This window comes from Lactuca serriola, chromosome 2, assembly GCF_051521515.1.
Source record: "Lactuca serriola cultivar US96UC23 chromosome 2, Lser_US96UC23_V15, whole genome shotgun sequence".
Lineage (NCBI taxonomy): Eukaryota > Viridiplantae > Streptophyta > Magnoliopsida > Asterales > Asteraceae > Lactuca > Lactuca serriola.
Genome location: NC_136409.1, coordinates 73,630,495 through 73,702,583, shown reverse-complemented (window position 1 = coordinate 73,702,583; position 72,089 = coordinate 73,630,495). Strand labels below are relative to the sequence as shown.

Genomic DNA, 72,089 nt, shown 5'->3' with positions numbered 1-72,089 from the left:
TAGAATCTCCATGTTTCCCTTCCACAATATATGTGACATGAAATACATAGCGTGCACCATCCATTTTGACCAATGAAGAATTTCAAAACAACATACCTCGTAACTTATCTTGAAACAACTTAAATATTGCATTTGTGTATGCTTCCTGAAACTGTCTCTAAAAATAAAACACAGTTACTAATTTATATGAACAATTGAGAGACTCAAAATCAGCCTTATTTTCTTTTTCAATCTTGCTTTTCAGTGCATTGTCATATTTCTCAACAAATTGTCGTAATGAGGTTTTAGAATTAACATACGCATCAAAAAAAGCATTCATGCTTTCACTTCTTTGCGTAGTAGACATCCCTGCCCAAAAGTTTTCTTTTACATATATCGGCACCCAACGCATTCGATTGTTAAATAAAGAACTTAACCACTCATTTTTTTTTTCAAGTGCGTACTTTTCAACCAGCTTGCACAACCCATCTTCAAACTCTTGAGTGTCCGTAGACTCATATACAAGGGTTTTTAGAGTCTTCTTTATTACTTTATATTGAGGCAACCTACTTAACTCTTCAGGAATCTTTTCCATAATATGCCAAAGACAAAGACGATGATGAGATTCAGGGAATACCTGTGCCATAGCTCCTTGCGCCATAGCTCCTTGCATTGATCGACATTGATCTGTTATTATTGCTTTTGGTGCCCATCCATGCATGCATTCTAACCATGACTTGAATAACCATACATATGTTTTTGTGTCCTCTCGTGAAAGCAAACCACATCCAAATAAGATAGATTGCCCATGGTGATTTACTCCAACAAAAGGCACAAACGACATATTATATTTGTTAGTCAAATATGTGCTATCAAATGAAATAACATCCCCGAATGACTTGTAAGCTGCCCTTGACCTTGCGTCTGCCCAAAATACACTTCGCATACGACCTTCATCATCCATATCAATCACGTAGAAAAAATTTGAACTCCTTTTTTGCATACAGACAAAATAATTACGAAGTGCCTCGGCATCCCCAAGCCCAAGTCTTAGTTGTCTTACTTTTGTGATGTAAGATCTACAATATGTCTCGCCAAAAGGCAAATTATCATACCCTTTGGCTTCAACATCTAACAAGTGAAAACTTTCCAGCATAATCATTCAATTCAAGTATTCTCTTAGCATATGAATCCATTTTCTTATGTGATTGTTAGAAACGAGATTTTTTTGGTACTTAAAGCATGACTATGTTCAAGAAAAACACTAGAGATAACACATCTTCCATCACCATATGCAATTACGCTAATTTTTGCTTTATAGTTTGTTTTCGTGGTCTTTTTATATGGTCTTCTTGTTTTAGGAACATATACCCCTTCTCTAGCACATTCAAGTGAATAGTATGTTTTAGCACAATAATCTTTTGTTCATGTACTATATAGATTTCCGTATACCAAATCCATTCTGGAATGCATATGCTTTAAAGTAATTGTAAAGGTCTTCTTCTAAATAAAACTTCATTCCATGTTTAGGAATTTTTTGATCTTGAGGATTAAGAATTGTATGCCCTTCAACTGAATTTGACAGCCTCTTCAACTGAAATTGCAACATTTTTCTATTGAATTTGCAGCCTCTTCAACTGAATTTGAAGCCTCCATACTGATCAAATATCAAATATTTTATTAACAATAAACCAAAGATTTTATCAATAATAAAGCAGCATAACCTACTATAAATTGTAATATTAATCAACAAATAAGGTATTTTATTAGAAATATAACTATACAGCTATATTATAAACCCAAATATGACAGCCAAATGACATCCAAAAAACAAATGATTCTCATTTTTTGTATGTTAATTACACACCAGGCATAAAGAAGAATTGATATCCAAACCTTTATAATGTAAATTGATTCTCAAGGGAAGACGATTCAAATGTCGACACCATAACATTAACTTTAATGGGAAGCAGAGACAAAGGCAAAGTAAGATAATCAAGATAATCGCAATTGCATTTTACAATGATTATATAACACTTGAATAACTAAATATATTTTTATATATTACTTGTTTTCTCATATGCATATGTACAAAAACACCGTTACTGTGTAGTGCCTTCAAATAATTAAAAGAAAAACTATTTGATTGTTGTTGATGGTTTGCCGTTTTGATTGTTATTGCTTTGATTGTTGATGCTGGCGCTGGCTTTGCAATTGTCGTGGGCAAGAGAGTAGACGAGAATAAGGGTTTGGGAAGGAATCGGTACCTGCGCACGTTCATGTGATAATCTTACGTGATTTTTTTTCTTTTTTCTCAATTACCTCGTTAATGGCACTATAGAAATATCAAATTAAATTAGATGAAATGGAATATTGATGACAAATGGTATAATTAATTTTAATGGATAGGTATATTAGTAGGAAGAAATGATAGGAGTAAATTTAATTTCTCCAAACAATCTGATCTATTAACGAAATAAAATTTAAATGTTGGGAAAATTCATATTGTTATTTTGTACATGTGGCACGTCATATGAATTCTACGGAAACAACAAAAACTGTCTTTTTCATCTAATCTAGAATTCGTGAAAAGCTGGATGAACCAAGTTTCATACCCCATAAAATCGTTCAATATAATGACTTTCGTACAATTATTAATGCATATATACGTAATAAAAAAGACTTATTAACAATGGGTTTACTTTGTTACAAAGTGGCAACATCACTCGATATCTTATGAATAAAGTCTTTCACTTTGTCAATAAGTTGGCCAGATTCAGGCAATTCCGGAAAGATATAGAAAGCATGGCACATGTTTGGGTACTCAAAAATGCAAACTTCTTTCCCTGACTTTTTCAGCCACTCATAGTACCTAATTTGCCAGTCACGTAAGACGTCGAATCCCGCCACCACCACCATGACTGGCGGCAGTTTTATTTCCGATAAGTCCACCGCCTTTGGGCCGCTAACGTTGACGATTGGATGGTCCCGATTGAATCCTTCCCCTTCTGGCAAAAATGCCTTCCACATCCAATCTGTTCGTTTTAAAGAAACTAATGGTGTTCCGGCCAGGCGGGTCTCAGAATCAGTCCGCTCCTCGCCGCCAAAGAATGGTTGAATTGCCACAACTCCGGTGACCTGCAAACATGACAACAGCCTTATAACAACATTTACCAATAATAATGATTGCAGAAGAACTGAAGAAATGCAGAAATTAACCTGTAACTGGGGTGATCAAAACACATGAGTGGGAAAAACAACGATCAAAAATCGTTTATGAGATTGATTTATTCAAATAACTGCTCACAAGATTAAAAACAGGTGTCTATATGAACTTGTTTATCGATCAGTTAATATACCTTGAGTCGTTGGAATTTGAAATCACAGGCTCGTTGAGCAACATGATGAGCTAGGTTTGCACCGGCGCTATCTCCAGCAAGAAAGCAACGCAACAGATTTGCATTTTCCGGCAACGATTTAGACCGATTCTCTTCATCATCAAGGAACTTGAGCACATCGAAGCAATCATCATGTTGCGCCGGATACCGATGCTCAGGGGCAAGCCGATAGTTCACAGAAACAACGACGCATGGCACTTTTCTTGCAAAGCGGCGGCAGACGGCATCATAAGGAGGATCATCGGGGGAGAGTAAGACAAATCCTCCTCCATGAAAGAACATCACCACCGGGAGATTTTTACCGGCGTGTTGTGTAGGTACGAAGACTCGGAACCAGAGATTACGAGCCTCATCTACAACCACGTCGTGTGTCGCTACGCCGTTGACTGATTTTGATGTCGGCGGGCAACGGAAGTCGACTAAAGTGAGAATACGACGGTTGACTGTGCCGTTTTTCCGGCAAGAAGCGTCGGTGATAGCGGCGAGAGCGGAAAGAATAATGCGGGTTTTCCATGGTAAGGAGAGTGACGGCTGTTGAGGTTTAGCGGTGGCCTCCATTGACATGAAATCAAAACGAATTGGAGTGTATGCGACTATCTTTGATCAAATATGTAATTTATAAGAATTAAAATTATATTCAAAATTCGTGGCGTTATTTTTGGCGATCAACGATTTGACATGGTCGTTGGAATTTTATATTTTCTTCTTTTTATATATTTAAAATAGTTATTAAATTCGCAGTCATAGAGATTATAAACCGTCAAACAGCTTTTATATATAAAATTTTCAGGAACGATAGTATAATTTACTATTTTTTTTTAGGGATATTGACTTGTAGTATAATTATTGTTTGCAGCGGGTTTGATGCAAATTGAATATATATTTTGGTATATACAAGCTTATCTTTCATCGATTCTTCAAACACACCATGTTTGAATATATTTTCACTCTAGGATTTTTTTTAAATTACTAAACCATAAAAAATAACAAACTATTAGTTCTAGATCTAACATTTTAAATTTGACATCTATGTATTCAAATTTTGTGAAAGCATTCAATTACATTTTAGATCTTTACTTTGTTAAAGGATTCTTTTTTAACATAACAACTCATGGCATCGTTCAAAAAATAATCAGCGGTTTTGTAACGGAAGTCCGTCTTCAAAAGCTTAATCGTGGAAAAAAAAAATTTTCAACTATTACCGTCACAATGGGCAAAACCAAAAGCAACTTTAACAACTTATAAGCAATAGGATAAGAACTATGTTTCTCCTTTTCCATCATTAAACGAGAAATAACAGAAATTCCTTTCAAACTAGTGAACCAATGTTTCTTATGCATAGAATGATAATATATCTTTAGTGCATCGTCAAGTTGCATCCACTGCGAATCAACTAACCTTTTTTTTTGTACAGCTCACTTTGTTTTGTCAAATTTAGCAGATCAATCACAAATACTCAAAGGCCCCATGTATTCTAGTAATTTGGTGTGAAGTTCACTAAATCATTCCTCAAATTCTATAATTTGCATATCAACAACATTGTTGAAAATTTCAACTTCAAAATGATATTGATTAGTAACTGTGGTCATACGGGCTCTAGGAGTGGCATAGTATCTGTTGGAATAAGGTTTCTAAACTAATAACAAAATTAGTATATTCGTAAATTAAAAGCAAAATCCTTTTGATTTGCCCTCATAACTAGAAATAGCTAGAAATAATATTAGGGGGGAGAGAGAGAGAGAGAATGTTTTGTTAATATATATTCTGTGATTAATATATTAATTGGGAATAGATAATTGATATACTAATTTGCTATATGATTAAAAAATTAACACGACATCAATAGTTAAACAATTGATTTGTTAATTTATATGGCTAATAAATTAATAAGAAATCAATTAGAATTAATTAATTATCATTACAACAAAATGAAGCTAATACAACCCCTCCATAAAGTTGCATTAGGCCCTAAAAAAGTTGCATAATACCTAAGCAACCTTTTACCAAAGGTTGCATTAGGTAAAGTTGCATTAGACCTAACACAATTTTTTCTTGGAAAATGCAACGTTTTATGTGATGGTGGAAATATTTTTTAGATGCAACTTTTTTTAATGCAACCCTTATTATGTAAAAGCAATTTTTTTATATTCATATGCAACTTTTTTTACACTTAGATGCAACTTTTTAACTCTTTTAGTTATGAAAATGCACCTTTTTTATAATCAATTGCAACTTTCAATATGTTTATGTTAAAGACTTGAAACCTTTCTCTATGGTATATGCAATCTTTGTTACGTCCTTAATTGCAAAAAAATCAACCTTGTTTATAGTCAAATGCAACTTTATTTTTGTGATTTTTCTAACGCTAATGTGACATCTTTTTTTCTAGTCATGCAGGTGCTACATACGTTTTACTTTATTGCTACAAATATTTATGACTACTAAAATTACACGATAACAATAATAACATAAATATAATATATAATTTTATGGTCTTTATTGTAATGTCTAAATTCAAAATAACAACCATAAATCAAATTGAACACAGAAGTTGTCAACTATAATCACCAAAAAAAGTATTAAAACATCCTAAATGTCTACAAAACATAAATGATGAATCATATTAGTAACTATCGACCTTCTGGAGGTTATTGTTCCAAAAGCATCTGCATCATGGCTTCATGTTTTCTCGTTGGTTAGCAATATCTATTTGCATAACTTCTAGTTTGACTTATTTTTTCCATGGTCCTCTTAAATTTCTTTTAGCATGGCCCTTGCAAGACAAATTATTTTCTCAAATTCGGACCGGAATAGCCTCCATGGCCCTTGTAAGACAGATCAACAATTATATCAAGATTTCTAATATTGACAAACATCACCATAAGCTTTAAGATTAAAGACAAGGACTTAAGATCATTCCATTGTGTACACAATAGTGTTGGATAGAGGTATTAAGATATAATTCGAGTATTTTATAGAAAGAACAAAGATATGATCTAGACGTGGTTGTAAATACGATGCTCTTAATCACACATCAATCCAACACTCATATGTTCTTCTACCATTTAAGGATTCAATAAGCTTCACATCAAGACATATAAATGACTTTTAACCATAAAAAAGTGTCTTAATGGGGTTGGTTAACTATAAATTAAGTGATTCAGTAAGCGGTTCAGGAATGGCTTAATCTAGTTTATAAAATTAAAAAACAAAAAAAAACTAAATGTATCAAGGTTACATGAATTTGTAATATATGTATAGACTTGCATTTGATACCCATTAAGCCATTAGACAAAACACACATGGTGTTGGAATAGGGACAACCACAACCACCAAACAAGGTTGTGGTGTTGTGGCAGAATCCAACAGCCATGGCTGCCGATGGTGGTGGTGGGTAATTCAAAGCAACAAAAAATAACATAAAGGCTAAGAGACTTACCACCAAAAGGCAAATAGCTGGAAAACACTCTAAACACATCTTATCTTCTTCCTAGGGACACCACTGATGAAACCCTATCCTCTTTAGAGCTTCGTCGGAGCCTTGCCGAACAATCTCTATAGCCTCCTTCCTCTCCTGTTAGACTCACAACCCAAGGAACCTACTGACACCCTGAACGACCATCGAGGGCTAGAAAACACGGGATGAATGACTAAGAGGAAATGATAAAATGGATGAAGGAGAAGGAACGGGCTTCAGCAACAGGAAACAATGAATAGAAGGTTACGACTACATAGGGTTATCTTTTCCAAAGCTTCCGTTTCAGCCCCCCAACTTTTCCATAATATTCCATTTAATCCCCATACTCTATAACTCTTCATTTCTAGTATTTCAAGAATGATAATGTAATCGCTAGACTTTCATTATACACTTAATAAGTTAAATTTACCCCAAATATTCACATATACCCTTAATAAATTAAATTTACTCCAAATATTCACACAAATTAATTAATTAAGCTAAATATACCTTTTAATTATTAACCAATTATTTTTAAATAATAATTAACATCATTTTTATTTAATTTATTTACTTTCACAATTTAGAATCAAATAACTTTACAACAATTAATATTCGTATAATGGAAAATTAACAATGTTAATAGTAGGATTTATGGGTCGTAATATAATTAAATTATTTAATTCAAAGGAAAATAAGTTTTTCTAATTTATTTGGAGGGAAATTAAAAAAATAGTTAGAGGGAATTAAAATTAACAATGTAACTTTTGTAATAAAAGTTGCAATTATTAATAAGATTTGCAACTTTTTAAAAAAAAAAGTTACAATTTTCAATAAAGTTTGTAACATTTTTTTTTATAAAAAGTTCCAATTTTCAATAAAAGTTGCAACCTTTTTAAAAATAAAGTTGCAACTTTTAATAAAATTGTCAACTTTTTTTAAAATAGTTGCATTAAAGCTTCTAGTGCAACTTTTTTGTTCAGCAAGACCTTTTCTATAATCGAATGCAACTATTATGAAAGGTTGCATATAAAAGGTCGCATTAGACTCATTTTGTATTAATGTTTTAATTAGAATTAATCTGGAATTAATTTGGGATTAAGTGGAATTAACTAAATGTGCAAGGGGTGAATTGTAATTGTTCAAATTTGAACAAAATAAGCATTTCTAGAATCATCCAATGGGTGAGCGAAATTAGGAGTCTTTCTAGGGTTTCTAGAAGCCTCTTGGTTGCATAAAATAAATGGATTTAAATTAGGATTAAATCTGTTACTTAATCAATACAGAGTCTGATATGCTTTCAAGTTACCTAAACTATAAATATGACCCCAAGTCCATTAATTTTAGTTCATGGCATTCCTAAGAGTATTGTGAACGAAATTTTCTTCTCTTCCCTCTCTCACCTCTTCATTCTAAGGCTTCTAGGGTTTTGGGTGTGAGCCATCAGAGGCACAAGATTTTTGGTGCTTGCTTTCTAAAGCTTGTTCAACAAGGAATTGTTTGATTATTTACTACATTAATCAAAAGGTATGTAAACCCTAAAACCCTTTATGAATATCAATAATAATAGGGTATTCCTAGGGTTCTTGATGTTCAATTGTTTGTTGCAATCAATACCAAAAACTTATAGGTTGCATGTGAACTTATGGTAAAGTTTTTCAGCTGCATATTTTTTTGTAACCTACAACACCTATCAATATCCGCAATATTAATATTATGTTTTTGACAAAAAAAAAACACCTTCAATAAAATTTTATCAAGCCCTATGTTTCTTAAAGACATCAATAAATCTGTGTCCCTCTAATGAAAGAAGACACTTCTAAAATGTCTTGATCCTTTTTTAAAAGAGAGCTCTCCTGATTTAACCATCTTCTAGTTTCAAGTTCACCATTTTAAATTGTCTTTCGCATTCTTTTTATTTAACTCTCCCATGGTATGTCTTGTCTCTTACATGAACTACCTACCACATAAGTGTTGAGGGTTAATATCGTCAAGTACACAACTCATAAGTAGCAGAAAATCAAAACTTGATATACCTAAGTTCATATGCAACCTAGAATCTATATTTACTGTTATAGCAACGTACTTTGAAAAAAAAAATACAAAAGTAAATACTACTAACCTTAGTTTCACTTGCTTGTGATCTTGTGTGTGTCAGTATGTTGCAAGGTTGAAGGATCCAAAGGAGAATCCCTCTAATGAAAATAGACCCACAACACCAAAAAGAAAAACGAATCAAACCAAGCTAGGTACAAACCCTAAGAGAGAGAGAGAGAGGGTGTGATTTTCGTCCATGTAGAGAGGGAGAGAGAGAGAGAGAGAGAGAGAGAGAGAGTATGGAAAAATTTTAGCGAGGGAATAACTTGCTCTATGGTTTACCCAAGAAGTCTATTCATAGGTAAGCAAGGAGTGTTCTAGAAGTATACAAACTCTAGGGGTTTTCCTTATCTTAATCAAACATGTTATATCCCTATCGAAGGGAAACCAAAACCCTCCACCTGTGTGCACGCAGGAGGTTCTGGAATATTCCAATTAACTTATCAGGTTAATTAATATCTAGCCTCCTTAATTAATTAAATCCTTTTAATTAATTTATAAGAATAATTTATAATTAATTTATTAATTCCTTAATTAATTAAGACATTATTAATCTCTTTTTCCTTATGATATTTGGGTCATGGTGCTAACCTAAAACGAATTTACAACTATTAGAAATAGTATCAAAACAATTAATGACATTGGACACCATTTCCAACCTTCTCCCACTTGTACAGGTTGTCAACTTTTTTCGGTCAAAATGTTATGTTAATAATCAACATAGATTGGTGATATATGCAACTGCCAAACTCTTTTTAGAACTCAATCCTTAGACAAGTGATCAATTTATTCCTTTTTTCAAGATATCTCTATGACACATGAGTCATAGATATGAGTCAATCTCAATGTCATGTGTCGCGATTAACTATTTCTGACATTGCATCTGACAACTAAATCAAACACATCAATTTAGTCAGGGGTCGACCAAGTACTTCATATTTCATCACAAAATCATCGAGAGGCCCATAGATATCGCTTCCTAGTTGAAAGACAGAACAGATAAATTTTGACTACATAATTTTATCCTACTTGTCTAATCATACATGGAAATTCCATTTATGACTACCAATCACAGATAACGTTGTAGCACACCAATGCAGAACAGATTTTGCAAACAAACCCTATATGTATTTTGGTTTAAAGAATAAAATATATTGCCGCTTACAATTACTTGTGAATATATCCATCAAATCTCTAACTGGGGTTGTTCCAATACCTAAAATCTCTATTTTCAAGAACTCATGTAGTACTGGTGCGATCTCTATTGTAATGCCCAAAAAAAGAACTTTGTTCAATCAACCTACAGGACAATCTTTAATACCAACATTCACTCCTGAGAATGCGACCGACTGTGGAGTTTTGTATATAATTAAATATTTTGGAATTTGCTTCAAAACATGAAAATGTGAAACACAATATTTGAATTAACAAGCCTTTGATAGAAAACTATAACTATTTATTAAGTCTCTTCAAAATAAACATCAAAACTATTAGAATTCATATTGTAAAACGTTTCATAATAATTCAAACTAACAAATAAACCACTACATCAAATTACTATCTAGTCTCGTGCCAATGGTCCTAGCATGACCATCATGTTTCCTTCTTGATGGTGGCTTTGTGTCCTAAAGGGAAAAATAGACCAAATAATCTCCATGTTGTCTTCATGCTCCCACTTGCTTCAACAATATTCTTTGTAGAAATTTTATGACATTTTTATAAAAGTTATAATCTTTTATAAAAGGCTTATAAAACCATAGGGTCTTTTGGGTTGATCCAAAATGGACATCATCTTTATCTTGTTACATTTTATGAAGAAAAAAAACTAGTCTAAACTAACCTATAACATACAAAATAACAAAGATGAAAAACTAGTTATTAATTATAACATATCATATGCATAAAGGAATGTTACAAAACATTTTTAAGGTCGACACAAAACAACAACACAACTGGTCCATGGCTTGTTTATGCACTCTAAAATACATATACCATACAAAACAACCTTTGTTTTTCTAAGGCCACTTTAATAAAAAAAAAATAACCATGAAAACGTTTGTCACATAAATTAATAATTATAAAGTTGTCATAAACAATATGTATGAACTTGTTTTTAACTAAACCAAGTTATCCATATTTTTTTAAAAACCAAGATGTCACACCCCAGCCGGCGGTGGAAACGCCGAGGTTGCGACGTCGAAAATTTGATCACAGTTAACAAACATACATTGAATAGTACAAAACTTAAATAACATTACATGACTTCATAGATTTGACTACAAGGATTTCGTTAATTTAAACTTCAAAAATACAAGTTTACAAAACAAGTTCTGCGAAGCCTAATTTAAGAAAATCAAAAGGCCTAAGATGGTTGACCAACAAAAAAAGAGAAAGAAAGATAGGTTATTCAATAACTCACAAGGCTTGAAATCCAACTTCTAATTTCCTATGAATACACATGTTTGAAAATACATCAACAAAAATTGTTGGTGAATTCTACAAGTTTTGCCTCTATTTGTCTTGTTAAAAGAGGATTTTTATATAAAAGTGAACAATTATTAGATTATATAAAAACGTTACTTTTATAATTAAGATTGGTAAAATAACAATGAGAAGTGTCATCCTGGCCTCATAATCATCCAAAGAATGGCCTTGTAGTTTTCCAAGTCACCATACAAGAATTTCACGTAGTCAGTTAAAACATCGGATAACATAAATAAGGATTATATTATTTCTTAAAACGATTATATATATATATATATATATATATATATATATATATATATATATATATTCAAGTTCACCCTACACTATGCCTCTTATATTAGGCTATACCACATGATACTATCTATTTGGCTACTTTACATCTCGATCTTCAGATATATAGATCCTTACTCCTAATCCCTTGCATCGTTGCCTGCTTCATCAAGGATCATCTCAAATGCTCTTGCCTTTGGTTTCGATGGAACATTAGGATTTGCAGCCTCCTTTTTCTTTAGGAAGTCCCTAGCAATATGCCCTTCTTGTTTGATGTGCACTCATTGGTGTAATCACCAGTTCTCCCACGCTTGAAACATGTCAACTCATCGTCACATTTCCCTGAGTGTTTCTCTCTACACTTCTCGCACCACTTTGCCTTGATTATATCCCCAGACCTTTTGTTTCCAGGACCAAACTTTGAAAAATATGTTCTTTTTATCGGACCTTGAAGATCCTTCAAACGTCATTTTCTCTCTTACCTCCACTCTCTCCAAACCCTTTTCACTTAATTGGGTTTCCACGTTCTTGGCTGCCCAGATGGTGGCCTTTAAAGTGGTTGCTTGTTTGACCAATGGACCAAAGTCCGCTGGCAATCCATTAGCAAACTTGTTTCCCTTGGAGAGTTTAGTTGGAACCAAGTAAGGAACAAGCTTCATTTTCTCCATAAAACTTGCAGCGTATTCGTTGAAGCTCATCCTTGCCCTCTTCGGATTTTGGAACTCGTTGTAGATCTCCAGAAGATTCTTCTCAGAGCAGTACTGCATTTTCAGTTGAACCAAAAAGTTTTCCCAATAAATCTTACTAGCGTCTCCTTTACCCATGGTATTAGCCAGTAACTTCCGCTAGGTTAATACCCCGGTCTTCAATTGTCTAACCGTGAGAATGGTCTTCTCCTTATTGTTGCAGTCGCAACTTTTAAACATCATCTCCATCTCGGAGATCCAATCCATGACTTCCACCGGTGTTGGGCTTCCCGAAAGACTTAGTGGATTGGATGTCATTAAATCTTTGTACTTGCATCCACATCCATCATCTCCTTCATTTGGTTTGTTCCTTCTAACCACTCGTGACTCAGCTTGACTGACAGTTCGACTATAGTTTCCTTCTTCTAATTGTTCTATGTCCAGATCAAGTTGTACAACAGGTACAATAGGTTCATCCTTATTATTATTACGCAACATTCGTCTTATCTCCTCACTTTGTTTAGCCATCATAGTCAATGAGAGATCAGTGGATCATGTGTAAAATGCACATGTGGTTGTGGGGCAAGTGAAATAGGACCTTATCTAATATTACATAGTATATTGTTCTTTGATTAGAGGGTTGGATAAACAAAGATTTTTTGTTTTTTGCAAGATTTCTACAAAGGGCATTCAAGTTGGGTTTTCTATATATCATAGATCACATTATGGTTCTCAAGTGAAGTTATTACCTATAATAACAATTTACTTTATTTTTATGAGATATAGTAATGTACCTACATATATTGGAGCCGACTTAAAATTTGGAATGGACTTAGAGTTTGGAACGCTAAGATGGGATTGGGAATCGAACTATACATGTGACATATACAAAGGTTAAAATATTGAAAGATAAGAAGCATTACAGTCTAAAAATTTAACTGATGCACTGTTTTATAATTTTTATCCAAACTAACAATGTACTTTCAATTTTTACCAAAGTACAACAACTTACTTAAACTTTTTAACAAAAATAAAAACTTACTTCTATTGTTAAACATAAAAACCACATTTTTTTCATTATTATCTAAAATAACAATGTACTTTCATTATTTACCATAAACAGCAACATACCAATAACATTTACCATAAATAACAATCTACTTATACTTTTTCAGGATCTAACAACTTAAATTTTTAGCAACAATATGTACAGACTTCTTGATTATTCTGAAATATCAATGTACTTTCAACAAACTTTTAGCCTTTTAGTGTTGTTACATACCTCTTTCTAATTAAAACATGACTACATTCACGAGCTATAATAAGCAAATAAATAAAAATACATTGTCATCTCTGACATTGTAATCCTAATTTGTATACATATTATGTTAGTAATCATTGTTTATGCATATTCTTTCTTCAACAATCTAATTGATATGAATATGTATTTTAGTAAAGAAATTTAAAACTATGATCATTAGCCAAAATACTTTTTGCAAATACTATATTGCAGTAAAAAAAACTCTATAAAACAGCAATGTACTTGGAACTACGATGCTATGATAAACAAATCAATGAATGTATATTGCTCCTAGGTGAAAGTATGATATATATATATATATATATATATATATATATATATATATAATATATATAAGAAAGTAAAATTGATTCATTATTTTTAAATAAACAAAAGTACATTGCTTTTCTTGCATTTTAATCTTATTTTTTATACATATTATGTTAGTAGTTATTAGTTATATCTATTCTTTCATAAATCTAATAGATATGAATATATCTTTTGTGATAGGTTTCTAAGTAGTCATACCCCTACCACAAATAAGTTCCTTTAGAATACGAGAATTTTATTCGGGATGGTGAAAACTATGAAAATTTGAGCATGTTAGTAAAAGAAACATCATCAAGTTCAAATGCTGATAAGATTGTAATTTTGACACCATGAAGGACATTTGTTGACAGGGGATCGATATTGTGCTTCAATCATCAAAAGAGACAAAGCTAATTGTTGATAAATTTTTGTAACCTGAATACCCAAAAACGAAATTGTTTTTTGCAATGTACTTTCATTTGATTATTTAAAATAGCAATGTACGGTCATTTGAAATAACAACTTAATATGAATAATATAACTATGATTGGGTAGATTTAGCATTGAACAATTCCATAGTGAAACAAATGAATGCATAATGTTATACAAGAAAGTACAATCGATTTATTGTTTCTACGCCAATATACTCAACCAACGGACGGGTATAACATTGTTGAGTTTCTATTCATTTTTTTTCAAAAACTTAAACAAAGCAACGGAAGACTTACGGTTTGAACAAAATAAAACTAGTTTTATTCCCACCAAAATATCATTTTGCAAGACTTAGAAAGATTAAAACAACCAAAGAAGGAAATTGTTACAACCTTTGAAGACTTTGGCTCCTTTTGGAAATTAGGAAGTTGATGAAGATGGTTTTAAGCTCCAAAGAAGAAGCTCTCTAGAAGAATCCACCAACCAAGAATAGATCCATCAAAATATGATAATATACACTTGTAAAATTTTGATCTTAAGATATAAGACATATTTCAAAAAAAATTTAAGAGAAGCAACATTTAACTCCCAATAATGTGCACCAAAATTGTGAAAACATGGAGAGGGAAGAATAGCTTGTAGCTCTCGGATTTTGCAAGAGAAAAGGGGGAGAAGATTGCAAGAAAAACTAGCCTCAAAAGTTTTCCAAGTCCTTCCTTTTATCTTTCATCCAATGTAGACAAAAGATGTAGACATAAAGTAAAAGCATGGGAAATGTTTCTTACAAGCATGGTAGAATGGATTAAACAATTCAAAAGTGAATCATGCTTTGTCCCCTCATCATTTTCAAAAATGGAATACTAAAAATAAGACAAGAAATGCCCCATACCCTAACTCATGACTAGATATTATATATATATATATATATATATATATATATATGTATGTGTGTGTGTATGTGTATTATAAAACTACCTTTTGTATTAATAAACTTTAACTAGTTTATTAAGATATAAATATAACTTATAAATAATCATACTTTATGATATATTTCATAAGCTTTTATTTCTCCAATAAATACTATTTCCATAAATAATAAAATCCCAATTAGTACAATATTATCTCCAAAAAATAATAATTTTTCAATTAAATACGAGTGTTGAATTTTACAAAAAGTAAAAAGATGGAAAATATCATTTTACAAAATAGAAAGGTTGCAAATAACAGATTACACAAAGGTAAAAGATTAAACTTGAACTTCTCGCATTAACATACTTGTACATTATGCATAAGAATATACACTTTTAGCTACAATGTTTTACACTCACAAATAAGAATTTTAATTTTAGAGCATGTAACGTTATTGGTGTTTACTTAACCTATTTTTTTTTTAACTAGGGTGATATTTGGTTAGAGCATGTAATATCTAAAACAAAGTATTTCATGAATTTAGATCTTTGTGTCTACAATTATTATTTTTGCAAGTTAAAAATTATTAGAAATGGTATATACACTTGAATCATAAACGATGCAATACTTGTGGATATTTATATTTTTTTCTATCATCAATTCATTTGAACAGTGAGTTACAAGATAACAAAGGGATTCAAATTTGTATCAAATGACAACAAGCTATATGAGATTTTCCCTATGTTTTAGATAATAGAAATGATTACATATTTACATTCATGAACCTTCCCTTTTTCTACACCTCGTGTATCTATATCCATCTCATCTCCACCATACACCAACAATCCCATCCAAATGGCATCCATAACAATGTCAACCGCATTCCTTGGTGACTTTGTCGCCGTGACACCCTCTATCGCCACCACCAACCGTTGTGGGTTGGTTGTGAAGGTCGGTGCATCAAATGTTAAGAAGAAAGAAGACAAAGAGTCGGTGGAGAGAGATGATGTTTGCTGTAGTTGCTGTTGCAGCTTGTTTTGTTGCCAAAGTTGCCATGGCACTATATCAGGATGAAGCGCCTAAGTGTGGGACTGTAGTTGCCAAAAAGAAGTATGGGCTTGTATGTGTTACTATGCCAACTGCCCGTATACGTCGTAACTAATTTAATTGCATCATTGTAAATGTTATGTTTTGTCTCTCTATGTCAAATTCCATCAGGTAAAGAAGCATTTTATCTTCTTTTTTGTAACAATTGTATTAGACTTTCTGTATAAAAATAACCACCATAGTAATTTGAATATGACAACTAAAATAGTAATCTTATTTTATTTAGATGACTTAAATTCATCATGCTTAGCGAATAGTCTGTTGGAAATTCGTGTATCGGATATAGGGAAAAACTAAATTGATGCATAAATGAAAATGTCTCAAAGAATGAATTTTTGATTTAGTAAAGAATGAATTTTCGATTTAGTATATCATACAGTCTATGGATTCAACCCTTGGAGGATTACAAGTTGTTTCTCACTATCCATTCATGAGTGTATAGGTAGTTCTTAAACATGTGTTTGCATTTTTTTCAAAAGAACTATAAGAAGGTAAAATATTCATCTTTACAATCACTTCCATGTATGAAGACATACCTAATTAGGATGATGTGTCACACGTGCTCCAATCTATAGTTGCAAATGTTTTTCATTGAATTCAACTTCTAACACTATACTAGAATGATATTTGAAATATCACCATTAGAGATGTATTTAAGTGGACCTTATTCTCATCCCTACCATAAACATGTACACCAAGTCTCAAGGTAAACCGTTTATCAAGTGGTTTGCTAAATTTTGTTGAGGCTAAATAAACTTTGCGGATATCACTCTATTCATGATCTACTCACAAATGGGTGAAAATGTATAGGTAGTGTGATTTTGTTGTCATGGATGTGGACCAATGTGACAACCCCATATTTTTCCAAAAGCATTGTAACGCTCGGAAGCTAAGTACAACGAAATTAACCTCGAAAATAAAGTGTTCAAGTATCTAAGTTGGGATGCATCGAATATTAGATATCATGCCAAGGTTTCCAAAAACATAAAGAACGCTCAAAATCGGGTTATATTGAAGAAATTATAACCACTCGTATATTTACGACACGACGTTAAAACATTATTTGACGTAAAAAGTAGAATCTCAATAAAATGCATTTTAAGCCTTAAGTATCTAAACAAAAATCGTAGATCTCGTTGAAAGGTGAACGTGCATAAAAAGATCGCCCAATTTGGACCTCATATGAAGAAGTTACGAATTTTCAAAGTTTCGTAACGGTAGTAGAGGGCTAAAAACTCAGATTGAAGATCGAGTGTTATTTAGCTAACGCAACCTAAACAAAAGTTGAAGATCTCCTCAGTAGTAATAAAACAATAAAAAGACAAACAAAAACCGACACCGAATAAAGAACCTATGAATTTTTAACGAACTTTAGGAGGCCCGGCCTATTAAAAATATATCATTAAAAAAATAAAGTCAAAACTAGCCGACGAAGTCTAAATGAAAGTTGTAGAGCATAATCTCACCTACGCGTGGATATAAAGAACGCGAAAAACGGAGCTCGTACGCGAAAGTTACGGAATTTAGAAGTCGGAAGCAGGGATTACGCCCCGCGTACTCTGGGAGTACGCCCCGTGTACTAGACCCAGAGTCGAGTCCCATCGGCCCGCCCAAGCTACGTTTAGCTAGACCCGAGTCGTAAGCCATGACGCCATTCTACGCCCCGCGTAACCAAGAACGCCCCGCGTACCAAGTACGCCCAGCGTACTCCGGAAGTACGCGCCGCGTACGAGGGTTTCCAGCCCTATAAATAGAAGGCATGAGCTCGAGTCTTTGCACACCTTTCTCAATTCTTCAGTCACTCTCACACCCTTCCAAGCATCAGAGACCATTCCCTCACCTCGGTTTCCGTACTCGAGCCCCGACGAAAGATTTACGCTGCAGAGATCCCCGAAGAGCCCGACGACGCAACCATCCGCGGACGAAGTTCTGCTCAACCCTAGCCTCTCTCTTCGAAACGGGTGAGTTCATACCCCTACTTTTCAATTCTTTTCACGTTTTAGGGGGGGAAATACAAGTACATTACAAATCAAAGTATTATTTTTATAATATCGTTCTTATAGAGTGTTGATACAGAAATAACTTTATGTTTTAAAAGGGATATTATATCACCAAGTTGTTATTACCAAATGGGAACATACTTTTGACAAACTATAATGAGCATAGTATTCAAGTGATTCATACATATTACATATACATCTCGACAAATGAAATGCTTTCAAAAGAAGTACAGTCTTTTATCATCGTAAATCTGTTTATACCTAGTAATGTGAGACAGCTTCACGTACGTTCGAGTATGCATTATTAAGTCCTGTATTATATACCATAATCCCTTGTAGGGGGAGCGTGATACTTGTGTATAGATCTATACGGGATTGACAATCCCACACCTAAGCTGTTAGCTACAGCTAGGCCGGCAGGCCTGGGGTGACAAATGTCATAACAGTTCCAACGCCTGAAGAACATTGTTACAGGCCATCAGTGTCAATAGCATGGTTATAAAACTCACATAAAAGTATAAAAACAAGTTAGATTTACGAGATTCATACATGCATTTCAGTTTTCCATTTTATTGTTAATACAAATTTTATCACTATTATTCAAGCATGGAAAACACTAATGCACTCCAACACGGGAAACTTTTCAAATCATTTATAGAAAATATTGGATTTTCTGAAAACCTCGTTCATCGATTTACTATCAAAAAGGACATACTTTTTAACGCAAAACACTTATGAACTCACCAACTTAATTGTTGACACTTTTTCGAAACCACTTGTATTTCTCAGGGAATCAGTAAACAGGTAACCACCAGCTTTTGGAGAAAGGAACACTAAGGATGTTTTATTATGGAACATTTATCATCTCATTGTAATATTCTTTTGCTAATATGTATAACGCAACAACATACGTTTTCATTATATATGTGATGGTTGTGTTACTTTCTTTACAATATTCAATGGTTGTGATACTACGTGAAGTCATCCACCCCCGAATGTTTCCGCCATTCTGGTTTGGGGGTGTGACAACCAATGAAAAGAATTGAATCAGCAAAGAGACAAAAGATCTCTTAGAATGGAAGATCAAGTTGTGTTACGATAAAATTGAATTGCTTTTAGTGAAATGGTAGCATATGTTAGGTCATATCTGAATGACATACTCAGATTTCATCAAATTGAGTCGACTAGGTAAGTCAATTGAAACCCTTGTAGCTTTAGGTTTATGATGCATTTATGGTCATAATGTCATTCTCAACCTCGTCGTCAACCTTGGGATCACTTGTTGATATAGTGTGACATTTGTAAGTTTGGAATAATCGGGTTGGTCAAAATATTGATAGAATGCTATATTTTGAATTTTAAGTTCTTGAAACCATTTTAAAAAGGTGTAAGAATCAGATGAGCAATATGTGAGTTTGTAATGTGCACCAATAATCCATAATTCATAATAACTGAAAAATTATTGATATAAAACATCAGGAGATGACAATATCAAACCACTCAAAACTACATCAAAATTCAAAACTGAAACACATATATAAACAAAAGCAATCAAAGATCAAACACTACTCTCAATAAACAAAAAAATTAAGTCTCGAAACAAAGCTTGATTTAGAAATGGAATCAACGCCTAAATTGAAACACATTAGAGCATCATATATAATATAAAGTTGCAAAATATACTCTTATTCCTTCCTACCATTTCAGTAGGTGATGGTGAGATGTTACTTACTGGATTTTGCCATTTTGCTGTGAAGCAGCAAACTTATGGATGACTTCCATTGCCAATTGATGAGCACTCTTGTTCGCAACCCTTGCAAGTGCATCCACATCTTCAAATGTTTCTTTATCGGTGAAAAACTTTAAGTAGTATCGTGATGATGATTTTGGTACACCTTCCCATTTGTCCACTATTTCTTGAAGTTTCTCAAATCCTAAATTGTTATTCAATAATAAAAAGCTTAATTATGTTTTAATTTTAGTTTAATTCAAATATTATAAATTTATTCATCATAAATACATATAACTGAACTTATTGTTTTTACTTATTTTAACATTTAACAAGGGCATTTTGGCCGTTTAATAAGAAAATAGATATGAATCTTACGGCGCGATTTGTGAAGTCGCCAAATGATTCTTTAGATTTCCTCTTGGATTTCCAGCTGTGGAACAAGGGTTCACACACTTTCTCAATGTCCTGGATCTTAACAATATTTAGGGTTTGCCTCTTAGGGTTAGCCGTCATGGATTGCTTTGGAAGCAAGTCAGGGAAATCCGAAATTTTATGAGGAAATCAATGGTTTCCAAAACTAACGAATTTCGTGAGTTTTACCAGGCAAGAAATCTACCCCTTGGACCCCACTAGGGGCGCTTCCCCTAGACCCCGCCAAAGGGTGCTGCCCCTTTGGAAATCCCGGACTTACGGGCACTGCCCCCGGACCCCCAACTTGTCATCGAACCTGCTTAATTCGATCCTATACATGTGTGCACTCCGCACATACTCGTACATATATTAGAGTACAAATTATGAAACCTGTTAGCTCACATGTTAGTTCCAATTACATAAAATGACATAGTGACACTAAAATCACCAACAACTAATTTGTTTATTCCGTCTTAGGTGGCTTTTGAATTCCCATTAGGGCAACTCCTTTGGAGGTTCAAACTTCTTTCCATAGTACTCTTCAACAACTAATCTAAACTTATCGATTCTCCATGAATGCATCAAGTACTTCATTCTACTGTATCTTCGGTCATCTCTTCTCCCATTTTATCTTTGTGTAACAATAATTGCCTTCACTGCATACAAAAATATCCTCTTTAAGAACATAGCCCAAGGGCTCTACTAGGCGAGCGAAAGTGAATTAAGTGTCTTGCTTAAGGTTGTATGTATGTGGTTGGGCTTCGGAGCCATCGAGTGACCATGATGTTTGCCCACTTCTGAAAGATTCAAGAGAAAATCAATCTGAATAGAACAGAATCATAAGGATAAAAGACCACCTAGGCCGCAAAATATGAGCCCACTTTTGAAGGATTCAAATGGTTTACAAGATACAGTTCATGATAGATTTATGGTGAAAAAATGGATAAAAGGTGTAGGAATAAAGAAAAATCAGATTGTGGTATTTGGACTCCATTAGAGTCACGTGAAAGTAGACCTGGCAATCCTTGTTTGCGTGTCGTGTATTCGTGTCGGACACGAATTTACACGACACGAATTTGGTAAACACGAACACGACACGAGTTCTAAAATGTGTTTGGGGTGTCAAACACGAACACGACACGTAAAAAATTCGTGTGACACATGACACGACACGAATAGACACGTTTTTTAACCGGGTTACACGAATAAACACGATTTTAATGTCTTTTTAGCTAGGATGACAATAAGATGCAAATAAACACAATTTTATGTTTTACGTAATCGGTCCCTAGTATTTTATACATATAAAATTTAATCCTAAAATATATATGTGTTTATACGTGTCACGTGTCAACACGAATTTTATCGTGTTTTATACGTGTCTAAACATGTAAATTCGTGTTTGACACGTGTAAGACACGAACACGAATTTAAAATACGTGTCAGACACGAATAGACGCGAAACACGCATTTCTAAAACACATACACGGAAAACTCGTATCGTGTTCGTGTCGTGTATGAAATTGTCAGGCCTACATGAAAGTGATGATAGTGCAGAAGATTTGTCAAATGACCAAAATACCATTTTCATCTTCCACTTCTCAATCAACATATATTTCACGTGTGTCTTGTGCAAAATCAAAGTATGACACTGGAAATGGGCATGGCGGTCATGATAATGGTTAGTCTCATCTTTGAAACTAAAAAAGTCATTAAATATGAGATATAAACAAATTCAAGCATGATATAAACCATAAAATATACAAATATTTCACTTAGATTTATAACTATGAATTTTACTTGTATGTACTTTGAAGATACACCTAATTATAGCATTGTTCTTTCGACTTTGAATTTTACTTGTCAAGATTTTCTCATAACTGACAATCTTGATGTTTGACTCTAAGATTGTTTAATGTCTTCGATTTAATATTTTAAAATAGAACACTTCTGTTATCAAAAAAAATTTCTAAATGCGAGTTTTTTGTCACATATAACTGTATTTATATATTTTTAGTTGGCACACTACATATAGTTAGGTAAAGTTTCATATTCTTGGTTCCATATAAGAAAAAAAAAACTTTTAAACAACAAACTGAATTTTAGTAAGCCAAACTAGCAAACTAGGCAATAAAAAGAACACATTAAAAAAAAAGACATCAATAAAATAACTTTTTCCATTTTCATATTACTTAACCAAAAATTATGAATAAATTGATATGACTTATGTACATCTATCAATCAATTTTTTTTTCTTTCACTCACAATGTGGTCTAATCCACCATCCATTTTAGTTAATTTAACTAAAACAGAATAAAATACGCATTTGATATAATTTAAAGCCATGCTTATCATAAATCACTTTAGTGATCTATGAAAATGATTAAACTAAAAAAATCAGGTATGTAGTAATATATTTTGTTTTTCCAGCTTCAGAAGAATTAGCTTATGGAGTTATATATGCAAAAGAGAATACTAAAGAAAAAGAAATTAAAGAAATAATTGAATATTAAAATAATCCACTTACAAGAAATGATACCTTGAATAGATCATGGATGGTCCATGTGTTTATGTAATTTTCTGCTTTTTTTTTTTATGTTGGTTTAGGTCCATTAAAGTATTGGGAAAATGACTCTTGAGGGTAATTAACTTTTGCGTTTGTACTCATTTGGTCCCTTTTTTTTTTTTTGTATTCAATATACCATCGAACTTGTTGTCGGTGTTTACCATAGCCCTTTTGACCGGCTTTTGACCTGTGATAGCCGGTCAAAGGGCTATGGTAAACACCAACAACAAGTTCGATGGTATATTGAATACAAAAAAAAAAGGACCAAATGAGAACAAACGCAACAGTTGGTTACCCTTCTGATTCATTTTCCCTTTACTCATTTACAACAAATCCCACATCATCTCCTACTGATATTAATAACTTTTATGAGATTCATTCTTGCTTCTCTTCAAAACATAACCTACGAAAGGACATTATTCATACATGTACAACTTTGTAATGCACTTGAATATTTATTAGGGGAATCTTGACTAAGCAGGCGCATTTCATGACTACATTTACATTTCAATCAAATGATTTATCGTATCATGGATTCTAGACAAGTCTACAAACGAGTGGAATCATAAGTGCTATGATTTTTGAGTTTACTTAGCTTTAAGATCGAACTCATGGGATAAGATACAACATCAATATGTACAATACACCATAATATTGTACATATTGATATTGTATCTTATCCCATGAGTTCGATCTTAAAGCTAAATAAACTCAAAAATCATAGCACTTGTGATTCCACTCGTTTGTAGACTTGTTTAGAATCCATGATATGATAAATCATTTGATTGGATATGTAAATGTAGTCATGAAATGCGCTCGCTTAGTCAAGATTCCCCTAATAAATATTCAAGTGCATTACAAAGTTATACATGTATGAATAATGTCCTTTCGTAGGTTATGTTTTGAAGAGAAGCAAGAATAAATCTCATAAAAGTCATTAATATCAGTAGGAGATGATATGAGATTTGTTGTAAATGAGTAAAGGGAAAATGAATCAGGAGGGTAACCAACTGTTGCGTTTGTTCTCATTTGGTCCCTTTCCTTTTTTTTGTACTCAATATACCATCGAATTTGTTGTATGTGTTCACCATAACCCTTTGACCGACTATCACAGGTCAAAAGCCGGTCAAAAGGGCTATGGTAAACACCAACAACAAGTTCGATGGTATATTGAATACAAAAAAAAGAAAAGGGACCAAATGAGTACAAACGCAAAAGTTAATTACCCTCAAGAGTCATTTTCCCTAAAGTATTTTGCAATGTTAATTGGTGCTTCATGGTTTATTACTCACATCATTAGTTTAAGTTTCTCAAGACTTATTAAATGACTATTTTGCCTTTTTATATTTTGTATTATTAATCATCTTTATAACTATACGTAGCCCTACGGGCCCACCACCATTCACCTCTTTCCCATTTCACAATCTTCCTTAGGTTTCGTATCAGTTTTTGCTATTAACAGTCCTTACTCAATCCTTCTTGTATGATATGCATACAACATGGTCTCTCAATCGAAAACATAAAAACTTGTTTCCAAAAGATATTGTACTTTTTGAGATGAGTGAAATGTGAAACTTAAGTGAAAAGGTTGTAAGACAAGTGGGGGTCGATGCAAGATGTTAAAGTTGATCGTAAGGACTAAAAATGCTAAGAAAACATGAGTTAAGTACTAAAACTGCAAAGAAATTTTATGAAACAATGTAATCACAAGAAACAAAATTGTAATTTGCTTTTTCTTTTACCATATATAAATAATTTTGGGTGATCACTCATTTGATCAATAGATCAAATATGTAGAATCTTTGCATTTAATGGAAATGTGGTCGCTAATCTTAATCTTAATAATATATAATAATCAGTGTTGCAGAAATCGGTCTTAACGGGCGATTAATAGTTTGGCGGCCTTAAACCGATTATGATTAGGGTGCTTGGCTGAAATTGGTCAAAATCGGGCTTTGCGGTCTCGGCGGTCATAGGCAGGAACTTTTTAAAAGATTCAAAAAAATTTAATTTTCAAATATTACACCAAAATTTTTAACTTTCAAATTTGAAAGCTTTCAAATTTTAAAATATTAAACTAAAATTTTCAAAATTTTAAAGTTTTAAATTTTTAAATACTTAGTTTTTTAGGGAATATTATTTTTTTAAATAATTTTATTAATAGTTAAAGGTCCCCGATTAATCTCCAATTAATTCCCACCTATTCCGATTAATCGTTTATCGTCAGTCGACCGCCGAACGATTTTTACAACCTTGATAATAATAATTGAAGTTAATATTGTTAAATATAATAAAAACACAAGCCCATAGGTGTAGAGAAGTAACCAAAAACAACCTGCTTATAAATATGTAAAAATAATAATATGATGGTTAAAAGAGTTCCACAATCTAAGCCTACTTTTCCAATCTTAAAAGTGTAGTTATATAGGTAATTTTTCCACGTTTTTAAATTTGGAGTTTTAACTTTTTTTTTTATCATATATTAAAGTGTAAAAATTTAGAAATAATTTGTCAGGACACATTTCTTCATGTAAGTTAATAATCTTATACAACTTTAAGTGTGAATACATCCAAAGAATTGTGTAGAGTTGATTAATTTCTTGTAGTGTGATACACACACACACACAAACACACACACACACATATATATATATATATATATATATGTGTGTGTGTGTGTGTGTACACACTCACATATTTACACATAGACATACACATGTGGGAGTGTTTATATAGAGACACATATACATAGGTTCTCTAACATCAAAATAGAAATAGAAATAGAAAGTTCAATGACATCTCATGCGGATCAGGATATCATGGCTACTTTCTCCTTTCATCCTCCACAACTCTCTTAGCTTCCCCAACTTATATACATGAATGTGTCTCAAGTTGCTACTATGTTTTTCAATTTCACAAACACAACTCATCTCGATTTTAAATAACATTTCAATGCTTCCACAATAAATAACATGAAGCTCTTCCAGATAACCCAGCAAAGACATGGGATTGGTTTGAAACAGATTCACTTCAATCTTTCTCAACATGCAAGTATCAACTTCGTCACTACTACTAAATTGATAAGGCCATATCTCTTTCAGCTTATTCATCCTCCCAATTAACAATATCTCCGCATTAGGAATCAGCATCTGCACAATAATTAAGATATGTTGAACATCAATAGGGAAGTAGAGACTTTCATTACAAAGACAATCCTAGTATAGAGGTACCTTTGTTCAAGATAAATTGAATTGCAAAGATATTATTGGACATAGAAGATGTTGCAGATGTTTTCTCCGGATAAATGCTAGTGAAATCAGGAAGGCCATCAAGTATCAACTCCACTAGCTGTGGTAGCTCAATTACATTAGCAGTGTTGCAAAGAGCAGTCAACTTCGGTAGACTATCCAAATATAGAAACTTTAGCTCCTTCTATTTTCCAATTGTTGATGGTAACTTTCAGATGCCACAATGAGCAAAACTGAGAATTTTTTCATATGCTAAAACTTCAAGATTTTCCATCTTTTCATAAAACTCTTCGGTAAACCTAAGAGACTTATCTCCATGCATAAGTCTCAAAAGTGATAGGGCTTGGGTGTGATAGGGCTTGGGTACTGAGTCACTAGGAAACTCAGACAAACCTGTGCAAGTAATAGAAATTGTTTTGTAAGACTTTCTCATCTCAGCTCTACTACACTTTGAAATATCACCATGGTTGATTATCCATGAAAAGACACCTTTAGCAACTCTACCTAACACAAAAGCTAGCAAAGATAATGCATTTTAACACACCCAGTGTAATTGGTATCGATCAACAAATTTGTATTTTTAAGATTCTGCACACATGTTTTTGTTCTGTCTCTCTCATCTCCCACAGCAGAAACATCATTTAACAATAACAATCGTATGTTAAATGATGTTTCTGTTGTTGGAGATAAAAGACAAGACAAAAACATGTGTGCAGAATCTTAAAAATACAAATTTGTTGATCGATAGCAATTACATTGGGTGTGTTAAAATGCATGATCTTTGCTTGCTTATGTATGGAGATATGTCTCTTGTGAGTTCCTCGATTGGAATATGAAAGTCATCAGGAAACAAACCACAAAGCAGAAAAATCCTTTTCTCCTCTTCTTTTAAATAGGTGGTATAGCTTATCTCAATGAGTTTAACTGCAAGGGGCAAAAAACCATCTAATATCACTAACACCTTTTTTTGTCCTTCAAACATCTTCCCATACCTTATAGGAAGACGATCAGCCCTTGCTGTTATACTCATTTCTATTAGAGATTGACCTATATATTCTGCTACAACTTGTTGAATAGATAACATGTTAATCTTTTGTCCAATAACCGCCTTCACGATCCAATCAAACATTTTCTTATCTTCTGCAGCCTTTTTCAAGTGTTCCGTCATTGTGGTTTTCCCTACACCTCTCATTCCATATAGGGCTATCACTTGGCTCGTGTGATCTTGTTGAAGGAATTTGGGTGCATCTTTAAAACTTTTCTCTCTCAATTTCAAGTAATTTTGGGCATCACCATCCCACAATGCTAAAGTAGATGCGTTTTGAGAATTCACTTTTCCAAGAGGTTTTTGAACATCACTCCAAATTATCTTACTATTTTCTTCAATAAGACTTCCCATCTCCTCTATAATCTTGAATGCATTCCTTCCTCCTCGATACCTCATTTTCAAGTTAAAACATCCATTCCTTATACTTGAAACGATTTGAGCATCTTCCTTAATCTTTTCCACATCTTTTAACCACCCTCTTACACAAGCACGAGTAAGCATCTCCAGATTACTTATGTTGTTTGTTTCCATGTGATTTTTGACATCACGGCTTGTACAATCCGGTTGCTTCATTTTAGTATTCATATTCCTAACATGTTTTGTGGTGGAAAAGAGATAACCTAGCTGTTTTTTGACAGGAACCATTAATGATTGCAAATACATATTCAACAATAGGACTAATGATTGCAGATACAAACTCCATCTTTCAATATTCATGTTCCTAACATGTTTTGTGGAGGAAAAAAGATAATCTAGCTGTATTTTGACCGGAACCATTAATGATTCAACAATAGGACTAATGATTGCAGATACAAACCTCATCTTTCAATATTCATGCTCCTAACATGTTTTGTTGAGGAAAGGAGATACCCTAGCTATTTTTTGACAAGAACCATTAATGATTCAACAATAGGACTAATCATTGCAAAAACATCCTCCATCTTTCAATATTCTAGCTTTTACATAGACCTGCAAAACAAACCATGTAACAGATATAAAAAAGGGATGAAATTGTTAAAAGTTGTTACTTAGTATACAAAATCCATGGATAATTTCAATATTAATTTGCTGAAGTATCTTTTGTCAAATATCATGTATAACCCATAGATAATTAACATTATAGAATGTGTTCCCTTGTCAACTTCACTTTTGTTTTCTTTAAATTGACTGAAAGCGGGAACAGATTGTTGATTTCAACTCTTCACCATCGTGTAAAATTGAGAAAGATGAGAAGAAATAGCGTGCCTCGAAAAATAGGGGATTTATTAGGGCTAGAACTGATATCTACATAGAAATATCCGTCCTAAGAAAACCATTCCTCAAACATTGTTTAATAATCAAAAGAAGGAAATCGAGGAGACATAGTTATCCATTTAAACATTTAGTTGAATTTATCCGTAGAGCATTCACAAACAATCCACGAAAACATTTTTTTTCCAGATATATACTCAAGGATCGACAGATCCACAACAAAAACAACTAAGACAGGTGATTCTTTAACAAAGAGAAAATCTTTCAACAAAAACGTACCTCGATCTACTAGATGAGATGCGCTTGTGCTAATGCTTGCTGTTTTGTAAAGTGTGTTTGTGAACAAGTAGTTCGAACTGTGATGAAGAAGCCCAATATATCAACAGCCCCACTGATTGCTTTATTGAAGGATAATGTCAGTTTACACCCTTGAAGATGTAATATTTATCATTTACACCACAGATATTTCTCTAGTTTTTGTGCATCACTTTCCAAGAAGGAAAAAGAGTTTGTTAAATGTTCTCAAAATTATCGTATTTGTTGAAAATGATTATTAGTTGGTCTAATATTTCAAAAAAATTATATTAATTATATATAATTATATATAGATTAATTCTAAAGCCCTTTATGGAACAGTTCTTTGATCTTGTTTTTTTCTCTCTTTCTCTTTTGTGTGGTACAGAATTTAATTCTTCAATAATTCAATAATATAGTGGATTACATGTTTCTGAAGCTGCTATCTACGTTTTCATTTACCTCCTTATTCTCCTTTGCCATATCACATTTTTCCCATCGACTTTTAACTGATAACAATGGGATTAGTATGCACACCACCGCTTCAATTATATGACATCGAGAGGGTGTTTGGCATAGCTTTTAAAGTGACCTTTTCGCTTTTATCTTTTTCTAAAGATCAAAAAGATATTTGATAATCCTGACTTTTCCTACTTTTACAATAGAGAAAATTACGTCTTTTTGAAAAGTCACCTGATTACAAAAAGACTTTTTGACCCAAGCACCCTCCGAGTTACAGCTTTTCACTTCTCGATCCTTCCACCGCCCACTCCATGTTACCTCACCGTTCCACACACCTACTGCTTTTGCTTCTACTCTGATTTCCGTTGCCACTCCATCAGAACCGATTTCTCCCCACACTCTTCCAAAACCAACCCTGGCAGTCACGTCGCCTCCGTTGGGCTGCCGTCGGGAACCATCGCATCACCATGGACGTCGTTTGTGGGTTTTTGTCGGCGTTCTTGCTCTCCTTCTACGACGTCCCTACACTTCCGAGATGACGCCTGCCGATGGTGAATCCGAAGAACCACCAACACTTCCTTAGCCTTCTGTAATGAAATTGATCCGTCTGGTGGTACACATCCATCCCAACGTCACTATGCATGTTAATCGACTTTTGAGAATCCGCAGAGTGGCATCTGGCGTTTGATGTGGGAGGACAACCGGTCGATTCTCCAAATTAAGGAGTTGTAGCTTCTAGGGGGTGTTTGGTACAGGGAAATAAGTGCAGAGAAAAGGAATTTTCTCTTGTTTGGTTAATAAAAAAAAAAGTAAGGAATTGAGAAATAAATCAATTCATTTTCCATCAAATATATTCTCTGTTTTTTAAGGAGAAAAGGAGAGAAATGAAGATATAGGCGTGATCGAGAATCAAAAGAAAAAAAAGGGGAAAATCAAATTGCCCCCCATTCGATCCTCACGACCTGCAATCGATCAAGATTTTTCAAATGTGGCTTTAGGATTTTCATGCAATTGGCCCACGTAAGTGATCAAAACCAATCCTTTTTGCCCTATATATCTGATACATAAATCAAAGTCGAGGATCGAAGTTGTTGTTCTATTCACGTATTCTTGGTGATTTTGGCATTATCCTCTTCCAATTAAAGGTTTGATTGCTAATCTTTATATCAGTTCTTCCAATTCAAGGTTTGATTGTTTATTTTGATATCAATTCTTCCATTAATCTTGATATCAATTCTTCCAATTTAAAGAATTTTGTTTTTTTGATTTGTGTTAAAGTCTTGCAAAGATCAACTATTTATAATGTGTTTGAATTTTGCTTTTGATGTTAAAATCTAGTAAGATTGTTCACAGTACAATGGAAGGTGTAACAATTGCAGTTTTTTTTTTTTTTTTTGAATTTTTACCTACTTTGAACCACCATAAAAGCTTCGTACAAGATCGGAATGATGCGATTTTTTTTCAAACTGCACTCCTCTGTCTTGTCTATGTTTTAGAATAAGAAAACAACTTAATTGGTTAAGTCTTGACTGAGTTATACAGCCACAAACAGTGGCTGTTATGATTGTTTTATATTTCAGCACTTTTTTTTTAAATTTTGTTCAACTTTAAACCATCATAAAAGCTTCTTACAAGCTCAGAATGATGCGGTTTTTTTTTCAAACTGAACTCCTCTGTCTTGTCTATGTTTTAGAATAATAAAACAACTTAATTCGTAAAGTTTTGATTGAGTTATACAGCCACAAACAGTGGCTGTTATGATTGTTTTATATTTCAACACTTTTTTTTGTTCAACTTTAAACCATCATAAAAGCTTCGTACAAGCTCAGAATTATGCGATTTGTTTTTTCAAACTGCACTCCTCTGTCTTGTCTATGTTTTAGAATAAGAAAATAGCTTAATTGGTTAAGTCTTTATTGAGTTATACAGCCACAAACAGAGGCTGTTATAATTGTTTAATTATATTTCAACACTTTTTTTTTTTTTAAATTTTGTTCAACTTTAAACCATCATAAAAGCTTCATAAATGCTCGGAATGATGCGATTTTTTTTTCCAAACTGCACTCCCCTGTCTTGTCTACGTTTTAGAATAAAAAAACAGCTTAATTGGTTAAGTCTTGGTTGAGTTATACCACCACAAACAAAGGTTGTTATGATTGTTATGATGAATTACTATTTCAAGCATCTATTATGTAAATTTTTTTGTAGACATGGCAGGGCGAAACAAACACACATGGACTGCTGAAGAGGATGCAAAGTTAATTGAAGCATTGTTGGAGTTACATGTATCCGGAAAGTATGGTGGTGCCAACAACGGATTCAAACCCGGTTATTTAAAGGCAATGCAACAATTACAAGATGCAAGTCTTCCTAACTCGGGTTTGAAAGTAGAGCCTCATATTAAATCGCGGATGAAGACATCGAAAAACCATTTCAACACCGTGCACGACATGGTATATGGAACAAACACGAGTAGATTCGGCTGGGATACGGATAAATGTTGTGTTACTGTCGATGCTGAAGTTTGGGATGAGTATATAAAGGTACTATAATGATTATATTTATAGTATTTTTAGCATCATTAAAACATATTGTAAATGAATAGAAACCAATTAATTTTGTGCCATTCTTGTAGAGTCATAAAGGTGCTGCATGTTTTGCGATAAACCATTTCCTCAATTTGATAACCTATGTAAAATCTTCGGGAATGATAGAGCTACTGGTCATGGAGCTACTGATCTTGGTGAAGATGTGACTGAAGAGACACAAAAAAATTCACATGTTGATGTGGAAGGGTTGGAAAAGATTGTTGAAGAGACACAACAAACTGCTCGTGTCAACAGTAAACGCAAAAGGCCTCCAACGGATGACACAGAAAGCTCTTATAAGGATGCAGCGAAAGAAATGAAAGAGACTTTCAAAGAGGTTGATGAAAAACTTAATGAAACAATATATAATATAGGTAGGCATGAAAATAAGGAAGCATGTGATATGATAGATAAAGCTATCGAAGATATACAAAACATGCCAAATATCAATGTCAAACAGCGAATTAAGACGATTGACATGTTTAGCAAAGATCAATTTCGTGCCCGGACGTTTTTTAAGATGACAGAAGAAGAAAAGATTTGTTACATGGAAATGATTGGGGATGGATCAATATCATGATTAGGTTAATTTAAGTTATGTTTTTTTTTAGCTTTTACGAATACTGAAGTTGACTCTTTGCACATTCTATATTAGATATAGTTATGTTTTTTTAGTTTTTAGGAATATTGAATTATATTGTTTGCATATATCCTACATTGCGCATAGTTTTTGTCTTTTTGAATAGTATGATTTCCATATTTCTGTCAAATCTCTTTGTAAGTTATTCTTTTATATTAGACATATGTTTTCACATACAAGATGTATAAAAAAATAATATTAATTGATTAGAATTTAAATTACTTAGTAACAATTAATATTAAAATAAAAAAAATTAACAACATAAAAGATGCATATTTTGACTAATTAAGGTGTACATTAAATGTATTTTTATAAAAAAAAATGTTGTTTGAAAATGAATAAACATGATAAAAGAAATTCATTTTCACTTTATTGACTAATACAACCAAAAGAAATAATTCTCAAATGTAGATTCTCAGTTCTACCAAACAGGAACTCACCTTAATTCTCGCATTTCCCATTCCAGCTTAATTCTCTTTCTCTGTGTTTCCCATTCTCGGGGGCAATTCCATTTCTCTGGTAATAATTCTGCTCCATCTTTATCCACCGGAATACAATACAGACTATGCCTCCTAATTTGGTGAATGGATGGTGGTCAGATTCTTCCCATAATCAACTAGCCCTAAGAGAATTATTGAGGGCTACAATGAGATAATGAGATGACAGTCGGAGGCTTCTTCTTTGAGTCAAGGACCATCTTCGGTCACATACATTTTCTGGAACCATCCCGGTTTCTACAGGGCTGCACCTCCGATTGAAAGTCGGCCATGGGGACAAGTAAAACGAGCGGCTGCTTCTTCTCCAGGTGTTTACTTTTTTTATTTTTGTTGATTTAGGGTTTTGTCGCTGTTTTTTTTTCTTTGGTCTGTTGTGTCAATCGCAGACATGAACTCCACACTCAACAAGTCTCGATTACAGGCGATTTCTCTCTGCAATCGATTTGTTTTTTCTTCTCTTCCATTACGGCTTGTTCTTCGGCTGGAGAAGGCTTATGCTTCCGATTATTGCAAAAAGATTTCAGGTGTATCAATGCAATCACAGTGTGATAGAGAGATTAGAGACTTTATCAAGTTAGTTTTATCTATACACTATCACGTAGTATGCACCATAAACAGATGATATATGTGATCTTAATGATTAATATAGTTGTAAAAAACATTCCTACATCCCAAATAAATGACTTTGTTGGTCAAAATTTAGAAAGTTGAAAAGTCTTCATACAATTCGTTTGAAAGCAAGTGATTTTGTTCTTTTTCAAATAAATTTGTAATCTTAGACCAAATTAATTAGTTAATTAGATAATATTTATGAATTATTCACTGAAACCAACGAAAGAAAAATAATTTGGGATTCAGAAATATCTAATTTTTTTCCCTCTTTCTTCTTCGCTCTGTTTTGTAACTTCACATTTTGTAGTTAAGGTTTTCCTTGATGAGTGTTTGATTATGGTTGTGAATTGTGTGGAATTTAGTGATCCATTTTCAACTTTTACTTCAATTATTCAAAAAAAAAAAAAGATTTTAAATTGATCCAAATTTTAAAATTCTAATGTATTAACAGGGTCTGATGTGCAGGGGCAATTATATGAAAGTTATAAATATCACCCATTAATGAAGCTATACCCAAGTCGACTGCTGATTAGTTTGTGGGAAATGACAAAACTGCCCCTATCCTTTCAGCACTACAGGAAATAATGACTTTGCTGTTGCAATTGTTCCAACTGGTAATGTGTCTTTTTTCTTATCTTTTTTTTTTTTAATTTGATGACAAACAATTCATTTATCTATTCTTATACAACTTTGTACTTTGAGAAATATATCAATTATAACAATGTCATATAAATAGAAAGCTATATTAGAGTTGCTTTAAACACAAGAAATGACAATGTACTTGTGTGATTAATCAACTATTAACTAATTAGAACTTTTAGTAATTAAAACAATCACAATTGTTAAATAATGTTAAATCAAATATACCAACAAAATAGTTATAATTAAGACAAATACTTTAAGTGCTTTTTTGTATAAATGTTTCACCTTTGAAAGTTATAATCTTTGTGTTCGTTGAAGGGATAAAAAAAATTGAAACCTGACTACAAGCCATACAAAGCACTGATTGACTGCATAAAAATAAATTTTAATATTTGTTTGTTTAGTTCAACTGAAAATATTGATAAAAGTTATGTCTGTCTAAAGCCCATATTTATAATTCTAAAAAAAAGTATGGATACAATAACTTTAATTTAGATAAACATAATCACTATTTTTTTAATTGGTATTATCAATTTATAAGTTTTTTATGTTTAATCTTTCTATTTCACTATGTTTGTGGGTGTTTAGGAGTGTTTTTTTATTGACAGCTGGAAGACGAATGGATTCGGTTCTAATGTGGATGTTGTGTGCAGGAACTTGAACTTGAAGAAGCAAATAAAGCATCCTCCTTTTTATCAAACTGTTCAGTGACTAACAATCTTAATCAACATCATGTTTTAGAATGGAATACCCTGCAATCCTGCAATGCCGGATTCTTCCCTAGTTTCATTTAACAACGAAAAAAAAAAATATGTGCTTTCATGTTTATTGGCGAAAAGCAAATTACAAGAATGGCCCTTGTAGTTTAAAGTAATTTGTACGTTTAATCTTTAACGTGTTTTTTTTCAACTTATAAACTTTTTTTTTTTGATGTGGTAATGATCATGCTAATCCAATTCAAAAGATAATTGTCAAAAGTTTCATTTTTGTATTAGTTTAATAGTTAAGCTAATTACATGAAAATTGTTTGATATGAGTTATCTTGTTTTTATGAGTTAGTTTAGATTAATAGAAAAAATTATGTAATAGATTTCAATCTAAATTGATCTAAAAGTTGTTCATAATATGTGTTTTTGTAACTTGTCCTCAAGTTTTATCAAAAGTCTCATTTATAAATTTTAAAAACTCATAAAATTTCCGTAAGTTATGAAAATAAAGAGTCTTGTTTTTTAAATGTTTTTTAAAGTTTTCCATAACTTGTCCTCAAGTTATGGAACTTGAAAAGTTTTTCATTAAACCTTAATTACACTCATAAGTTATGAAAATCCAAGAGTTTTGAAAAGTTTCAAAACTTGCTTTCAAGTTTTGGAATTTGTAAAGTTGCCTTCCATGTATACTTTAATTTCAACCCTTAGAATTTTAAAAGTTAAAATTCAACCGTTATACTATTATAATATTAAAAATTAATATATATATATATATATATATATATATATATATATATATATATATGAGAACAAAATCAGTCTTACCGTAAGTAGGCTTTATTCACGAAGCCGGTCTATAAGGGGGTATAAGGTTACTACCTATAAAATGACAGTTTAATGGGTGTTCACTCTCACCCATCGCTTCGTTGACTGGTGGAGGGTCGTTAGCCGAACGGGTAGGACAGGAATCTAATTCTACCTTCATTAAAAGTATAATGGTAAACACTAAGTAACTAAACACTTATAAATTCTCAATCTTAGTTACTTAAGAAAATGTGAATTTGGTGTTAACCCATGAAATTGTACTTTGCACCTTGTTAAGTCGTTAGTGGAGTCGGCACACTAATCTGGGACTAACAATGTATGGCAAATGGTAGCTTGATGTTAATCATGGATCAATGGAGCGTGTATGGCTAACCGACACATTGATTAGGTGGTTGTAACATTGGGTGTACCAAGCTAATTTGCATGGTTATTCACTCCTTGTTTGTTATCCTCGGCATCCCAGTCATAAACTTGAATGGCAAAATCGAGATTTAAACATGTCATTGAAAATTTTCAATGAATCTCAAAAGATCTAGGAGTTTCAATTCACTTAAAACCTAATGTTAAATTTCGTTTTTCATGATGGAAATTGGTAAATCGTCATTTACCTACCTTCAAATATTTTCTAGCTTGGATTACGGCATCTCTCTTCCAAGTTATAAAATATTGTGTTGGGTCCTAGCCTTAATATTTCATATTGGGTGTTATGTTAAGGACTTAAATCAACTAAACTTGAATTTCTCTTCATAGATGTCTAGTTATGACAACTATGGTCCTCCTTATCCATTCGGAAAAGACTTTCTTAATGAATATGATATCTCACATGGCGATGAAGGTGAAAGATTAATCCTTTTGTTGTGCATTAATGGGACTGGAAATCATACTTCATTTCCTTCACATCTTTCAATTATTCTCCCTAACCCACAAATTCAAAGACTTGAAAAGTTCAAGGTCACTCAATCCCTATTGGAAAACAAACACCAAGATGTAAGGTCTATGTGTGCATTTTTCTTGGAGATGAAGTCACACATTGACAAGCTATGAGAGTTGGGTGTCGAAGTCTCGAGGAAGTTGGCCGTTGACTGGATAACAACATAGTTTTCATATGTATTTGCATTGTAAGGATAAGTTTTTCCGCAATTTTTAATAAAAAGCAAAATTTTGATTTTATATTATTTTAAGTATCCTTACAATGGCATTTGTGAAAATTGTTGTTTATATGTTTCCATTGATAGCAATATTGGAAAATAGATTTGATTCTTTCATTTGCGGTAGTGTCATAATTTACCAAATGAGGAAAGATTCTCATCACCCAAGTTTCAATTGGATAGAAACTTGGAATCTTGTAACTTGTATTGTATGATGAATGGAAATTTTCATCTTTGGAAAATTAAGATCAATTCCTTGTTCACATGTATATGTGAGTCAAGTGTAGGACTAGGGAATCAGGTACACTTGGTAGTGCACTGATCAAGTCCACTACAAAGAACGATGAGACTATTCGTTATGATTTACTAAAAGTTTAGTAAATATGGTTATACTTACAAGTTTAAGTGTAATTCTGAAACATTGGAAAAGATTCAATGTAATGCAGAACGAATGAGAAGAATCAAATTAGGCAGAAAGATAAAAGTTTCTCAAATCTAAAGACATGGGAGAGTACTTTAGTATCTTGGTTTATGATTATCTTAGTGATTATGAAACCATATCACAATTGATCCTCTAAGGATATCTTAATGCATTTGTATGGCTAAGAAGAGGAATCATGAATTGTTGAAACGGTTAAATCAAAAGATCAATTATACTTCGTTCCAAAACAAGTCTTAGAGTTATACTCCAAGATTGTAACTTAAGTGACATAATCTTTAGAAGGCTTGTAACACTTCTCAAATGTAGAGTAAAATGTTTCTTACTCTTGTGCATTTGAAATTCATAAGTTGGGATGTCTTGGATAAGACAAAACCAACTAAGATCAATTGTGTGAAGTGTTTAACTTGATAAAAATCCGCACTAACTCTTGAATATTTGTTTTGTCAAGGAATGGATCTTGACAAAGAGAATCTTATATGTCAAGAGTTCAGTGGGAGTCTTAAAAGATTTTGAGATAGTTTCAAGAACTAGTCAAGAGTATTGTTAATCACTAGCCCACGACTTGTCGTTTGTAACCTATCGTGTTGACATATTCTTATTTTTGTGTCTATTCCAGTTAAAAGTTGACTATGTTTGTGAGTTCTATGAGTTCTCAATTGTTTTCATAACAACCTAAAAGTAATGGTAGGCCCTTTGAGTTGCCAGGAGGCAAGAAATTAAGATTAAACAAGTTCAGTCCATATGAATTTAGATTTGTCACTAACCTTGTCTTGTGATTAAGGTTATGACAAATTTACATGGATAGAAACACATACACCATAAAATCTAAGTGTCATAAGGTTTCTCTCCGATTCATGAAAATGATGATGGGGAAATGCTTTCACTAAGTAGATAGCAATTGTGATATTTGCATTCTCAAAGTCGTTAGTGCAGCGTCTGTGATTAACGACACACTAACATAGACTAGGGGTGAGAATTATTTGATCCCGAACCAAAAAACCCGAAAACCAAATCGAACCAAAAATGATTTCAGACCAAACCATATTCAAATTTGGTTTTTGGTTTGGTTTGAGACCAAACCGAATTCTAAATTTGGTTTGTGGTTCGAGTTTTGGTCTCATGAATTTGAAACCAAACCGAACCGAAAAACCGAATTTCATAAGTCAATTATTTAAAAAATATGTTTTATATTTTATATTAAATAAAAGTATTAATTATAAAGTAAAAATCATTTTAACCTATTTACTCTTTGGATTATTTTGTATGAAACTTTAGATATTTTTATTTGCAACTTTAGTTTTCTATGTTAAAAACATTTTAATTTATGTTTGAAATTTTTTAAGTAAATATTTGGTCTCCTCGGTTTTTAAACCGAACCAAACCAAATTAGAATTCGGTTTGGTCTAGAGAATTTGAATTCGATTTGGTTCGGTTTTCGAATTGGACTAAAAAAATTTCAAATCGAAGAAACCGATTCGAGGAAACCGAAAAACCAAACAGATTCCCACCCCTAACATGGACTAGTGAGAATGGCAAAAGGTCTAAACATTATGATTATGACATCCCTCTTTATAATTGTTTAGACACACATGTAAGCTATCTAAGGAAAGGTGTATGATTTTGATAAAGTCTTATCAAAGCATCTCGCATCAGAAATCTGAACTTTGGTAAGAAAGTCAATAAGTATTGATTTCTAGAAGTCCAGCTGATTTTTGGATACATGTCAAAGTTAGTGGGATCATAAGTGTTATGCTAGTAAGATAATAATCATTATGCTAGTGGGAGCATAATCAATTATGGTAAGTATTGAAAGTTAGCAATGTTAATTATAGAAAACAAAAGGTTTCAATTCGCTTTGAAAAATTGTTTTGCTATAATTAAAGGAGAGGATTTTATACTTCATTCCAATTCTACAAGCTTAGTTGAGATTTTAATCAACTTTAGTCAAGGTTATATATGAATGTTATGTTTGAATGGTTCAACATAAGGAAATTTTATATATGTTGCGTTCTCAAAATTCTATTCTGATTACGGCATCCCTCTTCATAGTCTAAATTTTGAGAACATGGCAAATAAAAAATTATAGCAAAAGACTGGTCAAGTATCATGTCTTTATGTAAGACATCATGAATCGTGTCAGATATGCTTCGGGTATAGGATCGATTACATGTGCTATAATATTTATCCGTTCTAAATTTTCCAAATGCCTAGGGTATTAAGAGGAAAAAGGATTAGAACTGGATATGACTAAAATGATTAAGCAATTTTCGAGGACAATCTGAGGTTTACCAAAGATTGGCTGCTCATGGACAATTGGAAGTATAATGAAAATTTTGGAAAGGACCATATTGACATATTCTGGAAAAGAGGCAACTCTTGTTCAGAAGTGATAGTCAAAATGGGAATATGGAAATATTTTCATAGGTGGAAGTTATTCTTTAAATGTGTGTAAGATTAGAAAACTTAATGCAAGAAGGATGTTCAAAGAAATGTACTTTGAATTTGAGACTTCACTTCCATGGAATTGCTCTCCATTGGAATACTTTGTAATGTTTGTTGCCAAGTCTTTGTAACTTTTGTGCATAGTCATTACAAGAGGATCATTGCATATAAGTTCATAATTTAACATATTTTAGTAAATGTCTAAGAATATGGTATTCTTACATTTATCATAAGGATTTGGAATTGTGAAATGAGCATCATTGAAATGCTGTTAATTGATCTATTTCACAAAGATACGACCATATGTAAACATAGTGTGCATGCTTGGAGCATGGCATAACTATTGTTTTTATTCAAGTATTAAGCTGATTATCTGAAACATTATACAATAAATAATGAGTAATCAATATGACTTAAAAGGTTTTCGGGCCATATAGGATTAGTATTATTCTTGTGTTTCACTTTGCATGTTTTGACTTCCCGAATAACTAGATTATTCAAACCATCCACAGTCGATCATACTTTGGAAGTAGGTATTGAGGAAAGACTGTCATGAATGGGTTTGTAGTTTGTCTAGGTGTTTTAGACATTTAGACATAGTTGCAGTGTTCATGAGTGCTCCTAGAATAAGATTCGTGTATTGGATTAAACCCACGCTCATTCAAATCACTTCATGGAGCAAGCATATGAGTCAAAGTTTATCCATTCCTTTTACCCTTAGAGGGGATAAAAAGCGATATATGTGGTCGGTGATTCAGTGATGACAAAACGTAAGTGCTCGGCCGGGCCTGGACTGATATGATTTGTTCAATTAGTTAGTCATCATAAATCGGAAATCGGGAAACAACAAATGGACAGAGAGAATGATTATAATCTATGTCTCAGTCCATATGATATCTAGAATGGAGGAATATATGATCCCTTATCTAATGGATATGTCATTGACTAGGTCACAGTTCGACAGTGGATTTAAGAGCTATGATTGCTAGTCGGGATTTTGGAGTCGTACTTGCAATAATAGTTTTAGACTTATCCAAGTGGGAGACTGTTGGATTAGATGTCTAATCCCATAAATATTATTGGTATGTACTTGACCCGAGAGTAACATGGTCCATTTGGGTTGCATATCATCAGGACAATTTGTTAGGATGGACTTTTGAGAGAAAAGGTTATATATGATTTATTAATATATTATAAGTTATAATATATTAAAATGAAATCATATGAGTTAATTAGTATTGATCAAGAATTAATTTGGAATTAATTTAGTGATCAAAAGAGACTAATTAAATCTATGGGGACTAATTATGTTAATTAGTTATATTTATATGTGTTGGGCTTGTGATCCATGTTGGACTAAGTTTATGTATGGATACATAAAGAGTTGGGCCACATGAACCATGGATCATAAAACCCATGGGTATGGATTTAGGTTATATCCATGACCCTAGAAATCCCACATATAAATATATGCTCCATTGCCCAAAATCACCACTTGTAGTTCTTGGAGCTTGGAGGTGTTTTTATGGAATGAAAATTCTCTCTCAAGAGCCACATTTGTCCTAGGTGTGTTGTGATTCCATTTGATGCTTCCTCATTATTGGGGTTAAGCTCTTTAAGGCCAAATACAACAAGGATTCAAGCTACAGCAAAAGGTATGTTATCCTATCTAGTATATTATATTGTTCATGTCAATTGTATGCTAGTTATAGGTTTAATACCTTGGAAACATCATTGCATGTATAATTAGTGAAAACATAGATCCAAGGCATTTAGGGTTCTATGTGCACCATAGGATGTTGTAGTATACTAAAACCCAACAAGGTTGTGAATCACGGATGAGCTTATGGATCTGGACTATGTGCTTCATTTCCGGCTTGTTTGAGGTAAAAAGCTTTTATCTTTTTCAATGTTGTCTTAGATCTACTTTGTATGAGTTTTTGGTTCAATTTGGTCCCAAGAATGAGATCTAGTGGTTTGGTACCACTCCGGGAGCTATGAGTTGCCACTCTTGGTGTTTTTGAGGTTCTAGATGTTTAAAGGTGCCTCCTTTTGGGTTTGGAATCCCCCATGCATAAGATGGTGTCCATCCGGTGAAGGTATAATTCTTTATTTTGATGTTGGGTTCTTTTGCGGCATGCAAAGTCATCAAGTCAATGACTTTATGGTTCTAGACGTTCTTTGATAAGTTGATATCTGGTTTGGATTCCTGGTCTTGAGCATTAAGTGCTTAATGGAGCTTTGGCTTAATGGATGAGTACGTTGGGCGTACAAGTCGGTACATGTAGCGTAGAAGCCAAATTGCATCTACGCTTAGCATATAGCTGAGTACGCCACGCGTACTCAGTTGGGAGGGTTTGGGCTTTTAGGCTTCGTGTTGGGCTTCCTTTTTGGGCTTGGGTGTTTGATTTCTTAATGGGCCATCTGAGTATAAATGTCTTGGACTAGGAATTTGGGTTGGGCTTTAGGGTAAGGCCCGTGTATGGGGTTTCGGCCCGTGTATGGGGTTTCGGCCCAATTTGGAAACAATCTATCTAATTGTTCATTTTGTTTCATGTTAATGTTGAATACACATTACTTGTGGCGTATTGAAACTTAGCGGTGGTTTTTTTTATTGATTCAATAATTGGTGATAAGGTATTATAAGACTATATAATTGTTACTAGTAATTAATCCCACGGTGAGTTTTTACGTGTTTTTGTTGAGTATTAGAAAAATAGATGAGGAAAAATCATATTATATATATACTACAGGGACGGCGGATAAACACGAAAGTTTAGAAAATAAAGGGTGAAAGCGATATTTTACAAAGTTGAAGGTGACGGGATGAAAGTAATATTTTAAAAAGTAAAATGATGGAAAATATTATTTTACAAAATATAGGGGTTGCAAGTGACAGATTATACAAAGTCAAAAGATTAAACTTGAACTTCCTGCATTAACATACTTGTACAATGTGCATAAGAATATACACATTTAGCTACAATGTTTTACATTCACATATAACAATTTGCATTTTAATATTATTTATAATGTGTTAGAGTAAATTACATGAATGGTCCCTATGGTTTAGGGTAATTTGTGTGTTTGGTCCTAACTTGTTTGTTTAACTCAGAAGGTCCCTACTATTTGTTTTTGTTACGCGCTTGGTCCCTGTCTTACCTAAAAAGACTATTTTTCCCTTGATTTTTTTTAATTTATTTAAATAAACACACCCTCATACCCTCACGTTACCTTACCTAACCTACCATTTTTCCTTATTTAAATAGTAGTCTTTTTAGGTAATACAGGGACCAAGCGCGTAACAAAAACAAACAGTAGGGACCAAGCACATAATGAAAACAAACAATTGGGACCTTCCGAGTTTAAAAAAATAAGTTAGGGACCAAGCACGCAAATTACCCCAAACCATAAGGACCATTCATGTAATTTACTCAATGTGTTATTTTGTAACATTATCAATGTTTATTTAACCTGTAACGTCCCAAAAACCATAGTAAAAGTTTTTGATTTTCAAAATCATTTTCATAAAACCACGTAACAATCAAACATTGTTTTCCAAAATACCATGAAAAATTAGAGTATTAAAACATCTCTCAAATCATAAAAATTCAAAGGATGATGTGTACGATCAAACCTTTGTCTTCCCCCGATCATCTGAAGTACCTGAAATATTGAAATCCACAACTTTAAGCTAAAGCTTTGTGAGTTCCCCAAAATACTCCACACAACAATAAAATAACAAATACAAGACATGCATCTAGGGTTTGTTAGCATGTGGCCTCAACTCAACCATCCGGGGTTTGTTGGCCTACCGCCTCAACCCAACCCAACCATCCAGGTTTTGTTGGCATATTGCCTCAACCCAATCACCAATATGTCGACATATGCAATAATAGGACATAAAATAATCATAACAGTAATACTACATCCAAAGATACATAAACCCAACAAGTGGGCCAGCCTTTGTGCCTTAGACCCATAAGCATAGTGAGAAAACTCACCTCAAAGTCCAAAAGATAGCTGAACTGATCACTGCTCCAAATACCGGCTCTACAGGTCACCTATACAACAACAAGGACCAAGCCTCAATCTACTACTCAAATTACTCCATATGACCTAAAGTCAAACTTGGTCAAAGTCAATACTCCAAGGTCACTGATGCGTGCAAATAGCTACACCTAATTTTATTATTTATAACCTAACTACCTTAATAGGCAGTGTACCTAGTCAAAATTATAATATAGTTGGGTAAGTCGGGTGTTTTGCAAGATCAGACAAACTTAAATCACAATATTCAACCAGTTAATTAAAAACACTCCTGTCTAGTTCGAATCCACTTCTTTCTTATGTTTAGCTAATCAATTATGGATTATTAAGTTGGTCACCAATTATTATGTAATTAGCAATTTAAGTCCAAATTTACTAATCTTTTACCAATTCATGAACTACTCTGTAAGGTCTCACATAAGTAAAACACAGAATTAGCTATTATTTATAGGTAAGCTATGTAAGATTAATCTAAACAAACACAATTATGTTCATAGATTGTGTTCTCTTGCACAGCTAAATTAGTTACTTTTATTACTTAAACTATGATTTTGGTCGATCCTAGCTCTAGCAATTTAATGTTCACTAAATCACTAGGTTTCAAGTTCATATAATTTAGTGGTCACTAAGCTACACAGAACATGAATTTAAGCAACTTAAGAAACTAAGATAACCTTAGTCCCTTAAGAATTTATAGTTTGTATATCTTATGTGGTTCGATATACTTAGTTCACTATAAACATTGCTCTGATACCAATCTGTCACACCCCCAAACCGGAACGGCGGAAACGTTTGGGGGCGGATGACTTCATGTGGCAGCGTAACAAATGAATACATAGTAAAGAAAGCAATACAACCATCATATATATAATTGAAAGTTTACATTGTTAAAAGGTACATGTTCAAAACCAATTACAATATGATGCCAAAATATGAATTTAAATTGGCGTCACAGCGTCCCTTCTTCAAAAGCTGTTTGTTACCTGTAATTACTGAATCCCTGGGACATACAAGTAGTTTTGAAAGAGTAGATCAGCATTTAAGCTGGTGAGTTTCATAAGTATTAAATGACAACGTTTGTATCAAATGAAATGTTTTGTTTTTGTTTGTTTGTTCCTAGAAAATCTCATATTTTCTACTAGCATAAATGTAGCCTTCTATCAAGACAAATGTTTGTTTCTAGAAAATGTATGTACGTATAAAATTTCCAATACGTCTGAAAAACCCCGTAAATCAATGTATTTTTAATACCCCATGTGAGTTTTTATAACCATGCTATTGATTAGGAATGTCTATACGCAACGCTCTTCAGGCGTTGGAATGTTCTGATGCTTGTCACCCCAAATGGTGTACTGTAGCTAACAGTCAGGGCGCGGGGTTGTCAAGCCCGTATAGATCTATACACAAACACCATGCTCCCCCTCCAAGGGATTTTGGTATATAAAACAGGACTTGAAATGTGTACTCGAACGTACGTGAAGTTAATGTCTCACAAAACTTAGTATAAAAACAGATTTAGGTGTAAAAATGTTCTTTTGTTCTCGTATGTGAAAGTGACTTCTTGAAAATAGTGTTTCTAGTATGTAAAAGTTCGTAATGTTCTCGTAAAACTATACCTATTATAGTTTTCTTTAAGTGTGTATCGTTTGTATAGCAATCCCTAGTAAAATGCTCACTTGTTATGAAAAGTATAATTTTTATAGTGTCTAAGATGGACACATATACATACAGTATAAACAAAGTGTTTGATTTATACATATATAACTACATTTTTCAGTTCAAAAGATATGATGTTATCGTGATATATTTTGCATATGAAAGTTTGCCTATAATAGTTATAAATCAAATATGATTCCATTGATAAAAAGTGTATAATGAAACTTTATATAACACACGATAATAATCGTGTGTTTTACTTGTATTTCCCCCCTTAAAAGCATATAAAAGCATTTATAAAACATTTAAAAGCGTGGATTATAAGGGTATGAGCTCACTTGAAAGATCGGAAAAGGCGAGATGAAAATCGAGCAGAATTTCGACTTGAGAAAGCAGATTTTCATGGGATTCTCGGGAATCTCGGGAGCACAAACGACCTTCGGGACTTGAGCAAGGAAACCGGGGCTTCGGGATAGTACGTGCACGGAAAACGAGGCAAAACGCAAGAAAGATGAGAGGAATTGGTCATTTTCTTCGGAACCCTCGCATCCCTTTTATAGGGGGTGGGAACCGCCTCGGTACGCTGGGCGTACGCGTGCGTCATGCGTGACCGCTTCCTCGACTGCCTCGGACCTTCGGATGGGACGGGGCATACCCTCGCATAGGGGCGACATGGATGATCCGAGGCCTAGTCCTCGAGTACGCTAGGCGTACGAGCGTACGCTGGGCGTAACTCGGATCGACCTGGTGACTCCTCCTTCGGATAATACCAAGGTTAAATAATAAAAATTATATTTTAATTATTTAATAAACTTCAAAAATTCATATCTTCTTCATACGAACTCCGTTTTCGACGTTCTTTATATCCACGCGTAGGTGAGACTACGCTCTACAACTTTCATTTAGATTCCGTCGGCAAAATTTGAAATTATTTTTATTATTTATTATTAAAAGGTCGCGGTAAGAAAGTTTCGTTAGAAATTCATAACTTCATCATCTGACGTCTGTTTTTGCCAGACTTTTTACCGTTGCAAAACCATTGTCGAGACCTTCGATTCTCATTTGGGTCATTCCGGCCAAAAGTCGATCGATCTGCGTTTCGAGTTTTTAGCTGTCTGTCGCTAAGCCGAACTTGGAAAAATCATAACGTCTTTATACGAAGTCAGATTTGGGCGTTCTTTTTACGTACGATCACGGTTTAATGTCATCTAACATAGTAGGTAATTAATTTGAGATTTTTGGACATTTTATTTTCGAAGTTTATTTCCTTATATCAAAAGTGGTTACTATACTTGACTTTTTAGGTCATTACATAGAGTTGAAATATCGGGTTGTCACACCTCGCAAGTAAAGGAAAAGCCGTCCCCAATAAATATTTTTGTCAGAAATGGGGTCAGCTTGTCCACAATCCCCACCTCCCTTAGGCGTGTCCAGTTGATTGTTGGTGCAACTGCTATCTCTATGTTGTATAACCAACCAAACCGGTTGTTCCAGCGAGTCAACATCCCTTGGTTCATGGCCGGGGGAAAATTATAGAACGGATGTAAACCCGCCACCCCGATTGGTGCTTCACGTCTTGGTGCCATATCTACAAAATAAACAGCAAACAAAACCACCCAAAACATTCCAATAAATTAGAAATAACAGAAAAATGAAAACTGCCATTCCCAGAATTCACGTCGTGAACCCAGTGAGGTTCACGTCGTGAGTTCGTCGTGAGACGCAGAAACAATCCAATTTTCTGTTCAAATCGAACCAATACATCACATAGGGTTTACTCCTAAACTGATTTTATTCACATACCATCAACATTCAAAGTCTAATTTGGGATATTTAGGCATATCATCGACATTTCTACCTACTCAAACCCTAACCCCTAAATTTCAACTATTAAGGAAAAATTAGAGTAAACAATTAATAAATATTACCTTGAATGGAAGATTACGTAAGCAAAACACAAATTTCACTAATGCGTGCAAATAGCTACACCTAATTTTATTATTTATAACCTAACTACCTTAATAGGCAGTGTACCTAGTCAAAATTATAATATAGTTGGGTAAGTCGGGTGTCGATCTCAGGGAACGGTATTGATTAATTAATTTACCTACTATTAAATTAACCTAATTAAAGAGCAAAGAGGGGGTTTTATCTGATTTTGCAAGATCAGACAAACTTAAATCACAATATTCAACCAGTTAATTAAAAACACTCCTGTCTAGTTTGAATCCACTTCTTTCTTATGTTTAGCTAATCAATTATGGATTATTAAGTTGGTCACCAATTATTATGTAATTAGCAATTTAAGTCCAAATTTACTAATCTTTTACCAATTCATGAACTACTCTGCAAGGTCTCACATAAGTAAAACACAGAATTAGCTATTATTTATAGGTAAGCTATGTAAGATTAATCTAAACAAACACAATTATGTTCATAGATTGTGTTCTCTTGCACAGCTAAATTAGTTACTTTTATTACTTTAACTAAGATTTTGGTCGATCCTAGCTCCAGCAATTCAATGTTCACTAAATCATTAGGTTTCAAGTTCATATAATTTAGTGGTCACTAAGTACATAGAACATGAATTCAATCAACTTAAGAAACTAAGATAACATGCCAGGTAATGATAATCTAACACAAGCAATTTACCAACTAATCAATCCAATAAAAGTTAAGCTAAAACATAATCCAGAAGTTTCATCTAGCTAGACAGAAGCTGCTAGATTTAGCTCCTCATAGTAATAAACAAGTAAACACAAATCAAATTGCAAATCATGTTCATAATTAACAATCTATTGATCTATTTGTAAACCTTTGCTCCGTTTGGATTTGAAGCCTTCTTCCTAGATCTTCTTCTGCTTAGGTTCGACTCCAGGAAACCTCCAAGTTAGCCAAAAAACTCGTCAATTCCTAATGGGAAAGAGTTTATATAATATTCTGAAAATCCGAGTTCACGTCGTGAATCATAAAGATTCACGTCGTGAATATGGTCTTTTACGTATTCGATAAGGACTCTATCACCCGCGTACATATCGTCTGGAACACTCCACTCATGTCGTGAATGGCAAGACATTCACGTCGTGAACACATCTTTTTGGTGGGTTTTTCATCCTTCTTTCTTTCAAGCCTCCAAAGTTCCAAGTTTTTGTCACTTCCAGTCCCTTTCTTCGAAAATGCACTCTTTTGGCTGCAATTAACAATTTATCTTTGTAAGTATCATAAATCTATGCAAATCACCAAAATATTAATAGAAATATAAATAAATATTTCCTAAAAAACATGTATAAATATGGCAATATCAAAATACCCCACACTTGTTCTTTGCTTGCCCTCAAGCAAATCCAATTATTAAATCAAACCTTCATCACCAATATCACATAGAACAATCCAACTCAAACTCAGCCATTATGCCAAGACCTCAACGCATGCATTTGTGTCTAAAATTTGTCCTAAGTAAACCCCCTCAATTCTAAATACTCACAATCATCATAAACACTAGCCCATTTCTTTTGAACAATGCTCATTTTATGCAACCCTCCGAATCCATCCTCATAAAGCCTTCTTAAACTCAAGGTATTTTTGTAAAACTACCCAAGCATACATAAACTAGAGAATTGCAATTTTAAGATACCACAATATGGAGCTCTTGAATTCTTCACTTCTATGATATTTGATTTGAATTCACCACTTTTCTTGTGATCTTTGTATCTTTAACTTTTTGCAACTTCAAAATTTTTGATCTTTGATACTTTTATGCTCCAAGAATTCTTCAATTTTTTCTACTTTTTAGTAAGTTCTATCTCTCTCTCTTTTTTTAACATGTATTTACTTTTTTTATGTCACTCAAAACCTACATGCTTAAGCAGGGGCGCTTTACTTCAACCCTTATTGGTTAAGAAATTAGTCTAGGTGCAATGACTATAAAAGCTTTCCTGGATACATTTTAGGTTTAGGTTACTAAACATATTGCATCCCTCAAACTAATCAAGGTTGTGTTTTTGTTCCATGATTTCACTAGAATAAATGAGGCCACAAATGCACTATAACGTATATTGGCTCAACTAAACATTTGAGCTCTTATCAAATCATCCCAATGCAACACTAGCAACTAGAGTTCAATTTTTTTATTGCTAAAACTAATATTAGATTATTATTTCAAACCTATTAATTTCTAAAAAAATTTAAATTTACTATAATTTCGAGCAATTAATTTTTACTTTTTCTACCCCTACCCCACACTTATTTCATACAATGCTCTCATTGTATGCATAAAATAATTTAAAAGCAATAAAGGGAGAAAAAGGAACAGACTCCCCTGGGATAGAAGTGGCAAGATCGAACTCCAAAACGTGTGGTAAGAATTTGCATCTCGAACATGGAACTCTTCTAATAAGAAAACTTGGGTTGGAACTCGCAAAAAAAAAAAAAAAAAGAATGAACCACAAAGCGAATCGAAACTTCAATCTTCATAAAAATGGTGTAAGTCTTCAAAAGGTATAGAATAATGTGGGAAAGCATACGCCACATTATTCAGTGGAGGAAACAACCAGAATGCTCGTCATAAAAGCGCCAAATTTAGTGAAAAATGTGGAATTCACGTCGTGAATAAAGGAGACTCACGTCATGAAGTCGCAGGAATGCGCAATGTGAAATCTGGGATTACCCCATTCACGACGTGAATTATATATTCTCACATCGTGAAAACTGGTTGATTGAAAACTGAAACCGTCCATTCTTCTCATCACCTTGACTATTCCAATGTCTTAATGAATTAAGACCCTTCTAAACGCAAATTGTTGAACGGTTCTTATAACTATATCCTCTCTAACGACCCACCCCACACTTATTTTTAATTATGGGTCTCGACTCTTAACTATAGACGCATAACGACCTTGAATTGACTATTATGACCCTTGACTCGACTTGACTCCCTTCCCAATACTCCTTAGCAAGCTGTGGGCAACAAACAAAAGGAATAAAGGTAACATAATAAAACAACCAATCGTTCATCAATCCATAAAAATTGTTCAAAATAAACTAAAAACCAAACAAAACTAAAACTAATAACTAAAAATAAAAATAAAACACTAAATCAGTCATCCTCCTCATCTCCTCTCGCTCCGCTTGTGTCAGCATCATGTCCTCCCTATCATCTGTACTCGATCATCCTGGGTCAAATTGGGTAGTGATACCCAAGATGAGGAGGCTGCTCAACCTGAAAATGTTGCACCAGATTCTCCACCGTCCCGCCAATCTAGTTAACACTTAACGAAAGCTGGTCGAAATACCCCGTCATGTCTCCTCCAAACTCGGCTCCTACAATGGGTGCTGGCTGGCACACTGACTGTCCCCCTTGCCCCTCTATTTCTCACGTTCCTCCTTGGCCTCGGTTGGGATCCAGACTGATCACCCGGTTGTTCCCCATCATCAACATCTGAATCAACAATCTCCCAATGTGTTCCACAATTCCGGACCACACGTATAGTTTCCAAGTAACCCATGGTAAACTCATTATCGTCCATGCGAGTCATGGAGCGAGTAATGTCAAGAACTATTAACCCATAGGATCGGGCCAACCTCGTAACAAACTGCCCGCCACATGTAGGGATCCCAGGTCTAGAACTAGCTGCAGAATCAGCCAGGAAGCGTGACAGAAATGACCTTTAAGATCTTAATCCTTTAATCTTTGCAATTCAGACCTTCCAGAACGCTTCCTCTATCTTAGAACACCATAAAGTTCGTAGATTTTTGGACATGCATGTCCCACTCACAAGCTAGGGCACAATAAGGAAGGAATGTGATAAAGATCTCATGCAAGAGTCCCAATACCTAACCATATTTCAGATCCAACACTTACCTCAGCAAATGGACACTGGAGATCCATAAAGTTGACAACTTTATGGACCCTCATCACTATATCAAGCCTAAACATGAAAGATAGTACATAAAAACCTTGATATAAACTTATAGACTCATAAAGCATTGAACTTGGAAACTCATAAGGGTCCAGAAGGTATGAAAATGGATGGTAGTGAAGCTTGAATGTTGAGTTGATGCACCAATCTCTATCTCTCCTTCTTCTTGGCTAGAAAACACCCAAGTGGAGCTCAAAATCAACTATGGAGGATTAGGGTTTCAAGGGAAAGTGTTAGAGGTGATCGATGTTGAGGGTGGACTAACCCTAGCCCTCACTTTCTTTGAATAGGGGGAAATCCCCAAAATTAGGGTTTGGCTCGCAGCAGATTTAACGTTGTGACTCCTAAAGTCATGTGCGATTTCGAGAGGCCATGTGACATCGTGACACGCAAGTGCTCACGCCATGACCTAGGTTTAAGCCCAAAATCTGGTTAATAAATTAATAAAATGATTACATGAATTGTGTGTTACATAACCTATATATTTGTTTGACTAACGGGATATTTGATTAGAGCATGTAACATCTTAAATATAATATTCCATTTAGATCTTTGTATCTATAATTGTTATCATTGTATCTACATTTATTAGAAATGGTATATAGACTTCAATCATAAACGTTGCAATACTTGTGGAACATTCATATTTTATTCTACCATCAAGTTCATTTGAACATGAGTTAATCGGTTAGAAGACAATAAAGGAATTCGTATTTGTATCAAATGACATGTGGCAACAAGTCGTTTGAGATGGCCCTACGTTTTGGATAAGAGAAAGGGTAACATATTTACATTCGTGAACCCTTCCTTTTTCTACACCCCATGTATATATATATATATATATATATATATATATATATATCCATCTCATCTCCACCATACACCAACAATTCCATCCAATGGCATCCATAACAATGTCTATTGTATTCCTTGGTGCCAAAAAGAAGTATGGACATGTATGTGTTACTATGCCAACCACATGTATTTTCCTTAACTGATTAAATTGTATCATTGTAAATGTTATGTTTTGTCTCTATGTTGAATTCTATCTTGTAAAGATGCATTTTTTGAATTGTATTTGACTTTCTATATAAAAACAACAACCATAGTAATTTGAACAAGACAACGAAAATAGTAATCTTATTTAATTTGGATGATTTATATTCATCATGCTTAGCAAATAGTCTATTGGAAATTCATGTATTGGATATAAAGATAACACCTATATTTATGCATAAATGAAAATGTCTCAAAGAACAGAAATAGTTTATGGATTCAACCCTTGAAGGATTACAAGTTGTGTGTCACTATCCATTCATGAGTGTATACAGAACCAAGTCTAAGCTTCTTGAAGCATCTATATTGTCTACTTACATAGGTAGTTTTTAAACAGGCATGTGTTTGTATTTTTCTTCAAAAGAACTATAAGAAGGTAAATATTCACCTTTACGATCACTTACATGTACGAAGACATACCTAATTAGGATGATGTGTCATATGTTCTCCAATCTCTAGTTACAAACTTTCCTCATTGAATTCAACTTCTAACACCATGCTAGAAAGGTATTTGAAATCTCATCCCTACCACCATAGACATGTGCACTAAGTCTCTAGCTAAACTGTTTATAAAGTGGTTTGCTAAATTTTGTTGAGACCGGATAAACTTTGTGGATATCACTCTATTCATGATCTACTCACAAAATGGACAAAAATGTATAAGTAAATATGCTCTTGTTGTCATGGTTGTGGACCTATGAAAAGAGTCAGTCATCAAAGAGACAAAATCTCTTTTAGAATGGAAGATCAAGAAGTTGTGTTACAAGAAAATTGAATTGCTTTTGGTGATATGGTAGCATAGCATTAGGTTATACCTAAACATACTCGGATTTCATCATATTGAGTCGACTACGTAAGTCAATTGAAACCCTTTTAGCTTTCGGTTTATGTTGCATTTAAGGTCATAATGTGATTCTCAACCTCACATCAACTTTGGGATCACTTGTCGATATGGAGTAACATTTGTAAGTTTGGAATAACCAAGTTGATCGAAATACTGATAGAAAGATAAATTTTGAATTTCAAGTTCATGAAACCATTTTAACGAGTTTTAAGAATCAGATGAGCAATATGAGAATTTGTGAAGTGCAACAACAATCCACGCTACATAATAACTAAAAACTTATTGATATAAAACATCAGGAGATAGATGACAATATCAAACTACTTAAGACTACATCAAAATTCAAAATTGAAACACATACATAAACAGAACCAATCAGAGATTAAACACTACTCTCAATAAACAGAAAAACTAAGTCTGGAAACAAACCTTGACTTGGAATCAACACCTAAATTAAAACACATTAGAGCATCATATATAATACAGACTTGCAAACCATACTCTTATTCCTCTCTTCAATTTCAGATTATGTTACTTACTGGCTTTTGCCATTTTCCTGTGAAGCAGCAAAATTACGGATGACTTCCATTGCCAATTGATGAGCACTCTTGTTCTCAACCCTCGCAAGTGCATCCACAGCTTCAAATGTTTCCTTATCGGTGAAAAGCTTTAAGTAGTATCGTGATGATGATTTTGGTACACCTTCCCATTTGTCCACTATTTCTTGAAGTTTCTCAAATCCCTTGAAAGAATAAAGAAAATAATTGTTATTGATAATTAAAAGAGAAAATTACACAAATGGTCCATATGGTTTGGGGTAATTTGCACACTTGGTCCCTAATTTATTTATTTTTAACTCGGAAGGTCGATACTGTTTGTTTTTGGAGTAAATTACACGAATAGTCCCTATGGTTTCGGGTAATTTAAGCGTTTTGTCACTAACTTATTTTTTTAACTCAGAAGGTCCCTACTGTTTTTTTTTGTTGCGCGCTTGGTCCCTGTCTTTCCTAAAAAGACTATTTTGCCCTTGATTTTCTTAATCTGTTTAAATAAACACACCACCAACCCTACCCCCCTCACTTTACGTTACCTACCCCACAATTTTTCCCTATTTAAATACTAGTCTTTTTAGGTAAGACGGGGATCAAGCACGTAACAAAAACAAAAAGTAGGAACCAAGCGCGTAACAAAAACAAACAGTATGGACTTTCCGAGTTAAAAAAATAATTTAGGGACCAAAGGTGCAAATTACCCCAAACCATAGGGACCATTCGTGTAATTTACTCATGTTTTTGTTACGTACTTGGACCCTACTGTTTGTTTTCGTTACGCGCTTCATCCTTGTCTTACCTAAAAAAGACTATAATTTAAATAGGGAAAAATGATGGGGTAGGTAAGGTAAGATGAGGGGGTGGGGTTGGGGTGTGTTTATTTAAATAAATTAAAAAATCAATGGCAAAATAGTCTTTTTAGGTAAGACGGGGACCAAGCGCGTAACAGAAACAAATAGTAGGGACCTTCCGAGTTAAAAAAATAAGTTTGGACCAAACGCGTAAATTACCCTAAACCATAGGGACCGTTCGTGTAATTTACTCTAACAAAAAAGCTAAATTACTTTTTTTAATTTTAGTTTTATTCAAAGATTTATTTATTTATCATAAATACATATAATTGAACTTATTGTTTTTATTTATTTCAACATATCACAAGGGTATTTTGGTCTTTTAATATGGATAAGAAGGAATCTTACAACGCGCTTTGTGAAGTCGCCAAATGATTCTTTAGATTTCCTCTTGGATTTCTAGCTGTGGAACAGCGGTTCAAACACTTTCTCAAGGTCCTGGATCTTAACCTTATTCATGAAAGTTCTGGCTAATGCAGTTTGAGTTGGTGTTCCCCCAAGCCATAACTACAAAACAAAACCAATGTCACACAAAGGGCATTCACGTCTTTTCACAAATGATCAAAAGTGAATCCAAAAAATTGCAACTTTTTTCTCATTCACATCGATCTTTGTCCACACCTTTTTAGGCAGGACAAAAGCTTGCAGCTTTTGTCCTGTTGACATCAGTCTTAGTTGAATGTATGTCAGATGTAGGACAACCTGTTCTGTTTTGTTTTGAACTGTGTAAGAAAAAGAAGTGAAAAGTACCTGATAGCTATTAGGACCATCACCAAATAATCCAAGTTCAGCCATGTAGGGTCGAGCACAGCCATTAGGGCAACCAGTAACTCTTACTACTATTGATTCATTATACGGAAGACCAACCTAACATCACAATTAAAATCACATGCAAATTCTTTAAAAAAACAACCAAGTTTCACACTTGTTCCACCTAGGTACCTCTAACTTTTTTTCAACATGTTTAACCCTTCAACTTTCAAATGTATGGGGAAACTATTTGTAACATCCCAAAATACGACCCCAAAAATTTTTGTTTTATAATATTAAAAATCATGATACGGAAAAACCATAATATAAAACGTATGTCATAAATCTCAAAACATAATAAAGTGTGTCATATCAAACTGAATTAAACATGTGAAGATGTTTAATCAAACTCCCAGGAAAACTGCTGAAGTTGTGGTGTGTACGATGCTATCAACCTGAGCTCTTCTCTTTTATTGCGGAAGTACCTGAAACCAAAACTGAAATTGTAAGCACGAAGCTTAGTGAGCTCCCCCAAACTACCACATACCATACAATCACATATAAGTAACTATTGGGCCATGCCCACTGCGTCGGACCGAAGTCCGGAAACTACATCGGACCGAAGTCCGGAACTAACCAGGGCCTTGCCCTCTGCATCGGACCGAAGTCCGGAAACTGCATCGGACCGAAGTCCGGAACTAACCAGGGCCTTGCCCTCTGTATCGGACCGAAGTCCGGAAGCTGCATCGGACCGAAGTCCGGAACTACCGAGGCCTTGCCTCCTGTATTTAACCGAAGTCCGGAACTAACTGCATCGGACCGAAGTCCGGAACTATTGAACATAGCATAGCATAAACATATCAACTAGCGTGAACATATATACTGCATACTGCATAGGGCCGTAGCCCGGAACACATAACACATAAATCTTTCCTGAGCCACGAAGGCATCAAACACACTAACTGCTGCATCGGACCGAAGCCCGAAAACTACTGTTAGCTAGTCGGGCCGGAATTGTGGCCGTAGACCCGTTCCTACTGGAAGGAAACTCACCTCGTACACTGGCTGCTAAATGAACTGCTATGGAAACTGTCTGCTGCTGCTCCAGTATCTCCCCGGCTACAATTTCCATAAATACACTCAATCAATTATTGATAACTGTATTGAGGGTAAAACGACTATTTTACCCCTAGTCAAAGTCAACTTCCAGTTAACCGGACTCGCCGAGTTAGGGCTCAGACTCGCCGAGTCCTTCCTTTACTGACTCTATCTTTAACTCACTGAGTCCTTTTTTTCACTCACTGATTCACTCCGAACTCTTGACTCAAAGAAAAAAGGGGACTCGCGACTTGACTCGTCGAGTCCTAAGAACTACTCGTCGAGTCTGAGGAACTACTTGCCGAGTTCTGCCGTGCAGACTCCATACAACTACATTCGAATCCGTGCCAAGGCTCCTAACTCGTAGATCTGAAATCTTGGAACCATCCGAACACGTAAAGTTGCTAACTTTACGTGTAACTACGAAGGAATGAAGCCATCCTACTCAAACACAACTTTACTCGGGAAAACTCATCCGACTCGCCAAGTTGTTCACACAACTCGTCGAGTTCTAAGGCAAACTTCATCGGACTCTCCGAGTTGTTCTTCCAACTCGTCGAGTTGACGGCTAACTTCATATAACTCGCCGAGTCGCCCTGGGGACTCGCCGAGTTCATTCAGTCCTTTTTCCATACATGCCTGATCTGAGCCATGCAGTGGTTCCAAATCATGGATCTAAACTTCTAGGGCATGTTTTTCACGTAAAGTTGCTAACTTTACGTGCATGCATGGCTTTAAAGGCTTCATATGCCCAAAATAAGCTCTTAATGACGTTCTAGGCTCAATAGGGACTTCAATCACAACCACAACCAAAACTTTATACTTCTAGCATGCCATGAGTGTCCAGATCTGAGGTATAACCCGACCATAAGGCCTAATCATAAAGGATTTGGGGTTTTTGGGCTTAGAAACCACAAATTAGGGACAACCTAGATCTATATGATCAATAAGCAAGGTATAGAATTTAATACTAGAAAAGATGACCAATAAAGTGTGTATTCTGGATCTACTTCCTCGTCCTTGAACTCTCCAACTTTCTCCTTCTCCTTCTTACTCCAACGATGTCTTCACAAGCAATAAATGCACACACTCACTAAGAAGATGGCTAGGGTTTGTTAGTAGGTGCTATGGGGGTGAAAAAGACGAGTTTGGGCGCATAAGAGGGTTTAAATAGGTGCAAAACCCTAAAATTAGGGTTTCCTTCAGACAGGCAAACTCGCCAAGTCCAACGTAGGGACTCGCTGAGTAGCCGACTAAATACGCGTGCTCATCTCGTCTCTACTCGACGAGTCGAGCAACGGACTCGTCGAGTTCCTCTCAAAAATGGAATAAACTTATTTAAATACATACCGGGAAGGGGCGCTACACTATTTATTGGTCCATTGTTATGAAATTTTGTATCTTTTGATGACATGGCACAACATATAAGATGTGGCGGACTAATGGAAACAATTTCATTAAATAGTAAACAAGTTTCACTAAAACTAAGCCATGTCAACAAAAAGTACAAATTTGAGAGTTGACACAAAGTTTGAGATATTTAAGTGGAATAATCATGAAATTTTGTTGTTATTTAAGTTATGTTTGGTGTACTAGCTAAAAAGCTAGTTGATAGCTAAAAGTCAGCTGATAAAAAATAACGTTTGATAAAGCTAGCTGAAATATATAAATGACATAAATAGACATTTAAAAGAATATGTTTTTTATAATTAATTAAGGGTATATTTTAAAAAAATTTAAAAAGCTACTAAAAAGCTAGTCTAAGGTTGTGTTTGGCGCACCACAGCTAGCTGATAAGTTAGCTTATTTTTCGAGTTTTTTTAGGTTGTCATGTTTGACAAACTAAAAAGTAGTTTATAAGTTAGCTTATAAGCTAGCTTTTTAGGAGTTTTTTTAAAAAATTTTCAAATATACCCCTTAATTAATTATATAAATATATTATTTTAAATGTCCTTTCATGTCATTTTATATCTTTCAGCTAGTTTTACCAAACACTGTTTTTTATCGGCTAGCTTTTTAACTATCAGCTAGCTTTTTATTTAACAGCTAGCTTTTCAGATATCAGCTAGTTTTTCAGTTAACAACTAGCTTTTCAGTTAGTACATCAAACATAGTAGCACATTAAAATGCTAGCTTATGAGCTACTTTTTGGCTTGCCAAACATGACAACTTAGAAAAACTCGAAAAAGTAAGCTAGTTGTGGCACACCAAACACAATATTAGTAAAGTAATGAAATTAATTTGATAAATACCTTCTCAAATACAGCTCGAACCCTCTTAAGAAGGTCAAGAATTCCTCGTTCAACTTCAGTGATTGCAAAAGGACAAAGGGGAAGAGCAGGGCATGCCATTGTAGTTATGTTAAGGGGGTCCACATAAGTAGGAGGCTACCAAAAATAACATTATATAAGTAACAACGATAGAAAACCTATAGAAGACCATGTTATTTTCATTACTTTATATTTTGACTATTCTCTATCTTTTTTCTTATTAAAGAAATTATACTTTGAAGAAATGAAAGTAGGATGATATAAAAAACTAGCAAAAGTACGTTGATATTTCTTGTAGAAGCTAAATGATTTACCAAAAGACCTCCTTGTGCTAGAGCTACAGTGATAGGGCGTTTCCAAGAGGGGTGAATATCACAAAGGTCAATGTTTTGGTTTGGTGTGATCCTCACATTCAAGTTATACTTCTCAATTATTTCCCTTAATGTCTTCTTCATTATCCCCTTAACCCTCCCACTATCAACATGGAGCCCACAAAATAAACGCCCATCACCTTGCCACAAAAAATTAAATGTAAGAAAAATAAAGTAATGTCTTTTTAAGAAAAAGATTCAAAGTATCAAAGTAGAACGATATAATTTGGTAATTTTGATGAAACTAACCTGTTCATTCCATCCAAGGTGGCTTTTGAATTCCCATTCGGGTAACTTCTTGGGAGGTTTTAACTTCTTTCCATAGTACTCTTAAACAACTTATCTAAACTTATCAATTCCCCATGAATCTATCAGGTACTTCATTCTACTGTATCTTCGGTCATCTCTTCTTCCATTTTCTCTTTGTGTAACAACACTTGCGTTCACTGCATACAAAATATCCTCTTTAGAAACATAAATCTTAACCTTTTCCAATATTGGCAACCAGAACTCAAACCCTTGAGATCAGGTAAATCTGCTATAGTTTTAAATGTTTCTGTGTGCTTTGTATCTTCCTTCACAATCACTTGCAATGTTTTTTCATTCTTTCACAGTCAATTCATTTAGTTGCTTGAGGCTTTCAAGTGTGCAACTTGTGAATATATATTCTAAAACTTCACAGTCATATATAGATTTCCGATATTGTTAGGTTGAGCAATTGAAGCAAAGTAATGTTTGCCAACTTTTGTAGAATCAAGAATATGAGGCAAGTGGGAGGATCATAGGAAGCATACTTCGGAACAGAATCAGGAAAAGGATAGAAGACCACCTAGGCTGCAAAATGTGGGGCCACTTTTGAAGGATTCAAATGGTTTACAAGATAAAGTTCATGGTGGATTTTATGGTAAAAAATGGATAAAATGTCTAGGAAAAAAGAAAAATCAGATCTTAGTGTTTGGACTCCATTAAAGTCACATGCGAGTGATGAGTCTGTTATCTTTCGCTTCTCAATCTACACAACTGCTACAGGATAATGCAGAAGATTTGTCAAATGACCAAATTACCCTCGTCATCTTCCGCTTCTCAATCAACATATATTTCACGCATGTCTCGTGCAAAATCAAAGTATGACACTGGAAGTGGACGTGGTGGTCATGATGATGGTTAGTCTCATCTTTGAAACTAAAAAAGGCAATAAATATGAGATATAAACAAATATAAGCATGATATAAACCATAAAATATACAAATATTTCACCTAGATTTATAACTATGAGTTTTACTTGTCTGTACTTTGAATATCCACACAATTATAGCATTGTACTTTCGACTCTGAATTTTACTTGCCAAGATTTTCCCATAACCGACAATCTTGACGTTTGACTCTATGATTGTTTAATGTCTTCAATTTATTATTTTCAAATAGAACACTTCTGTCACCAAAAAAAAATTTGTGAATGGGATTTTTTGCCACATATAATAGTATTTATATATTTTTAGTTGGCACACTACATATAGTTAGGTAAAGTTTCATATTCTTTGGTTTCATGTCAGAAAAAAAAATTCTTTTAAACAACAAACCGAATTTTAGTAAACCAAACTAGCAAACTAGGCAATGAAAAGAATTCGTTAACAAAAAAGACATCAATAAAATAACTTTTTCCATTTTCATATTACGTAACAAAAAATTAAGAATAAGTTGATATGACTTATGTACATCTATCAATCAAATTTTTTTCTTTCCCTCACAATCCGGTCTAATCCACCATCCATTTTAGTTAATTTAACTAAAACACAATAAAATCCGCATTTGATATAATTTATAACCACCCTTATCATAAATCACTTTAATGATCTATGCAAATGAATAAACTAAAAAAATTAGGTATGTAATTAATTATTTGGCCTTTCCAACTTCAGAAGAATTAGTTTATGGAAAAGAGAAAAATAAAGTAAAAGAAATAAAGAAATAATAGAATATTAAAAGAATATGATACCTTGAACAGATCATGGAAGGTCTGTGTGTTTATGTGCTTTTCTGGTTTTTTTGGTTTAGGTCCATTAAATTATTTTTCAATTTTAGTCCCTGCTTCATGGAACTCACACCGTTAATTTAAGATTCTGAAGCCTTATTAAATGTCTATTTTGCCTTTTTATATTTTGTATTATTAATCATCTTTATAACTATCTCTAGGGCCCACCACCATCCACCTCTTTCCCATTTCACAATCTTCCTCAAGTTCCTTATTAGTTTTTGTTATTAGCAGTCTTTACTCAACCCTTCTTGTATGATAAAATTTTTATATTTTGTATTGTTAACAAAACCAACACCCTCCAAAGTAGAACAATGCAATGCATACAACATGGTGTCTCAATCGAAAACTAGAAAACTTGTTTCCAAAAGATTTTATACTTTTTGAGATGAGTGAAATGTGAAACTTAAGTGAAAAAGTTGTAGGACAAGTGGGGGTCGATGCAAGATGTTAAATTTGACGTAAGGACTAAAAATGCTAAGAAAACATGGGTTAAGTACTTAAACTGCAAAGAAATTTTATAAAACAATGTAAACACAGGAAACAAATTTGTAACGTGGTTTATCCTTTACCATACATAAATAGTTTTGAGTTATCACTCATTTGATCAATAGAACTAATATGTAGAATCTTTGCATTTAGTGGAAATGTGTAAAAATGATTATATGTAGTCGCTCTTAAATCTTAATAAAATAATAATAAATGAAGTTACAACTGTTAAATATAACACACAAGCCCATAGGTGTAGAGAAGTAACCAAAAAAACTTGCCTATAAATATGTAAAAATAATAATATGAAGGTTAAAAGAGTTCCACACTTAGCAATGTGGGAAATCTAGCCTACTTTTCCAATCTTGTAGTGAAATCAGGAAAGCCATCAAGTATCAACTCCACAAGCTGTGGTAACTAAATTATATTAGCAGTGTTGCAAAGACCTGTCAACTTTGGTAGACTATCCAAACATAGAAACTTTAGCTCCTTCAATTTTCCAATTGTGGCTGGTAACTTTCTGCTGCCACAATGAGCAAAACTGAGAAATTTTTCATATGCTAAAACTTAAAGATATTCCATTTTTTCATAAAACTCTTCGGTAAACCTAAGAGACTTATCTCCATACATAAGTCTCAAAAGTGATAGGTTTGGGTACTTAGAGTCACTAGGAAACTCAGACATACCCATGCAAGTAATAGAAATTGTTTTGCAAGACTCTTATTTCAGCTCTACTCCACTTTGAAATATCACCATGGTTGATTATCCATGAAAGGTCACCTTTAGCAACTCTACCTAACACAAAAGCAAGCAAAGATCATGCATTTTAACACACCCAATGTAATTACTATCGATCAATAAATTTGCATTTTTAAGATTCTGCACACATGTTTTTGTCATGTCTCTCTCATCTCCCACAGCAGAAACATCATTTAACAATCGTATGTTCAATGATGTTTTTGCTGTGGGAGATGAGAGAGACAAGACAAAAACATTTATGCAGAATCTTAAAAATGCAAATTTGTTGATCGATAGCAATTACATTAGGTGTGTTAAAATGCATGATCTTTGCTTGCTTATGTATGGAGATAGACTTATGTATGGAGATAAGTCTCTTGTGAGTTCCTCGATTGGAATATAAAAGTCATCAGGAAACAAACCACAAGGCAGAAAAATCCTTTTCTCCTCCTCTTCTTTTAAATAGGTATAGCTTATCTCAATGAGTTTAACTGCAAGAGGCAGAAAACCATCTAATATCACTAAAACCTTTTTTTTTGCCCTTCAAACATCTTCCCAAACCTTATATGAATACAACCAACTGTTGCTGTTATACTCGTTTCTTTTAGAGGTTGACCCATGTTTCTTGCAACAGCTTGCTGAATAGATAACATGTTCATCTTTTGTCCAATAACCACCTTCACAATCTAATCAAACAGTTTATTATCTTCTGCAGCCTTTTTCAATTGTTCTATCATTGTGGTTTTCCCCGCACCTCCCATTCCATATAGGGCTATCACTTGGCTCGTGTTATCTTGTTGAAGGAACTTGAGTGCATCCTTAAAACTTTTCTCTAAATTTGAAGTAATTTTGGGCATCACCATCCCACAATGTTGAAGCATATGCATTTTGAGAATTAACTTTTCCAAAAGGTTTTTGAGCATCATTCAAAATTATCTTACTATTTTCTTTAATAAGACTTCCCATCTCCTCTTTAATCCTGAATGCATTCCTTCTTGTTCGATACCTCATTTTCAAGTTAAAACATCCATTTCCTGTACTTAAAATGATTTGAGCATCTTCCTTAATCTTTTCCACATCTTTTAACCACTCTGTTACACGAGCACGAACATGTATCTCCAGATTTCTTATGTTGTTTGTTTCCATGTGATTTTTGACATCACAACTTGTACAATCCGGTTGCTTTATTCTCGTATTCATGTTCCTAACATGTTTTGTGGAGGAAAAAAGATAATCTAGCTGTTTTTTGACAAGAACCATTAATGATTCAGCAATAGGACTAATGATTGCAGATACAAACTCCATTTTTCAATATTCATGCTCCTAACATGTTTTGTGTAGGAAAAGAGATAATATAGCTGTTTTTTGACAGGAACCATTAATGATTCAACAATAGGACTAATGATTGCAGATACAAACTCCATCTTTCAATATTCGTGCTCCTAACATGTTTTGTGGAGGAAAAGAGATAATCTAGCTGTTTTTTTGACAGGAACCATTAATAATTCAACAATAAGACTAATGATTGCAGATACAAACCCCATCTTTCAATATTCATGTTTCTAACATGTTTTGTGGAGGAAAATAGATAATCTAGCTGTTTTTTGATAAGAACCATAAATGATTCAACAATAGGATTTGTTTTTTGACAGGAATCATTAATTATTCAACAATAGGATTAATGATTGCAGATACATACTCCATCTTTCAATATTCTAGCTTTTACATAGACCTGCAAACCAAACCATGCAACAGATATAAAAAAGGGATGAAATTGTTAAAAGTTGTACTCAGTATACAAAATCCATGGATATTTTCAATATTAATTTGCAGAACTATCTTTTTTCAAATATCATGTATAACTCATAGATAATTAACATTATAGAAATTGGCTTCAGGATTTAAGACAAATAACATATTTAATAGGTAAATTAATGTGTATGTAAATTCACACTGAATATGATGTTTGTCTTCCCTTGTCAACTTCACCTTTGTTTTCTTTAAATTGATTCAAAGCAAGAATAGATTGTTAATTTCACCATCACGTAAAATTGAAAAAGATGAGGAAGAAACAGCGTGCCTCGAAAAATAGGGGATTTATTAGGGCTAGAACTGATATCTACATAGAAATATCCGTCCAAAAAAAACCATTCCTCTAAAACATTGTTCAATAATCAAAAGAAGGAAATCGAGGAGACATAGTTATCCATTTAAACATTTAGTTGAATTTATCCGTAGAGCATTCACAAACAATCCACGAAAACATTTTTTTTCCAGATATATACTCAAGGATCGACAGATCCACAACAAAAACAACTAAGACAGGTGATTCTTTAACAAAGAGAAAATCTTTCAACAAAAACGTACCTCGATCTACTAGATGAGATGCGCTTGTGCTAATGCTTGCTGTTTTGTAAAGTGTGTTTGTGAACAAGTAGTTCGAATTGTGATGAAGCCCAATATTTCAACAGCCCCACTGATTGCTTTATTGAAGGATAATGTCAGTTTCCACCCTTGAAGATGTAATATTTACATTTACACCACATATATTTCTCTAGTTTTGGCGCATCACTTTCCAAGAAGGAAAACAGAGTGTTAAAAGTTTCAAAATAATGGTATTTGTTGAAAATGATTATTAGTTGGTCTAATATTTCAAAATTAATATATTAATTTCATTTAACAACGAAAAAAACATGTGTTTTCTTGTTTTTTGGCAAAAAGAAAACTACAAGAATGGTCATTGTAGTAAGTAATTTGTATGTTTTTGTTTGGAATTTGATCACATGTCAAGTTAAAAGGGATAATGACTTGAAAGGGTAACGAACTTTTGAATTTTGTCACATTTAGTCACTAAACTTTTTTTCGTTATCTATTTGCCATTAAACTATTAAAACTGTTCACATTTTACCCTTATGACCGGCTGTTGCCGGTCATAAGGGTAAAATGTGAACAGTTTCAATAGTTCAATGACAAATAGATAACGAAAAAAAGATTAGTGACTAAATATGAACAAAATCGAAAGTTCGTTTCCCTCTAAAAAGTTCAATGACTAAATGTGAACAAACTTTCTCTTGTATTATGTTTTAGCAAATTATTTATTTTTGTTAAATTGTGGTAACATTTGTTGATAAATAAATCTATGAAATAAAAAAAAATAAAAAAAAAATAAAAAAAAAAATAAAAAAAAAGAACCCAAAAAATATATTTAAAAACAAACAAAAAACCAAAACCAAAATAAAAAACCAATGGTTTGACATTTTCCAAAATAAAAAATCAAAATGTCCAATCTGATTTTGGTTTTACAAAAAAATGAATCATTCTCACTGATGTGAATTATGACCATTAGTTTGGCATGCGGAATTTGTGACATCCCATGCATATGTAGTTACAACATCGTCTGAACTCGTAATTCATAGTAAGGGGTTAGAGTATCATCGCATGAATACGTAGTTACAACATCGCCTGAACTCGTAATTCAACACCTACAGGTTATGGTCCTGCTGGTGTTTCCACTGGGTTGTCTAGAATAGTCTGTGGTCGCCATCTATACTCTGGTAGATGACTACATCGTCACATTGTCGGTTAGGGTTATGGTATCTCCTTTCATCCTACATCACATATTCATCATCATCGAGTTACCTAATTATCATCACCTTTCTATCATCACCTATCTCTCATCATTTTATTTCATCACACACCAACTATTTCATCTACCCATGTTTCATCCGCAACATATTTGTAGATATAAAATAAATATACCGTTTAAATCTTTTAAAACATGTATAAAATCGTTCATCCAGCATAGACAGCAAGTATTCAAATAATATGCACACATAGCACGTAATTTACATAAAATACTTCATATCTATGTGTAAGATGAAAATAACTATATATACCATAAAAATCCCATAAATGCTTCCTAACTTCGAACCCCAAGGTTTACTCTACTAAAGCTTCATATTCTTGGCTCTCTGGACCTAGAAGGGTCCAGATCTATCACACCAAAAAGCTCAAGATAACTCTTCCTTTCACTCTACATACTCAAGCTCGCTAGGGTTCTCACTTATGGGAAAGGTAGTCGCAATTGAAGGCCATAAGTGCCTTTAAATATGGCTCGGGCCCAAAGATTTAGGGTTTCTGCCAACAACGCGGACTCGTCGAGTCGATTCATTAATCCGAGTCATCAGTCGCGACCTTACTCGACGAGTTGAGGCGTCAACTCGTCGAGTCTCTCTTCTTAACTCAAAAGAAAAATACTTAAATTATGATACCTGGAAATCCGGATGTTACATTTCGTTTTTTTATTTCATAGATTTCTTCATCAACAAATGTTGCTACAATTAAACAAAAATAAATAATTTGCTAAAACATAATACAATAGGAAGTTCGTTCACATTTAGTCATTGAACTTTTTAGAGGGAAACGAACTTTCGATTTTGTTCACATTTAGTCACTAAACTTTTTTTCGTTATCCATTTGCCACTAAACTATTGAAATTGTTCACATTTTACCCTTATGACCGGTAACAACCGGTCATAAGGGTAAAATATGAACAGTTTCAATAGTTCAATGGCAAATAGATAACGGAAAAAAGTTTAGTGACTAAATGTGACAAAAGTCGAAAGTTCGTTACCCTTTCAAGTCATTATCCCCAAGTTAAAATGACAAAACACCCTTATCATCATTTTTTTTGTATAATTAGCATATTATTATTAAGACATTATCCACCCACCTCAGAATCTTATGTATTAGCACTAATTTACCCTCCGATGAGCCCTACCCATTATGATCGACACGATCACCTACTATGACCGCCACAATAATTCAATATTTTAAATTGTTTCTACATGTTGATTATCCCCTAATCAACAAGTCATTTCCCACTTTAATAGTCTAAAAAGAAAAAGTTTAATTCAGTGACCATTTAAACCTAAAAGTCAAACTTTATGAGCTTTTCATGACAATAACTATTTATTCTATTCTAGTTTATAATATATATGATAAATTACATGAATGGTTCCTTTGATTTTGGCGGTCCCTTTTTTTTAACTTAGACCGTCTTATAGTTTTTTTTTGTTTCGAATTCAGTCCCTACCAAACATTAAAAGACTATATTTCCCTACTCTGTTTCTTTTTTAGTATTATCATTAAAAAAAAAAAAAAAAAAAAAAAAAAAAAAAAAGTAGGTCCCACAATCACTCTCTTTCCTTATCAACCACAACCACATTTATCAAGCCATAATTATTTGTAAACAAATCGTTCTTAGCATTCTTATACAATCATATTTATCAAACAAAGTTTATTCTCTGATAAAACCTAACTCAAGAACATTTTCCATTACATCAACCATTTGTATCCATGTCTTTATCTTTATGTGCTTATATAAAACATATCAATTGATTGCGGATTTAGGGAGAAGAGTTAAAAAGATTGATTTACTTTCCTTATTTCTCCTTACTTATGCTTCCAAAAACATTACCATTGTAACTCATTTCTTCTAGTTTCTCCATGCAGATCAAAACCATGCTAACTGGTTTCTTGTCGGAAAGCTCGTCGATACCGTTCGTTCATAGATTAAAACCCATTTTTTTCTGGATCACTATCGTTAAAGAGGGGGGGGGGAGTGTGAGAGAAAGAATAATGGGTGAGATTTTTGGGCGTATTTGTAGGCAAGACTTCTATTAGTCGGGGTTCCGAACGGATAGGACAAGAAAAATGGGTGAAATTTTTATTCCCCGAAAACTCGACATTCCAGCGAGGTTGTTCAAGAAGAAGCCACAAGATTGAATCTACCAATTCTACGGTAAAGACCTAGAGAAAAACAGGGTACTGTAAGAGAGTACAGTGAGAGTGGGGCCTTTTCCAATGAAGGCAATTTCCAGTGATAGACGGGGAAGGAAAGGGAATATGGTGATCTTAGGAGAGCACACTAAAAGAGGGTACCCATTAGGAAAAATGGGTGTGATTTAAAGTGATGGGTGGGACCCATAAAATTTCTAAAACAGTTTTGCTTACTAAAATACCTAATAAAAAATCTATTAAGGGTGACTTGGACATTTTAAGTTAGCTAGGAACCAAAATCAACTTAGAATGATGGTCTCAGTTACAACAAAAAGTTAGAGACCAATTAAGCATAATATGTATACCCTAAATATAGTAATTATTCATTATACTATTACATACATATATTAAATTGACAATGATTAATCATAAAAATATATATATATATATATATATATATATATATATATATATATATATATATATATAAATAAGAAAACTATATTTAAAACATATTGTTATATATATATATATATATATATATATATATATATATATATATATATATATATATAGAGAGAGAGAGAGAGAGAGGTAGGTTCCGTTGAGATTAAAAATAAAATAGAGATCTTGAGATTCAACCTCAGCCACGTCTTTCACATTTGCCGCTCTAACCCTCCGGTGTACCGGCACGGCAGGCCTAATGTAATCATAAATGATTACACAGCGTCAGCCGTTCTTTTCTCCTCCGCCACCATCTCTACCACCATAACTGTCACTGCCACCACCACTACCACCACCTCTGACACCAGTCGACCCCACCAATGTAACCCCATTACTTATACCACCGCCATTTCTGTCAACACCATCTTTTCTGCCACCAACTATCATAATCATTTATGATTACTCAATCCATGATCAGACATATATGTATAATCATTATGATTAGGCATATACGTATAAACATGTATAATCATATATGATTATACCTCTTTTCCATATAAACATATATGATTAGGCATACCACGTTGCTGCTAGTACGCTTAGGGGTGTTATTCGGTTTGGTTTTTCGGTTTTCGGTTAATACGGTTCGGTTTTATCAATTTTTTTACATTTTAAATCTAACCATAACCAAACCAAATAAGGTCCGGTTTAATCGGTTTCGGTTTATTCGGTTATGGTTTATTCGGTTATGGTTTATTTGGTTCAGTTTAACGGTTAAACTGAATAAAATTCAACACGTAAAAATAAATATTAAACTAAAAGAAAAAAAAACTTATTTAACTATTAACAAACAAAGAAACTACATTAATATATAAAATATTATATTCAAGTTGTAGAGATAAGTTAATTTAACTTTAATCGTATATGAAAATGAAAGAAACAACTAAAAGTTATTTGATTAATTTGCTTTTGCTTTTTAATACAAAATATAAAACAATTATAACTTTTTATTGGTTAATAATTGAGAAAGTCATGGAAATCTTAGTAACTAATCAATAAATTTATATATAAAATGTTGATATATATATATATATATATATATATATATATATATATATATATATATATATATATTCGGTTTTTTCGGTTTAACCAAAACAATGAAAATTTAACCAAAACCAAACCAAATAAGGTATCCTTATTCGGTTAACCAAACCAAATTAACCGAAAACCAAATAACCCGAACCAAATGAACCAAACTTCATTTGGTTCGGTTTGGTTATTCGGTTTTCGTTTTTTATGACACCCCTAAGTACGCTGGAGCATTAAAGCGGCAAATGACAAAATATGTGACTGAGGTTAAATCTCAAGATCTCTATTTTTTTTTAATCTCAAGTGAACCATCCCATATATATATATATATATATATATATATATATATATATATATATATATATATATATATAACACCTAATTATAATTAATAAGATACAAATAATTAATTTGGTTATAGTTTTAAAAATAATATATTTTATGGAGTTTTTATAAAAAAGATGCAAATAAATAAGTAAAAATCTAATAAGTTGAAAGGTATTTTTGACAACCTATATAAATAAATTAAAAAAGTATTGTATGGTATGTATTTTTAGGTGTTAAAAATAATGTAGGTTGGAGATGATATATTATTTGGAGGGTCACCCGATAAAGAAGAAAGGTAGGTGACAACCGGGATTTCGTCACAGTTTGGGACCCAAAAGTTAATTTTTATAAAAAGTGTGTTAAAATATTGTTAAATATACCTTTATTTCAGTTGCGTTTCTCTATATCACATACCCAAATTTGAATACCGTTATATATATATATATATATATATATATATATATATATATATATATATATAGAGAGAGAGAGAGAGGGAGGGAGAGAGAGAGAGAGAGAGGAGGGTTCAATTGAGAAAAAAAAATATTGAGAATGGGGGAATCATTCTCAGCCAATCATTTAATTAGCACCTTAACATAAAATACACAGTGGCAAACTTGTAAATATGATATGATATCCTTCAATCACAGATACGTAACTGTGGATAATTTGATAACAATTCAAATTCATTACTACTCGATTGTTCATCATCCAAATTTCTTCTCCAAACTTCAACGATCATCCAGATTTCTTCAATTAAATCCTCGATCAGCATCATCCAGTGTTAATCAATCATCCATCTTCGTCAAAAACACGTTCATCAACGTCATTCAACAGTAGACAAAAAAATTCGTTTTTGGTTCTTTCAATCCAACCTTCAATTTTGTTTGAATACGAGCATATCTTCAACATCTACTATTAATTATACTCCTAGTGTCATTAGATCAACATCATCGATAATCAACAACAGCTTCACTTCATATCATTCATTCATCATCGATCATCAAATAAAATTTCGAAATTAAGGTTAGAAAAACATCAAATCAATTTTTTTTTTTTGAAAAATTTCATATAATTCTCTATCAATCTACTATTTTGTAAGTTTTAAATAGTCAAAGTATCATGTTTTTAGCATTTTTGAAAAAGCTTACTTGTATACACTCCAACTGTTTGATGAAATGCATAAACTAAATTACCACGTTATATTCACATATGAATATATTTTCGCACCTTAATCAGTATATGATTATTAAAACACAAAACAAATATATAATTTTATATGTTATTCATATGTGAATAACATATAAAAATTATATATATTTGTGAATATACCTTGTAATATTCATATGTTAATATCCTGTGTAGTATTCATATGTGAATAAACTGTATAATATTCACATATGAGTATATCATCTAATATTCATAAGTGAATATATTATCTAATACTTACAATTGATAATACTATGTAATATTCACAAGTGAATGCATCGTTTAATATTTAAATATGAATATATTGTATCATATTCATAAGTGTATATACTATATATTATTCATATGTGAATATACTGTGTAATATTAATGAATGAATATACCATGCAATATTTAGATGTGACTAGAATGTGTAATATTCACAAGTAAATATACTATATAATATTCACATGTAAATCTACCATATAATATTCATATGTGAATATACTATGTAATATTCATTTGTGAATATACCATGTAATATCACATGTAAATATACAATATAAACAACATATATCATATAATATTCACATATGA

General features: G+C 33.3%; 2 protein-coding genes, 3 long non-coding RNA genes and 3 pseudogenes across 9 annotated transcripts; 3 read left to right on the top strand and 5 right to left on the bottom strand.

Annotated features, from left to right (window-relative positions):
• Nucleotides 1–157: 157 nt before the first annotated feature.
• LOC145089336 (protein FAR1-RELATED SEQUENCE 6 pseudogene) lies at nt 158–1,135 on the bottom strand (annotated as a pseudogene).
• Nucleotides 1,136–2,561: 1,426 nt separating this feature from the next.
• On the bottom strand, nt 2,562–3,994 carry LOC145086402 (putative carboxylesterase 18). Its single transcript, XM_079024152.1, has 2 exons — nt 3,339–3,994; nt 2,562–3,117 (listed from the first exon to the last, which is right to left on the bottom strand). The coding sequence occupies exons 1-2, from the start codon at nt 3,939–3,941 to the stop codon at nt 2,686–2,688; spliced, it is 1,035 nt and encodes a 344-aa protein (XP_078880278.1). The 5' UTR covers nt 3,942–3,994; the 3' UTR covers nt 2,562–2,685.
• Nucleotides 3,995–25,636: 21,642 nt separating this feature from the next.
• LOC145086401 (putative disease resistance protein At1g59620) lies at nt 25,637–29,130 on the bottom strand. 2 transcript variants are annotated; one of them, XR_013700427.1, is made up of 4 exons: nt 28,967–29,124; nt 28,254–28,405; nt 26,371–27,912; nt 25,637–26,289 (listed from the first exon to the last, which is right to left on the bottom strand). XR_013700427.1 is itself a non-coding variant. In XM_079024151.1 (3 exons), exon 2 carries the CDS (start codon nt 28,256–28,258, stop codon nt 27,140–27,142), a length of 1,119 nt encoding a protein of 372 aa, XP_078880277.1. In that variant the 5' UTR covers nt 28,259–28,405; nt 28,967–29,130; the 3' UTR covers nt 25,637–26,289; nt 26,371–27,139. The 2 variants fall into 2 exon arrangements, 1 of the variants encoding a protein (XP_078880277.1); XM_079024151.1 differs by having other exon boundaries at nt 26,371–28,405; nt 28,967–29,130.
• Nucleotides 29,131–29,621: 491 nt separating this feature from the next.
• LOC145086400 (uncharacterized) lies at nt 29,622–32,801 on the top strand (annotated as a pseudogene). Its single transcript, XR_013700426.1, has 3 exons — nt 29,622–30,588; nt 31,652–31,986; nt 32,079–32,801. The product of XR_013700426.1 is annotated as an uncharacterized LOC145086400 (transcript).
• A 279-nt stretch (nt 32,802–33,080) lies between these two features.
• Nucleotides 33,081–35,316, top strand: LOC145086399 (uncharacterized). Of its 2 annotated transcripts, none has more exons than XR_013700425.1 (4): nt 33,081–33,476; nt 33,590–33,741; nt 34,246–34,394; nt 35,076–35,316. It is a non-coding gene; the product is annotated as an uncharacterized LOC145086399 (long non-coding RNA). The 2 variants fall into 2 exon arrangements; XR_013700424.1 differs by having other exon boundaries at nt 34,232–34,394.
• Nucleotides 35,317–53,937: 18,621 nt separating this feature from the next.
• On the bottom strand, nt 53,938–59,658 carry LOC145089335 (sulfite reductase 1 [ferredoxin], chloroplastic-like; annotated as a pseudogene). The gene is made up of 6 exons (XR_013701390.1): nt 59,651–59,658; nt 59,345–59,582; nt 59,013–59,147; nt 55,663–55,779; nt 55,261–55,419; nt 53,938–54,252 (listed from the first exon to the last, which is right to left on the bottom strand). The product of XR_013701390.1 is annotated as a sulfite reductase 1 [ferredoxin], chloroplastic-like (transcript).
• Nucleotides 59,656–60,763, top strand: LOC145086398 (uncharacterized). Its single transcript, XR_013700423.1, has 2 exons — nt 59,656–59,776; nt 60,153–60,763. It is a non-coding gene; the product is annotated as an uncharacterized LOC145086398 (long non-coding RNA).
• Nucleotides 60,764–62,070: 1,307 nt separating this feature from the next.
• Nucleotides 62,071–65,110, bottom strand: LOC145086396 (uncharacterized). The gene is made up of 3 exons (XR_013700422.1): nt 65,028–65,110; nt 62,609–64,392; nt 62,071–62,442 (listed from the first exon to the last, which is right to left on the bottom strand). It is a non-coding gene; the product is annotated as an uncharacterized LOC145086396 (long non-coding RNA).
• Nucleotides 65,111–72,089: the final 6,979 nt, after the last annotated feature.

Excerpts from the sequence above, each read along its gene's own strand:
- LOC145086402 (XM_079024152.1), bottom strand. The coding sequence starts at position 3,941 with ATGTCAATGGAGGCCACCGCTAAACCTCAACAGCCGTCACTCTCCTTA. Across the intron at positions 3,118-3,338 it reads TCAAATTCCAACGACTCAAG|GTCACCGGAGTTGTGGCAAT; the intron begins GTATATTAACTG and ends TCATGTTTGCAG.
- LOC145086401 (XM_079024151.1), bottom strand. The coding sequence starts at position 28,258 with ATGAGGTTTGTATCTGCAATCATTAGTCCTATTGTTGAATCATTAATG.